The sequence below is a fragment of the Schistocerca cancellata genome, chromosome 2 (genome assembly GCF_023864275.1).
Source record: "Schistocerca cancellata isolate TAMUIC-IGC-003103 chromosome 2, iqSchCanc2.1, whole genome shotgun sequence".
Taxonomy (NCBI): Eukaryota; Metazoa; Arthropoda; class Insecta; order Orthoptera; family Acrididae; genus Schistocerca; species Schistocerca cancellata.
This window is the reverse complement of record NC_064627.1, coordinates 506002468-506074556: the sequence shown is the minus strand read 5'-3', so window position 1 is coordinate 506074556 and position 72089 is coordinate 506002468. Positions and strand designations below refer to the sequence as shown.

At 40.0% G+C, this 72089-nt stretch overlaps 1 protein-coding gene across 1 annotated transcript; it reads left to right on the top strand.

The window, feature by feature from the left end:
• The first annotated feature begins 35424 nt into the window (after positions 1 to 35424).
• Positions 35425 to 64265, top strand: LOC126162046 (elongator complex protein 5). Its single transcript, XM_049918285.1, has 6 exons — positions 35425 to 35582; positions 53239 to 53415; positions 53591 to 53773; positions 57247 to 57422; positions 60788 to 60954; positions 63544 to 64265. Exons 1-6 carry the CDS (start codon positions 35528 to 35530, stop codon positions 63650 to 63652), a joined length of 867 nt encoding a protein of 288 aa, XP_049774242.1. The 5' UTR covers positions 35425 to 35527; the 3' UTR covers positions 63653 to 64265.
• The last annotated feature ends 7824 nt before the right edge of the window (positions 64266 to 72089 follow it).

Sequence of the window (72089 nt, the reverse complement as noted above, 5' to 3'; positions counted from 1 at the left end):
CACGAAATTTTGTAACACAAAAAACTTCAAACTTTTCTCTCGTTACTCATTACGAAAAATTTCTGAAAAAATTCACTAACTGCATTTAGGAAAGGAAATTAAGGAAAGGTATATCTAATAATTACTCAGGAGGCGCTACCAAGCATAGCTAAGCAAGCAGTTGCATAGTGGTCCTACCTTTACTGTGATGAAACAAACAGCATATTTTCCAAAATTTTCCGTAGATTCCGATTCCTTTTGGTTTGGTTTTCTTTTTAAAGAATTTTTGGTTCTGGTTATTTTGCTCCCAGTCATGATGTATCACATGAAAATTCTAAAAAATCTTTAGTACATGCAAATATTTTTCATACAATATCGTAAATAATGTTGCATAATTTACACAACTGCTTTCATGGCCTTTTCAATGTAATGTCACCAGGTCGCCAGTTGCGCAACTAATAATAAAAATACCTGAATAAGGAAGTTATTTTTTTGTTTTATTTTACAATTAATGGACAAATTCTGTAACTTTATATCTTCTCTCCTTTGAGTCCATATTAAGTTGAACTTACTTCCAAGTTGTCGAGATCTACACACTTCTGTTAGATGCTTCTTCTTCCGACGACGGAAAACTTCTCCTTCTTCACCTTGTAGGTAATGTAATTTTCGTTTATCGGACTTCTTCCTCATATACAGGCAGCAGGTGTGACATTTTCGTGGTGCACAGAAGAAAATAAAAAGGCTTCACATTTTTACAGTGAGAGAAATTATTATTCAGATACCATGAAAGCTATTATAAGCATCTCATATCTAAACACGTCCTCTCTCCACGAGAACTCAAGACATAAGGGTGACAAAAAATTGAATGAGGTCTTTATCATTTGTTCTCGCCTTCCGGCGTAGCAAAATACATCTTTTGCGGCCGCTTACAGCGGTTATCCTTGGTTTTTCCTATGTACCAATACAGTAACAGCGCCGTCTGAGGAGCCCTGCCACATTTCTCGCGGCTCCCCCTGTCAGAGGTCCAAGTCCTCCCTCGGACATGGGTGAGTGTGTGTTGTCCTTAGCGTAAGTCAGTTTAAGTTAGATTAAGTAGTGTGTAAACCTATGGACCGACGCCCTCAACAGTTTGGTGCCAAAGGAACTTCCCACAAATTTCCAAAAATTATTCGTCACGGTGGAGACAAGAAATAACTCCCACAATTTCTACACATTGAATGACAGCCAGATTTATGGTGGTTAAACACATGCCACGAATATTTAAGTTACACTTCGTCTGAAGTAAACAATGCCTATTTCATGTAGTAGAACACAACAATCTACCATTAACAATGCTGATTGAACGTCTTCTTGCAACACAATATATGAGTTTATACGTCCTTTCCTTGGTAACCTGATGCCTGTAGACAAATAGACTCCTTCCTTCATTCCTAGAGGCAATGCTAAGCGTAGTTAGGCAAGCAGTGCATAGTGTATTTGAAGTAGACGTCAATGCTTTATCACTTGCTCCACAAATAAATAACAAGCCCCATCAATAATGTGAAGGAATTATGTATAATGTTTCTTATGTAAAGACTTGGGATACCTGAACATGTTGTTGTTGTTGTTGTTGTTGTTGTTGTTGTGGTCTTCAGCCTTAGACTGCTAGGATGCAGCTCTCCATCCTACGCTATCCTATCTTCATCTCCCGGTACCTACTGCAACCTACGTCCGTCAGAATCTGCTTACTGTATTCATCTCTTGATCTCCCTCTAACATTTTTAGTCTCTAAGCTGCTCTCCAATACTAAACTGGTGATCCCTTGATGCCTCAGAACATGTCATACCAATTGATCCCTTCTTCTAGTCAAGTTGTGCCACAAATTTCTCTTCTCCCCAATTCTATTCACTACCTCCTCATTAGTTATGTGATCTACCTATCTAATCTTCAGCATTCTTCTGTAGCACCACATTTTGAAAGCTTCTATTCACTTCTTTTCTAAACTATTTGTCGTCCATGTTTCACTTCCATACATGGCTACACTCCATACAACTTCTTTCAGAAACTACTTCCTGACACTTGAATCTATACTCAATGTTAACAAATTGCTCTTCTTCAGAAACTCTTTCCTTGCCATTGCCAGTCTACATTTTATATCCTTTCTACTTCGACCATCATCAGTTATTTTGCTCCCCAAATAGCAAAACTCATCTACTACTCTGTATCATTTCCTAATCTAATTCCCTCAGCATCACTCAATTTAATTCGACTACATTGCAATATCCTCGTTTTGCTTTTGTTGATGTTCATCTTATATCCTCCTTTCAAGACACTGTCCATTTCGTTCAGCTGCTCTCCCAGATACCTTCCTGTCTCTGACAGAATTTCCAATTCATCAGCAAACCTCAAAGTTTTAATTTCTGCTCCATGGATTTTAATTCCTACTCCGAATTGTTCTTTTGTTACCTTTACTGCTTGCTCAATATACAGATTGAATAACGTCAGGGATAGGTTACAACTCTGTCTCACTCCCTTCCCAACCACTGCTTCCCTTTCATGCCCCTCGACACTTATAACTGCCACCTGGTATCTGTACACATTGTAAATAGATTTTGCCCCCTGTATTTGACGCCTGGCATATTTGGAATTTGAAAGAGAGTATTCCAATCATCATTCTCAAAAGCTGTCTCTAAGTTGCAAATGCTAGAAACGTAGGTTTGCTTTTCCTTAACCTAGCTTCTAAGATAAGTTGTAGGGTCATTATCGCCTCACATGTTCAAGCATTTCTACAAAATCCAAAATGATCTACCCCAAGGTCGGCTTCTACCAGTTCTTCTATTCGTCTGTAAAGAATTCGTGTTTGTATTTTGTAGCCATGACTTATTAAACTGATAGTTCAGTTATTTTCTCATCTGTCAACACCTGCTTTCTTTGAGATTGCAATTATTATATTCTTCTTGAAGTCTGAGGGAATTTCGCCAGTCTCATATATCTTGCTCACCAGATGGTAGAGTTTTGTCAGGCTATCTGTACCGGTAGTGCTAATGGAATGTTGTCTACTCCCGGGGTATTGTTTCGGCTTAGGTCTCTCAGTGCTCTGTCAAACTCTTCACGCAGTATCATGTCTCCCACTTCATCTTCATCTACGCCCTCTTCCGTTCCCATAATATTGTCTTAAAGTACATCGTCCTTGTATAGACCCTCTATATACTATTTCCATCTTTGTGCTTTCCCTTCTTTGCTTACATCTGCATTACCATCTGAGCTCTTGATATTCATAAAGGGGTTCTCTTTTCTCCAAAGGTCTCTTTAATTTTTCTGTAGGCAGTATCTATCTTACCCCTTGTGATATATGCCTCTACATCCTTACATTTGTCCTCTAGCCATCCCTGATTATCCATTTAGCACTTCCTGTTGATCTCATTTTCGAGACGTTTGTATTCCTTTTTGCCTGCTTCATTTACTGCATTTTTATATTTTCCCCTTTCATCAATTACATTCAATATCTGGTCTGTTACCCAAGGATTTCTACTAGAACTCGTCTTTTTACCTACTTGATCCTCTGCTGCCTTCATTATTTCATCTGTCAAAACTACCAATTTTTTTCTGCGGTATTTCTTTCTCCCACTCTTTTCAATCGTTCCCTAATGCTCTCCCTGAAACTCTCTACAACCTCTGGTTCTGTCAGTTTATCCAGGTCCCATCTCCTTAAATGCCCACCTTTTTGCAGTTTCTTCAGTTTTAATCTATTGTATTGTGGTCAGAGTCTACACCTGCCACTGGACATACCTTACAATTTAAAATCTGGTTCTAAATCTCTGTCTTACCATTATATAATCTATCTGAAGTTTTCCAGTATCTCCAGGCCTCTTCCATGTATAAAATCTTCTTTCATGATTCTTGAACAAAGTGTTAGCTATTATTAAGTTATTCTCGGTGCAAAATCCTACCAGGCAGCTTCCTCTTTCATTCCTTACCCTCATTCCATATTCACCTACTACTTTTCCTTCTGTTTCTTTTCCTCCTATCGAATTCCAGTCACCATGACTATTAAATTTTCGTCTCCCTTCACTATCTGAATAATTTCTTTTATCTCATCACACATTTCGTCAATCTCTTCGTCGTCTGCAGAGCTAGTTGGCAGTCTTGTACTACTGTGGTAGGTGTGGGCTTTGTGTCTATCTTGTCCAAAATAATGTGTTCACTATGCTGTTCATAGCAGCTTACCTGTGCCCCAACTTTTTATTCATTATTAAAGCTACTCCTGCACTACCCCTATTTGATTTTGTATTTATAACCCTGTATTCAGCTGGCCAGATGTCTTGTTCCTCCTGCCACCGAACTTCACTAATTCCCACTATATCTAACTTTAACCTATCTATTTCCCTTTTTAAATTTTCTAACCTACCTGCCCAGTTAAGGGATCTGTCATTCCACACTCTGATACTTAGAATGCCAGTTTTCTTTCTCCTGATAACGACACACCCCTGAGTAGTCCCCACCTAGAGATCCAAATGGGGAACTATTTTACCTCTGGAATATTTTACCCAAGAGCACGCCATCATCATTTAACCATACAGTAAAAATGCATTCCCTCAGTTTTGCCTTGCTTTCAGCCATTTGCAGTACCTGCGTAGCAAGGCTGTTTTGGTGAATGTTACAATGCCAGATCAGTCAATCATCCAGACTGTTGCACCTGCAACTACTGAAAAGGCTGCTGTCTCTCTTCAGGAACCGCACATTTGTCTGACTTCTCAACAGATACCCCTCCATTGTGGTTGCACCTATGGTACAGCTATCTGTATCACTGAGGCACGCAAGCCTCCCCACCAGCAGCAAGGTCCATGGCTCATGAGGGGCGCATGAACATATGGATGTATATATGTATATAAGGATGATCAATGTAACTGACTTTGCACATGTTTATTCTATAATATGAATGTAAATGAATCTTTTAGTTACAAACTAAACTGATATAAGTGTTTGCGAAAATAATCAAAGCTAATGCAGTGTTTTAAATATTCCCAAAGTGAAACTCAATAAGAAGTAAGTGTGAATGCAATGTCAGCAATAATATGTAATATATGTATGTATTAAAATTGTAACTATGTAAATAACGATTTGTTTAAAGAGTAACAGCATATGAAAAAAAGACACTTTATGCAATATAAGTGATTAATAGAGTTGGATAGCAATTAGTCAAGGCACCTATGTAAAAGTAATTTTTTTTCAAAAGTGAAATGTGTTGACACTTAGTACATGTGTGCAAACCTACAAAAATTTTTACTAAACTACACTAAGCTTTAAATAAATTGGGAAGTGCTTTATAAGGAACTACCCTTATCAGCAAGTGCTGATCAACGGATTTGCTCTCTGCTGAATAAGCATGTTACTATGGGTAAACAATACTCCAAGACAATAGAGTTGGAGGTCTTCTGTCACAGCATTGAAATTACCGAAACCTTGCACACCATTTCCAAGATGTGAACAAATATTTGTGGAGTGATCCACAGTACAACAGACGACAATTTCGCTGTTTCACTCCACATAAAATGGTCATGCATGATTTTAAAGTATTCAGTGAGGACCCAACAGTTTAAGTCCCAGTGGCAGGCCGCCAACTACTTGTCATGTGCATGGGGGCAATAATTAAAGAGACTTGACTAAACTAAGCATTGTTAAATACAGACAGTATTTGATACTTGTGCCCCTTTTTTATAATTTGTTTTCCTTTTAATTATTTGTATTTTTATATGTACATATAATAAGGTAAAGCTAACTTCTCCACTTAACATGACATAACTCTATCTAAAAGACTGAGAAATAAAGGGCTTTGACCCATCACATCAGTAATAGATAGCAACCAATTATTCATATGATACTGCCTAACACTGGACACCTGTGTACAATGTCAGTATACAGTGGGGGGCAGTTGTGTAATACCTAAACAACTAGTTCCCAATATCATACATTTTTATTTTTTTCTCATTATTAATTTTATAAATATTTTCTTTTTCTCATTAATAATAAGAAATTTGTGTGCTGCTACAGAGGATGGCAGAGATAGGCTCATAAAATTATCCTTGTAACAGAAGAGCAATGTCTGGGGAGTATTCAAACTTTTTAACAACTTTTGTTTGTATCTTGCTTGAGAGTACTTACGTTTAAATCTGAAATAAAAAGGACATGTAATTTCTTCTTGTGCATCAACAATGGGGGTAGTAACAGATATATTCGTTCATAAGCATGACTTTTTCCTGCAAGCATAAGAAGAGGCTGTAAGTTCTTTTAAAATATATATGTGATAATCATCAAGATTTAGTGGCTGGACTGCATGATCTGCAACCACAGAGAACTGGAGGTAAATTAATGATATCAGTGTAACCTTCTATTAAATATATGTGTGTAATAATCGAACAACTGATTTTTTGTTACACACCCAATTTGCTGCAAAATCAGATGTCCTATAAATCTCCATGGACAGAGTAAGAAAAATTATCTTATACATTATTCATTTTTTGTGACTTCAGTATTTGTACATTGCATTGTATTTTTCTTGTTCTTTGAGGAAGGCTGTTCATGGCATCAGTTTAATTTCAACAAGAATTCATGCTTTAATACTAGAACTGCAAGTAGTAATTATCTCTCATTAAGTAAATTTCATGCCAATTCATGCTCTTTGTGTTGGCTCTTTGGCTGCCTCCCAGCATAGTGATTCTAAAACTGACCACAGACTAACATATATTGCAAATGGTGCTGCTTCAACAATAGTATGACAAGGACCAGAGAAAGGAGGAAGAACTGTATTGATTAAAAAAGAGCATAAAGTTCAAAATTATGGTCAGAAAATACATATTAAACAACTGATTACAGAAACAAAGTATGTTATTCCATATACATGTATTTATTTTATTTTCACTTAATTACAGTAGAGGACAAAAAATTAACAAAATTGTCTCTTTTATATGTTGTCCAGTGCCATACACCTCCTTTCAGTAGTTCTGCTGGTTGTCCCCTTGCCAATACCAATGAAGTCTCCAATGGACAGAAGAAATCACCAGAGGCAAATTATTTCAGTGTCAGTAGTAGCTGCTTCATTTGCAGAACAGTCAGTCCTGGAAGAAAGGGAAAGGATGATATGAGACAATTTGTTTGACAATTCAAGTGAAATTTAAGAACATAATTTGCTAGCTATTCCTCCCACTGTTATGATTATGTAGATTCAGTAACTAAAGATTTCCTTTCAGCTGAATGACAAGTACCTAGATTCTTATGAAACTCAGATAAGAATCACTTTATGATAAATGTGGATGTGGTTTTGTGTATAATACTAATAACTGAGAACACAACAGCTATATCCTACAGCTTTCTTAAAAAGACTGACTTTACTGTTAATTTTACTGTGTTTAAACTAGTGTGAGTATGCACGAGTAATTTATTTGTTTATGGGAATAATTCTAGGTGATGAATAATTTTTTTTGGTCTGAAGCATTCACTAAAAGATGGAAAGTAGTTGTCACAATGGGAGATAAAAGTGAGCAATATCTTCCATTATAGATGTGGATGTGTGAACTCTGGACATTAGTATACTATCATACTTTTCTTACATTAAATAGTCATAATAAGCCATCAGTTTCAGAAAAAGGATCCTTCACTGAAGTGCAATACAAGATGTTTCAGTTTAAGTTAGCTTCAGCTAGCTACAATCTGAAATAAAGGAGGACACTGAAAATAACTTGATATTCAAAGACAGTTAAAAACATAGCATTCCAGGAACTCTTTCCACATGCTACAACTTTTGTTTACTAGATTCTTGTTCAGCTTCTATATCATACAAATATAGCTGTTATTTTATGATAAATATGGACGGGATTATGTGGATAATACTAATAATTGAGAAACACAATAGCGATGTTCTGTAGTTGAGGAGGCATCACTATTTTTAAAGTACTAACTTTTATGTTACTCTTACTGTATTAATCTCAGCTTAGGTAACCACATATAGTTCACAGGCTTCAGTGAATAATGGTAGATGGGATAGTGTTGTTCGTCTGAGGCATTAATGGACCAGTACTACTAATATTTTCACTAAAAGGCAAAAGTTGTTCTGGCACATCTATGATGTTTACAAATATAAAGGCAACAGTGATGAAATCTAAATGGAATTTTTATATTTTATGAAGTTGCCAAGACCGTTAATAGTATAGTTCATTACTGATAACAAGATGTAATATCTTTAAATTTTGTTTTGTTTATTCTTTGGTAGCAAAGATGTGATGATTCTGGGATAGCTGCTAAGTAAAGTGAATAAAGAAGTCTTAAGCAGGCCAAGTGGTGTGTGTTCTTGGTGATTTAAAATTAGACTAAATAACGTCAAGCAACATCTTTTGGGAAATGCCACAAACCCGCTTATTTGTAACTGACAAAAAAACGGGATTGCAATTTTTAGCCGACAGTGGGACGGAAGTTTCTGTAATTTCCGCTCACGCAAATATTAATGGTGAGTCACCATATAAATTTTATGCTGCAAATGGTACCGAAATTCCTACATACAGAATCGAACTTCGTACTATTGATCTGGGACTGCGACATCAATTTCAATGGCTATTTATAGTTGCGAAGATCAATAAAGCTATACTGGGTGCCGATTTTTTTAATAAATTTCAATTATTAGTAGATGTCCAAAATAAAAGATTAATAGATGATGTAACCAAGCTCAATGCTGAGGGTAAAGTTATGTCAATCTCATAGGAAAACGTCCTGAGCACCATGAGCCAAAACACAAAATTTACAGATCTACTGGTACAGTATCCAGACATAGCTAAACTTAATTTGGTACCTAGCGAAATTAAACGTGAAGTCAAACACTATATTACCACTGAAGGCCCACCTGTGTTTTCTAGAGCAAGACAATTAGACCCAAAGCGCATGACGACGGCAAAACAAGAATTTAAATTAATGTTAGACAATGGCATCATTAGACCATCTAAATCTGCATGGGCAAGTCCTCTCCATATTGTACCTAAGAAGGATGGCTCAATACATCCGTGTGGAGATTATAGACGATTAAATGAAAGAACAATTCCAGATCATTATCCTGTACCTAGAACAGAAGATTTCCATTGTATTCTTCAGGGCAAAAACATATTTTCTAAAATCGATCTCTTTAAGGCCTATTATCAAATACCTATTGCTGAAGAAGATAAGCACAAAACAGCTGTAATCACACCATTTGGACTGTATGAATTCAATGTCATGAGCTTTGGCCTGCGGAATGCACTTTCAACATTCCAGCGATTCATTAATGAAGTTATGTTTGGGCTAGATTTTGTGTTTCCTTACCTCAATGACATTTTAATCGCCTCATCCACTATTGAAGAACACCGAACACATCTGTAACTAGTCCTGGAGCGATTGTCTAACTATGGACTTCGAATCAACATATCAAAATCAACATTTGGAGTAAATGAAATTGAATTCCTGGGGTACTGGATAACATCAGAGGGATCCCATCCACTATCTGAGAAAGTGCAAGCAATTTTAGAGTATAAGTTACCTGACAAACTGTATGAGCTTCACAGATTTCTTGGCATTGTCAACTACTACCGTTGCTACCTTAAAGATCCGGCACAGACTCAAGCTGTTTTGCATGACTATCTTAAGGGAGCAAGAAAGAAGGATAATAGACAAATTCAGTGGACTGAAGAAGCAAAGAAAATGTTTGAGAACTCTAAACAAGATATAGTAAATGCTGCATTATTGGCTTTTCCAAACTCAGAGTTACCCCTAGCATTATGTACAGATGCATCAGATATTGCTGTTGGTTCTGTGCTCCAGCAACTGGAAAATGGAAATTGGAGACGTGTTGCATTCTTTTCACACTAACTGAGTAAATCACAGAAGGGTTACAGTACCTATGACCGAGAATTATTGGGAATTTACGTTTCTGTAAAAAAGTTTAAACATTTACTGGAAGGAAGAGAGTTCATAATCTTCACTGATCATAAGCCACTCACATTTGCTTTCAAGCAAAACAATGATGAGGCATATCCTCGACAGATGAGACAGTTGCAGTACATTTCACAATTTTCGAGCGATATTCGTCATGTCAGTGGCCATGACGATATTGTTGTAGATGCCCTATCCAGAGCTGATGAAGCAGTAATACTGGACTATGATGAAATTGCCAAAAACCAGCAACAAGATCGAGAACTACAGCAACTCCGAACAGGGAACAACTCCTTAAACTTCAAGTCATATAAACTTCCATCAGAGAAAACATTGTGGTGTGACACATCCACTGCAACTATCAGACCTTATATTCCTCAACCTTTTCGTTATCAAATATTTCTTCATTTTCATGGTTTAGCTCATCCTCGCATAAAGACAGCTGTGAAACTGTTGAGTAGGAGAGGCATTTAGAGAAACATCAAAAGTGATGTGCTTCAGTGGACTAAATCCTGTGTCCGTTGTCAGAAAACCAAGGTCACTCGCCACACAAAATCACCGCTAGAGAAGTTTGAAGAACCTGATGAACGTTTCAGTGTTGTACACACTGACCTCATAGGACTTTTTCCTCCTCCTAGTAGCATGACTTATTGTTTAACTTGTATTGACCGTTTCACATCTTGGATGGAAGTCATAGCACTTGAAGATATTTCAGCAACAGCCTACTACCAGCACTGGATTGCAAGATTTGGTGTACCACCACAGGTAATCACTGACCAAGGATCACAGTTTAGATCGCAGTTGTTTAATAATTTGGGCATAGTATATGGAATGAAAATTCAGCACACAACGCCATATCATCCTCGATGCAATGGTGAAATTGAGCGACTACATAGAACTCTGAAGTCTGCAATCAAGGCCCATAACAGTTCCAATTGGACAGAAATTCTGCCTACTGTTCTATTGGGACTGCGCACTGCAGTGCGAGAAACATCGAACCATTCCATTGGACAGGTGGTATATGGAAAAACTGTAAGACTTCCTGGTGAATTTTTTGAAGAGCCCTCTACAAAGATTGACCTTGATTCATTTCCATCTAATTTGCATAAGCAAATGCTTCATCTGAAACCTAGTAGACCTACACAAAGCAAATCAAGATCAGTATTTGTTCCAAAAGATCTGCAAACCTGTTCCCATGTCTTCCTGAGATGTGATAGGGTTAGAAAACCATTAGAACCTACATATGATGCTCCCTTTCCTGTCATTTCAAGACATGAAAAACATTTCATTATTAAAAGGAAGTGCAAACACATAAATGTGTCAGTGGACAGACTTAAACCAGCTTATCTCCTGCAAGAAAAATGGGAATCAGAGAAGCAACTTCCAAACTTTTCCAAGGACACTGAGCCACAACATCCCACAGAGGAACCATCTCCAAATATCAGAGTATCGAAGTCAGGACTAATTATAAGGCTCCCACTTCGATTCTTAGAGCAGTTGTCTCTGTGGAGAATTAATCAAATATCATACCAGACATTGCAAAAAGTTTTTGTAATTATTTTGTATCATATCTTTTGTCATTCCAATATGTTTTTATTGTTTTATGTTAATGTTGTGCTGATTTTTTTAAAGAAAATTCCTTCATTTTCATGTATTAATTCGTAACCATGTTACTGGTGGGGAAGTAGTGTAAAGGCAACAGTGATGAAATCCAAACGGAATTTTTATATTTTATGAAGGTGCCAAGACTGGTAATAGTTATAGTTCATTACTGATAACATGATGTTATATCTTTAAAAATTTTTTTGTTTATTCTTTGGTAGCAAAGATGTGATGATTCTGGGATAGCTGTTTGGTAAAGTGAATAAAAAAGTCTTAAGCAGGCCAAGTGGCGTGTGTTCTTGGTGATTTAAAATTAGACTAAATATCGTCAAGCAACATCTTTTGGGAACTGTCGCAAATATTACGTTATAGCAGTTATACAAGAAGAGTCATTCCTAAAAGAAAGCAGAGTGGAAAAACACTTTCTGCTATTGAGGTAATATCTGAATGAAACTGGAACACTATTGTTTTATCAAACCGTTTTGTTACATAAAAAATCAATGTTTTTGTCTAAAACTGAAACAGCTTTTAATATAAATAGTACCCATAACTGGTGTGGTTCTTCGATTTCGTTATATCTATTAAGGCACTCGTAAATAAAACAAAACAGTCCTTTCCATTACCGCAAAAACTGTAACAAACGACAGATAAATAAGACTATTTTGGCACAAATCCTTATTTTAATGTGCCTGGTCTGCATAAATAACATGACGGAATTCACGAAGTACTGAAATCAAATGCCTACTACTACAAATAAACAGTATTATTTTAGAAAACAGAGAAATGATACCACCTGTCCGTCATATGGTCCAATTTCTCACATGCAACAGTGCAAAGACAAAGTACGGCTTCCTTTGCTAAGCTAAATCTGGATATGAATTCGAAATTGGCGTCAGTTCATTTTTTTCTCCTTCCTCATTCACTTGAACAGTTGGGACAAAATCTCATTATTTTTGTCTGCAACTCCATCTGTGGCTGTTCCTGCCATCTTGAAAACTTATTACCCGGTTAAACTCTCTAACCAGCCAAAACCTTCAGCTAAGTTAGTCCGAGTCTATTCTCCAGTTAGGCGTTATTCCGGGTTCGTGCAACGAGTTTTTCGCGCTATTTCGGCAATAGAGCTTAATCAGGGTTTGTGCAACAATAAACATAACTGTGAAATACGAACTGAAAAATCTTCTGTGTTGCAGGTCACATGTAACAACGAAAACTAATAACAAAATAAAAAAAATTGCAGTCATGATTCTGTGTAACTCTAGAGCTTTCGATGGTCTCGTGATCTGGCGAGGTCTGGCGGCACTATCTCCAAGATGGGTCATTCTGTTGTAATTTATTCTCAAGATAAGAATTACAGTCACTTTATTACTTGTTTAGGTACATGGTGAAACACCCCATGGATATGGTAAAGATAAAATTTATTTTAAAAAAATGAACGAAGCAGCAATAATGACAGAAGCATCGGCAAAGGCATTAATTATGAACGCCTGGTAAGGCCCAGACAAATGAACAAAAACATCATTCACTTTTCTTTGTACATGATTTTGTGGTTAGACACTGGACTCGCATTCGGGAGGACGACGGTTCACTCACTCGTATGTAGAAAGATCGTTAAGATGTATTGCTCGAAGTACTACGACCTACGAGTGTTTTGTACACTCCTGGAAATGGAAAAAAGAACACATTGACACCGGTGTGTCAGACCCACCATACTTGCTCCGGACACTGCGAGAGGGCTGTACAAGCAATGATCACACGCACGGCACAGCGGACACACCAGGAACCGCGGTGCTGGCCGTCGAATAGCGCTAGCTGCGCAGCATTTGTGCACCGCCGCCATCAGTGTCAGCCAGTTTGCCGTGGCATACGGAGCTCCATCGCAGTCTTTAACACTGGTAGCATGCCGCGACAGCGTGGACGTTAACCGTATGTGCAGTTGACGGACTTTGAGCGAGGGCGTATAGTGGGCATGCGGGAGGCTGGGTGGACGTACCGCCGAATTGCTCAACACGTGGGGCGTGAGGTCTCCACAGTACATCGATGTTGTCGCCAAGACCGTAGGATCCTACGCAGTGCCGTAGGGGACCGCACCGCCACTTCCCAGCAAATTAGGGACACTGTTGCTCCTGGGGTATCGGCGAGGACCATTCGCAACCGTCTCCATGAAGCTGGGCTACGGTCCCGCACACCGTTAGGCCGTCTTCCGCTCACGCCCCAACATCGTGCAGCCCGCCTCCAGTGGTGTCGCGACAGGCGTGAATGGAGGGACGAATGGAGACGTGTCGTCTTCAGCGATGAGAGTCGCTTCTGCCTTGGTGCCAATGATGGTCGTATGCGTGTTTGGCGCCGTGCAGGTGAGCGCCACAATCAGGACAGCATACGACCGAGGCACACAGGGCCAACACCCGGCATCATGGTGTGGGGAGCGGTCTCCTACACTGGCCGTACACCACTGGTGATCGTCGAGGGGACACTGAATAGTGCACGGTACATCCAAACCGTGATCGAACCCATCGTTCTACCATTCCTAGACCGGCAAGGGAACTTGCTGTTCCAACAGGACAATGCACGTCCGCATGTATCCCATGCCACCCAACGTGCTCTAGAAGGTGTAAGTCAACTACCCTGGCCAGCAAGATCTCCGGATCTGTCCCCCATTGAGCATGTTTGGGACTGGATGAAGCGTCGTCTCACGCGGTCTGCACGTCCAGCACGAACGTTGGTCCAACTGAGGCGCCAGGTGGAAATGGCATGGCAAGCCGTTCCACAGGACTACATCCAGCATCTCTACGATCGTCTCCATGGGAGAATAGCAGCCTGCATTGCTGCGAAAGTTGGATATACACTGTACTAGTGCCGACATTGTGCATGCCCTGTTGCCTGTGTCTATGTGCCTGTGGTTCTGTCAGTGTGATCATGTGATGTATCTGACCCCAGGAATGTGTCAATAAAGTTTCCCCTTCCTGGGACAATGAATTCACGGTGTTCTTATTTCAATTTCCAGGAGTGTATTATATGGGATTCTGAATAAGAGAAGATAGTATTAAGTATTTTATTGAAGTGAAGTTAAACCAAGTTGGGAGGAGTTCCTTCATCTCGAGAGGCACCAGTATCCTTGGAGTTGGCTGCCTGCATCTACAATTGAAATGTAGGAGAGGAAGTCCATGGTCCTATTTCGTAAGAGTACAGAAATACAAGAGCCTTCAGAAAATGACAAATATAATTAAAATATATATATAGTGATGGACACACACACACACACACACACACACACACACACAAAGGGAAGTGACACAAGGTAAAGTGAATGAAGAATAGCACAATTTCGTACACGCAGAACATTTACTGTTAATTCAATTGCACTATCCTTTAATTTTTTTCTATTTTAATTATACATCATTTTATTATTATTATTAATTTTATTATTATTATACATATGACACAGCTCGTTGGTCCGAAATTAAATTCTTGATTAGTTGTCTTGATTGTTTCATCTGAATTTTGTTGTCTTGTTTTAAAACTGATTAAGATCTGGTAAAGTTCTTATCTGTTATTCAACATTATGAGCTGCTCATTTGCAACCTACGTCGTAAATCATTACCGCCTCTCATACTGAAATAAAATATTATACAGGGTTCAGTCCAACAACGTTTTTTGGAGGACAATATTTTCGTCTTGGTCTGTTACCATTACTTAAAAACGGACATACATGTTTCTTCTATCCATACATACTGTATGAGAACAAGTACCGTACATTTGTTCAAACACAATAGGAGTTTGTGCAGTGGTAGGATTTAATGCTGTTTCCTCCACTGTTTCACGAAATTATGATTTTATGCAGAGCCGTAGCATGTTGTTGTGTCTAGTTCGTAGTTTCTTGTGTATCCCTTGCACCCTCATCGCGTGAGTCCAGTGTCACGTGATTGTTCGAACAAGCTCGATACCGTATCGAATGCTATGGCGTATCGGGAAATATCAAGGCCTTTCGAATGCGACTATCGTTTGCCCAGCCCTATCACCAGTGCAGATCGTTACGTTTTGTGTATGGCATTTTCTTGTATACAGCTGCCCTCAGGTCTAACCTCGGCATTTTTTGCGTCTGTTGGTTTTGTATTTCCAATAAACTCGCTAACCTTATTATGTCTGTTAATGCTCCTATTTGGGGGACTGGAACAGTCTTTTTTCTGATGGAACCAATGTCTATTTTCCGCGAGGAATCCCCTTTTTGGCGAGCACAAGCTGCATCGGGTGGCCCACATCTTTTTTCTTGAGTGCTGATGTGATCTTGAGTCAATTAAGTTGTTAAACGTCTCAGATACCGACCCCTTATCTGGTAATGTTTTTGTTACTGCAGCTTATCTTTTGCGAGACGCTGTTAAACTTTGCTTCTCCGGATGGCGATTTTTCTCTGATTAGGCATGGGCTCCACTGGCAATATTTGCCAAAGTGTTGAGGCTTCCTCACCATACCTCCACTGACTATGGTGGAAATTCCACGTTAAATGTTTTGTTTGATGGGAACTTGATTTATTCTCTCTTTTTGGATACTGGAAGAGAATATATCGTGTTTGCTAACCAAAGATCAAGGACGCCTGAATCAACCACAGGTATATATTATATCAACTTGTGAAATGGTCTTGGAGACTCTTACCTCATTGGCGATTAAGAGTACTACGTGCGTCTCGCGGGCCCCGAGGAATCGCTTCATGACGTCATCAAAAAAGGCTGAAAGCGTGACAGCGCTGCCTGGTGACTAGACCTGTAAACAACTCTGTTGACGTAAGTGACGTCACACGTTGGCTACAGTGTTTATACAGACTGACTGTTGTTTTGGAATGTCAAATCAATCCAGATTGTTTTAATGAAGCTTCCGTTAACAGAATAAAATGTAGAAAGAAGGTTTAAATGCGAATAATCTGTATTATGGTGACATGATAAATCCACAGCGTAGTCAAAGTTACATATTAGAGCCGTACGTGATTGATTGAAGCCAACTGATTACAAATTATTGGTCGAAAGGCAGAGTGATTTATAGCATAACACATATTACGCATTGCGGACAATGTGTCTAAATGTTTTTAACGCATTAACTGCAGCTTACTAATGTAGGCTAACTACCACTGAGACGTTTGCAGCACGAATTTGTCTTTGAACCCATACCAGCAGTAGCAAATGCGGAAAAACGAATCAAATACGGTAAAGGATGCGTAGTGGAACGCCCATTGCATTTTTCCAGTTTGTGTACGATATCTGTATGTAATATGCATCAAAACACGTCGGATGCTTGTTCATTTTCTAATATATGTTTTTTGGGGATGACCTAATAGTTTTATTGTTTTTATTATGAGAAATGCGTTAAATGTGGGAAAGTGCATTTAAATATGCCGCAAAAAAATATTAGGCAAAGACACACGTCTGTCTGTTACCACAACCTTTATTTCTCATTCGCTGTGTTCCACAACTGTCAACAAAATTATCGCTTTTCTACCTAATGTAGACCTCAGACTATGCTAAAAATAAAGTTATTACTCCAGTCAAGGTTTCTAGGGAAAAGGGGGCGAAATCCAGTATAGTGCTCTTGCCCCGATATGTGCTCTTGCCCTGTGTGTGTTACCGATATGCTTAAATTTTGATCGTTATTTTTCTGTAAACAAACAGCTATATGTCAATCACATCTTCTGTGTGTAGTTTCTCAAAAATCCAGTTTATGTGATATTAACATAAAAAGAGCTCAATGAGGGAATATTAATAGATCGAAGCAATACTGACATCTCCAAATTGTAAGGCTGCTATATATGGAAGTCACTGATTGTCAGAGTGTGTCAGTGGTACAAAACATTTGAAGTAAATCACGAAGCTTTAGGTTAGTTCAACTATTACTTCTTAATGTAGTAGGCAGTCACAATTTTCTTCCGTATTTTTATGTATATACATACTACACAAAAAACCAAATGGTACCGTTCCACTCGCAAATAGAGAGAGGGAAGAAAGGCTGTCTATCATCCGAGCCCTGATTTCTCATGCTTTCTAAATTTTCTCAATAGTGTTATACAAAATAATACTCGCACATAGTTTGAAACTACTGGTAACCTATCTAGCATCCAGCCTTTGAGTTGCTTCAATGTGTTGCTTGAGTCTGACCTGGATCTCAAACTTTGGAGCAGTACTCATGAATGTGTCACATAAGTGTTCTATACGGGTGGTCTAAGTGATCTTCCCCTCATTTCCAGTCACGAAACGTATTCATCTTCCCAAAGGAAGGAACTAATGACCCTGAAAGCTAGAAATGGTATTTTTATTCAAGTACTGTTTTTCTCTCATACTTCGTACAAAGCATTTCAGAATTTTTCAATGAGTACTGGCAGCCCTACATATAATGGTAACATTAAAACCCTGTTAATATGAACCTTAGTGTTAACTATCATATGCATCCTTGAGTCAGAACATTACGTTTAATTATAATTATAGAAGGAGAGGTTAATAAAATATTTTTTTACTTTGTATTTTATTAATATCTTAGGATTTTCAGTTTTCTGCCTGATGTCTAGCAGCAACCTGTTAAAGAATTTAGATCAGAATGTGAAATTCCGTTGTGAAACGTAGGCAGGGGTGTATAGTCTACATGGATATTGTTTTTCCTTGCAGTATTTTGCACGTTCATTTCACTGAATAGAGTAAAATTACCCCTATTATGAACAACAAATACTATTAGGGAGTAAATATGTTGACATGTAAGTGAAAAACTCCGAAGGCCCTGAAGAGACTTCCGTAAGAAGCTGCACTATCGATTTTACACAATAATTTTACTCACATGGATCAAAAGTTCTGTTAACTTGCCATATCAGACTTGAATAATATCGCAAGCTTTTCATAACAGCCTCCATCACCGTCACCGGTAATGGTACTGGTACGTAATGGTAGGGTGTACTGTAGCAGCACATTACAAGTGTTTCAATTGAATTGATTCTGCATTATTTCTCTTCCCCATGTCCTTGACATTAATGCTACCAAGTTATGTTCTTGTACGTTAATTAGTTTCCATATTATAACATGTTAAATCTAGAAAGTTTAACTGTAACCAAGCAGTAGTTTTCTTTCACGACAATATCAGTTCCAGTGCACAACTGAATTTAAAAATCTGTCTTGTAGGGTGAAAATCCGTTACTGCTGCTATCTTGTGCTGACAATGAGATGACTTTCATAGAAATACTGAGTTATTTCATTTGTAATACAGTTTCATAGTTTTTGTAGTTGCTCATAATCTTTACACTTGCATGCAATGGGTGTAGCATCAGTACACAGAACTATCCTTGAATTTGAGGAGCAGTATTTTGTCATTTAAACAAATCAACAAAAGAAAGTATCCCAGTACAAAGTCCTGGGTATCCTGTATTACCTATCAGTAATGTTAGATCTGTGTGTGCCACTCACCATCCTTAGGAGTGAAAACTGATTTGTGTTAGATAAGGTTTTATTAAACTGTGAACATTATCAGAATAATTACCAGCCGTTTTCCCATAGTATTTACTATCTCTCTCTACAAGCAACTGATAGAGATTAGCTAAAACAAATCAGTAATTTCAGATGGAGGTCTGTCTATATCTAAAATTATGTTTCCTTTCCCATCTATAGCTTATCGCAGAAAGTTGAGTAACACCTTCAACAGGTAGGAATTACATCTTTGAGCACCAATTATTGCCACTTTTTGCAACATCACCATAAGGTTTGATATCCCTACTAAAAGATGAGCAGAAATTCTTTGTTAATGGGTGCATAATAAGATTCTTTTTTGGTATACCAATGCTCGGTAATAACTGAAACATCTGGTTTATTAAAACATGCTACTACGTCCAAATCATTTTGCTTATTTCCTAGGCTCGTAAAGTTTTGGAGGATGATCTTGGTTTGCAGGTTGCATTGTATCCACATATCATCATCATCATCATTTAAGACTGATTATGCCTTTCAGCGTTCAGTCTGGAGCATAGCCCCCCTTATACAGTTCCTCCATGATCCCCTATTCAGTGCTAACATTGGTGCCTCTTCTGATGTTAAACCTATTACTTCAAAATCATTCTTAACCGAATCCAGGTACCTTCTCCTCGGTCTACCCTGACTCCTCCTACCCTCTACTGCTGAATCCATGAGTCTCTTGGGTAACCTTGCTTCTCCCATGCGTGTAACATGACCCCACCATCTAAGCCTGTTCGCCCTGACTGCTACATCTATAGAGTTCATTCCCAGTTTTTCTTTGATTTCCTCATTGTGGACACCCTCCTGCCATTGTTCCCATCTACTAGTACCTGCAATCATCCTAGCTACTTTCATATCCGTAACCTCAACCTTGTTGATAAGGTAACCTGAATCCACCCAGCTTTCGCTCCCATACAACAAAGTTGGTCGAAAGATTGAACGGTGCACAGATAACTTAGTCTTGGTATTGACTTCCTTCTTGCAGAAGAGAGTAGATCGCAGTTGAGCGCTCACTGCATTAGCTTTGCTACACCTCGCTTCCAGTTCTTTCACTATGTTGCCATCCTGTGAGAATATGCATCCTAAGTACTTGAAACCGTCCACCTGTTCTAACTTTGTTCCTCCTATTTGGCACTCAATCCGTTTATATTTCTTTCCCACTGACATTACTTTCGTTTTGGAGATGCTAATCTTCATACCATAGTCCTTACATTTCTGATCTAGCTCTGAAATATTACTTTGCAAACTTTCAATCGAATCTGCCATCACAACTAAGTCATCCGCATATGCAAGACTGCTTATTTTGTGTTCACATATCTTAATCTCACCCAGCCAGTCTATTGTTTTCAACATATGATCCATAAATAATATGAACAACAGTGGAGACAGGTTGCAGCCTTGTCTTACCCCTGAAACTACTCTGAACCATGAACTCAATTTACCATCAACTCTAACTGCTGCCTGACTATCCATGTAAAGACCTTTAATTGCTTGCAAAAGTTTGCCTCCTATTCCATAATCTTGTAGAACAGACAATAACTTCCTCCTACGAACCCGGTCATATGCCTTTTCTAGATCTATAAAGCATAGATACAATTCCCTGTTCCACTCATAACACTTCTCCATTATTTGCTGTAAGCTAAAGATCTGGTCCTGACAACCTCTAAGAGGCCTAAACCTACACTGATTTTCATCCAGTTGGTCCTCAACTAATACTCCCACTTCCCTTTCAACAATACCTGCGAAGATTTTACCCACATCGCTGATTAAAGAGATACCTCTGTAGTTGTTACAATCTTTTCTGTTTCCATGTTTAAAGATTGGTGTGATTACTGCTTTTGTCCAGTCTGATGGAACCTGTCCCGACTCCCACGCCATTTCAATTATCCTGTGTAGCCATTTAAGACCTGACATTCCACTGTATTTGATGAGTTCTGACTTAATTTCATCCACCCCAGCCGCTTTATTGCACTGCAATCTATTGACCATTTTTTCCACTTCCTCAAATGTGATCCTATTTCCATCATCATTCCTATCCCATTCTACCTCGAAATCTGAAACATTACTGATCGCATTTTCACCTACATTGAGCAACTCTTCAAAATATTCCCTCCATCTGCCCAAGGCGTCCACAGGATTCACCAGCAGTTTTCCTGACCTGTCCAAAATACTTGTCATTTCCTTCTTACCTCCCTTTCGAAGACTGCTAATTACACTCCAGAATGGTTTTCCAGCAGCTTGACCCATAGTCTCCAACCTGTTTCCAAAGTCTTCCCACGATTTCTTCTTGGATGCTGCAATTATCTGTTTGGCTTTGTTTCTTTCTTCAACATAACTTTCTCTAATCAAAATATCCACGGGTATGCTGCCGGTCTATAGTGTCCAACGGGCACAATATTTCGGCGATCAAACATGTCGCCATCATCAGGTGAACTGACGGACTGAGCTCCTGTGAACGTGCCGGCACGGAGATCCGTACGCTATGGCTGCTCAGAGGGAACTGGGTTCGGTCGCGGCGGCGGCCGATTTAAATACCCTCCGCCCGCGGCGCGCTCCCTCCGCCGTCCGCGCCCAGCGCCACGGTCGCGCGGTGGAACAGATTGCGACGGCGTCTGAGATGACGTCGGTGTGATGGCTCTGTCCGCCGTGGTCGTCACAACTATACGTCTGCTCGATTTACTCTTGATTAACCCGATCGCTGGTTCCCAAGCCTTGCTAAGATTATAGCCACAGTCCCGGTTTATGAGGTCGTCATTGGTGCGAATTTCGATGGCCTCTCTAACAACGCTGTCCCAGTATCTCGACGTCTGTACCAGAATCCTCGTGCGGTCATACTCCATGGCGTGATTTTCCGACAAACAATGTTCAGCGACCGCCGACTTGCTCGGATACATCAGTCGAGTGTGCCTCTGGTGTTCACGGCATCGATCCTCGACGGTACGCATCGTCTGACCAATATACGACTTGCCACATTGACACGGAATCTGGTACACGCCGGCCTTCCTCAAACCGAGGTCATCTTTGGCGCTCCCCACCAGTGCACGAGTTTTATTTGGAGGACAAAACACAGTTCCGACCCGGTGTTTCTTCAGAATGCGGGCGATTTTCCCCAAGAGTGCGCCTGTGTATGGAATAAATGCAGTGCCTACCTCCTCCCTCGTGACTTCATCCATCTGAACAGGTTGTGCTGCAGTAGGTGGGCGGAGAGCACGTTGAATCTGCCACTCTGAGTACCCATTTTTTCGAAATACAGTTCTCAGATGTTCCAATTCCTGGGGTAGACTCTCTGCGTCAGAGATAGTGCGCGCCCTATGTACTAGAGTTTTAAGTACCCCTTTCCTCTGTGAAGGGTGGTGGCAGCTGTCTGCATGCAAATACAGATCAGTGTGCGTAGCCTTCCGATACACCCCATGACCTAGGGTGCCGTCAGCCCTTCTCTTGACCAAGACGTCAAGGAAAGGTAATTTACCCTCCGTTTCAGTCTCCATAGTGAATTTGATGTTGGGGTGTATGGAGTTTAGATGTGTAAGGAAGTCAAGGAGTTTATCCATACCATGTGGCCAGATGACGAACGTGTCGTCCACGTAACGGAAAAAGCAAGTAGGTTTCCATACGGATGACGACAGGGCTTCCTCCTCGAAGTTCTCCATGTACAAATTCGCTACCACCGGTGAGAGTGGGCTACCCATGGCGACTCCCTCCGTTTGTTCGTAGTATTCTCCATTAAAAAGAAAATACGTGGAAGTCAAGACATGCCTAAAAAGTTCAGTGGTCTTCTCATCAAACTTCTGACTAATCAATTCTAGTGACTCTCGCAGGGGTACCCTCGTAAACAAGGAAACGACATCAAAACTCACCATGATATCTGACTCATCCAACCTGAAGCTATCAAGGCGTTTAACAAAATCCACGGAATTACGGATGTGATGAGGGCACTTACCCACATAAGGACTTAATATTCCCGTCAGGTATTTGGCCAACAAATATGTGGGTGCCCTGATGTTGCTGACAATGGGGCGTAATGGTACCCCCTCTTTGTGCACCTTTGGGAGTCCATATAGTCTGGGCGGTACCGGACCTTGGGGTAACAATTTCTTGGCGTCACCCTCCGGTAAATCTGCGTCTTTGAGAAGCGCCCTCGTCTTGTTCTCCACCTTCTTTGTAGGGTCAAGAGTAAATCGAGCAGACGTATAGTTGTGACGACCACGGCGGACAGAGCCATCACACCGACGTCATCTCAGACGCCGTCGCAATCTGTTCCACCGCGCGACCGTGGCGTTGGGCGCGGACGGCGGAGGGAGCGCGCCGCGGGCGGAGGGTATTTAAATCGGCCGCCGCCGCGACCGAACCCAGTTCCCTCTGAGCAGCCATAGCGTACGGATCTCCGTGCCGGCACGTTCACAGGAGCTCAGTCCGTCAGTTCACCTGATGATGGCGACATGTTTGATCGCCGAAATATTGTGCCCGTTGGACACTATAGACCGGCAGCATACCCGTGGATATTTTGATTATCAAATACGCCGGGAGAAACTCAAGAATCACATAACTTTCTCTGTCTACCTGGGTTCTGGTATGTAGCCATTTTTGATACGCCTTCTTTTTCCTTTTACAGGCTGCCTTGACTGTATCATTCCACCAAGCTGTTTGCTTCATCCTACTTTTACACACTACTGTTCCAAGACATTCTTTAGCCACTTCTAGTACTGTGTCCCTGTACCTTGTCCATTCCTTTTCCAATGACTGTAATTGACTACATTCAACTAACTGGTACCTTTCTAAGATCGCTGTTATGTATTTGTGCCTGATTTCCTTATCCTGAAGTTTCTCCACTCTTATCCTCCTACATATGGACCTGACCTCCTGCACTTTCGGCCTCACAATCCCAATTTCACTGCAGATTAAATTATGATCAGTGTCATCAAAGAATCCCCTGAATACACGTGTGTCCCTCACAGCCTTCCTGAATTCCTGATCTGTTATTATATAGTCAATGACAGATCTGGTTCCCCTGCCTTTCCAAGTATACCGGTCAATGTTCTTATGTTTAAAAAAGGAGTTTGTGATTACTAAGCCCATACTGGCACAGAAATCCAAAGTTGTTTACCGTTCCTGTTGGCCTCCATTTCCTCTCCAAATTTACCCATAACCTTTTCATACCCTTCTGTTCGATTTCCAATCCTGGCGTTAAAATCACCCATGAGCAGAACACTGTCCTTGTCATTTACTCTAACAACTACATCACTGAGTGCCTCATAAAAACTATCCATCTTATCTTGATCTGTCTCTTCACAATGCGAATATACTGACACAATCCTAATTTTCTTGCTAGACACTGTCAAATCTATCCACATCAGTCGTTCGTTTACATACCTTATTGCAACTACGCTGGGTTCCATTTCTTTCCTGATGTAAAGCCCTACACCCCATTGTGCTATTCCTGCTTTGACTCCTGACAGGTAGACCTTGTATTCTCCCACTTCCTCTTCTTTCTCACCCCTTACCCGAATGTCACTAACAGCTAAAACGTCCAGCCCCATCTTACTTGCAGCCTCTGCCAGCTCTACCTTCTTCCCAGAGTAGCCCCCATTGATATTAATAGCTCCCCATCTCATTACCATTTGTTTGCCAAGTCGTATCTTAGGAGTCCCTGGTTTGTCAGTTAGAGGTGGGACTCCGTCACCTCCAAAGGTCCGAGGCATTTTGCTCTGATTGTTGCCAGCATCATATTTAAAGTACCAGGGAAGCAGGTTGCTAGCCTTACTTGCCCCGAGTCCCATTGGGTTTTACCCCTAACGGCTGAGGGACTAACCGGTGGATTTGGTAGTCTTTGCCGTATGAGCACAAAGGTGACCACGACTCAGAATATGCCCGAGATGCCCAGCCTTATTCCAAAGTAACTGGTATCCCGACTGTCGGGACCACTTACTTGGCCACTCATACATTGCCCGTGGTTCATGAACTAGGACATGACTACAGGAACCCACACATATTTATTTATTTATTTATTTTTGTAACCATAAATAACCCCATTAAGCAAATCAGATGTGCTTGTCAAACTGGGAAGAGGAAACAAAAAGGCCACACATGTACAAAACAATAATAAAAGCAAAGATTCCAAAAGAGTTCCTGACAGCAAAATGTAAAACTTAATTGTTTTTGGATATATTACTTCTTATATCCTTCATTCAAAAACTTGAGAAGGCTGTTAGTTTAGTGTCTTCAAGGCATAATGCTGTTTCATTGAGCATCGCAACAATCAAGACTGAGATAGTAGTGTACTATGATACTAACTATGAAGAAATTGATGCACTGGATGTGAAGTGCACAGTTTAGTCTACCCAGCAGGTGTTCCAGATGATGGCCCTGCACTGTTCTATACCATCATGAATATACCTATACATTAGCGATATATTCATCACTGACAGAAAATTGAATAATCACATTTTTGCTTCAAGTTTCTGAAATGGCAGTTGATAAGATCATATCTGAAGAGACAGCTATCAACCCACGCTTTCAGCATGAGGTAGGACTAGCAATTACCAGAATTCTGAAATGTGGATCTTGTAAACCTAGAGTTGCTCTAGGAAAACAAGTAAGATGTGACACGTGTTCCAGATCAAAGATGAGAAAATAAAAGGTTGCTGTATTAGTTATAGCACACAAATATGCAGTGAATAAGAATTGTGAAATGACTGTGTTCGCTGGCCGGGGTGGCCGAGCGGTTCTAGGAGCTACAGTCTGGAATCGCACGACCATTACGGTCGTAGGTTCGAATCCCGCCTTGGGCATGGATGTGTGTGATGTCCTTAGGTTAGTTAGGTTTACGTAGTTCTAAGTTCTAGGGGACTGATGACCTCAGAAGTTAAATCCCTGTACTCAGAGCCATTTCAACCAACCATTTTTTGGCTGTGTTCAAAGCTATGTAGACTGGTTTAATTCCTGGTTTAAGTAATTCACATTATTTCATTGCTGTTTCCTGCTGTCATCCATTAATACCTCAATGTCAACAACTACTTTGTTACTTTAAAACCTTCAACATGTTCACTGTGGCTGACACAAAGGTCAATAAGAGCTACTAACACCGTGCTTTTAAGTGTCATCTGCAGTGAATGTGCAAAACAAGAACATTTTGCAATTTAATTGAAAGTCCTAATTCAGCTTCTTTTTCAGGCACGTTCATTTTTAAATATTAAAACTGTTGAGAGCTTCATTACTAGACCACTAATTTTGATATCTGGATGACATCATCCCAGCACTGTAACAAAATGTGCACCATACACAACAGGTTCAATGCAATTTCTCCTCTCCACAAATTTGCACCTCAGATGTGTTGTCATATAATACTACAGTCAATTTTCCATATATCTGAGCAAAACCAGTTCTTGCGTGTCCACGTTTATCTCATATAGGCATTGCACCTTTCCCTTAACTTTAGTGTGCTTTACAATAAAATTTGTATGAAAAGTTTTCTGTGTAAATTACCTATTCTACACCTACAGCTAATGCTTGTATAACCCAGTGTGCCATTCAGGTGGGTTTACTTGTGTGTCAATATAATTGTCAGGTTTGGTATGAAAGGGTTTCTTGAAATATATTCCCACATAAATTTTTTAGTATCTATTCTCAGTTGCAAAATATGTTACGCACTGTCAGTGCCATTTCAATGCAAAGATTTTAAATCATGCTGGGGAATATACCAACAACACAGTTCCAGCACACCTCAGAAATTTGATTTTAGTTGCTTCAACCAATGAGAATTACAGACCAAGTCTTGCACTGCCCTGTTTTGTGTATTAACCTGTTGGCTGGCATGAATGAGCCGGTGGTCACAGCAGACTGCTCTGCAGGGGCCAGCAGTGATATGGTAACAACCAGGTATCAGCAATTTTACACTTTTATCTTACTGAGGAAAAATATTTACTTATATTTGATATTCCTTGCCATTTCCAGACTATTTTTGGGTCTGCAGTAGTTTTATTTAAATGTCTTACAAAACCAAACGATTAAATGACTACAAAGTTATCCATGAATTCATTTTTAGATACATATTTAACTGGGTAAAGGATAATTCCTGAAACAGTAATTAGCATTCTAGCTGTTCTTTTTAGCCACGACTGTACAGATGCATATACTTCACATTCAGAGTTCCTAAATGCCTGCTTAACACATTGACTACCATGCTGCTCACAGCATAGCAGGACACTTAATGCTGTATGCCTAACCTGGTGGTGAAACAACCATTACTAGTCATGTCAGGGTCAAGAAATGCAGAAGATAATCTCTCAGGGAGTACTATAATCTAAAAACGTAAAATTATAACTAAAAAGGTCATTTCCAATTATGTCTACCAAGCAAATTATGCTTTCAGTCAGTGATTTCTTTTGCCATAAATGACTAGTGAACGCACATGCCAGAGGATGGTAAATATTCATACTTTGCCTCTGAGAAGCAGCAAAGCCATTAGAAACAGCTATGCACATAGTCCAATTTATGTTGAAATTATCACCTGGGTACTTGAATTAAATTTGGTCTACTATAAGCAACATGATAAAGGAATCAAAAGAAACACACACACACACACACACACACACTGAATTAATTTCTTTATTAACAACGCTCAGATTTCCACATCACCATAAAGGTACCGAGCTTGATGCGTTACTCGTTTTTTTACATGGCGAGTTTCCCCAGTAGGCCTATAAACCATGAAACAGACAAAAAGCTACTTCTCGCTGTCTTCTCTTCTTTGGATTTTCACTTCAGAAACTGAAACATCCATTACAAAAACAGATTACATCACTCACAAATCTGGATTCAGTCATTGCAATCCATACCTATTTTACTGTAAAAAAATACTGACTATGATGAATGATGTAATTTTGAACATTCAAAAGTTTTCAAATGTGCAGGTTACTGACGTTAGAATACAGTTACTACACAATTTTTGATCAGGAAAAAGGGAAATACAGAAGCGTCCGATCTTACCCGTCGGCTTTGACCCATGACGTCACAAATACCGCGGAAACGACTATAAACAATTCCAATATGGCGGATATAAAAACATCGCATACGTATTGTAAACACTGAAATACACAAGTTTCACAAAAAGCCTAATGACTGTAACGGGAGAAGCGTGGGAAATTAGGGGTTTTTGGGTGCGGAGAAACTAAATATACAGAAATGTAGCCACCGACCGCCATTCAAAACCACGCAAAACAACGAAATAAATCAACATCACAAAACTGACCAAATACCAAAAAACACATTCCTATCCATAATCGGACACTTCCCTTAACCTATATAGCTCAACAGAACCTACCGATCACATCCCCCAATAGAAAACTAAGAAACGAAAGCTTCCCTTACACCTACATACATCGGCACTTATGCAGTTTAGCAGGTACGGAAAAAATTTTTCATTTTTTTTCAAAATTTGATCATCATGTGTCGTTATGCGGTGGGGGGAGTCTGCAGTGCCCCCCCATCCCCCCACAGGCTTCATTAGTGTCAAATCAATATTTTCGAATCATAGGCGGCCACTGCCGCGGCCGCATTCCAAAAAAAAACTCCCAACCTAACCTCAAGTGGGCTACGCTACAGATCAATATGTTCATCAAATTGCTTCATATTACGTATACATGTTCATTAGTGTCAAATCAATATTTTCGAATCATAGGCGGCCGCTGCCGCGGCCGCATTCCAAAAAGAAAACTCCCAACCTAACCTCAAGTGGGCTACGCTACAGATCAATATGTTCATCAAATTGCTTCATATTACGTATACATGTTCATTAGTGTCAAATCAATATTTTCGAATCATAGGCGGCCGCTGCCGCGGCCGCATTCCAAAAAAAAAACTCCCAACCTAACCTCAAGTGGGCTACGCTACAGATCAATATGTTCATCAAATTGCTTCATATTACGTATACATGTTCATTAGTGTCAAATCAATATTTTCGAATCATAGGCGGCCGCTGCCGCGGCCGCATTCCAAAAAAAAACTCCCAACCTAACCTCGTATTCAGGGCTACGCTACAGATCAATGTGTAGGTCCCTTACGTCACGGGTCAAAGCCGACGCGTGAGATCGGATGTTTCCAACCTATACCCAATACACAAAACATACATAAATAACCAAAAAAAAAAAACGGAACTTACCTCAAAAAAGTTCCAGCTCCACAAACTAGATTGGCCACCACAATCACACACAAATGCACACACGCACGCACGCACACACACACACACACACACACACACATACAAAAACACACACACACACACCAACGAAAAAATACTGAACTAAAATAAAAACCCAACCCACCCAAACGTCAACCCCCTCCCCCACAACTCCAAAATACAACACACAAACACTATACAACAAAATAAACCACCCACCCACCTACCCAGCCCACCCTAACTAACCACTTTCGGTCTATACATTTTACCCACAGCCCTTAAAAAAACCCGAAGAATGCAATAGCCCTCTGGGACACTCTTCCGCCAACAGTACTCATCTAAATGAGAGTGAAGGTTGGAAGAGCGCCTCTTCCCCCTCCCAAGAACTGACTTAACCGCTCCCCACATCCCCTCAATTGTGTTAGTGCAAGCCCCAGTATCATAATTCTTAAACTCTAGACTGTGGTTCACTACTAAATGATTAAATCCCCTCTCACCCAACCCCCTATATGAAGAAAACGCATCTGAAACTACTGTGGACCCCGGCTCTACATACTCCTCAATTAACCCCACTAATTCAGGCTTCGACCTCCCCTCCACAACCCTAAAAACACATTCAGTACCCCCACCCCCCTGAACAACAGCCCCCCACACCCAAAGACCAGCCACAGACTTCCCCCTCCCATACTTCCTTTTACCAAACTGCGACTCATCCACCTCCACAACCACCCCATGCCCACCCAACTTACCCCTGTACTTAATAAATTCGGAACACACCTCACGACAAAAGGAATACCAGTCTAAAACAGTCCTCTCACTCACACCAGTCTCAAATGCGCAAAAACTCTGCCCGCAACTATAACAAAAATAATACGTAATAAGCACAATCTCACGCATGGCCAATCTAGACTTCTCGAACCAGGTACCACGCCTTACAGAACGCCATACGCCATCTTTCCGGCAACACCACATGTATCCGTCCCTGGTCCGAGAGTCCGGAACTTTAACCAATTTCATAGGTTCACGGCACACACCGCACTTCACGACCTCGGCAATTAAGCCAAATAGCTGAAGAAATTTAATCAGCTCTAAAGCTGTCTCCCCCATCATCGCCCTCAACCGAACACTGTTAAGGCAGTCTTTCATATCCATTCCTGAACAAAAAACCACAACCAAATACACTCAATAACAAACTCACCCGACGTACAGCAATGAGCATTAAATTAACCATTAACTCACTAATAGAAATTCCGCTTCAAATCCAACACCTGAGCAACAGAAAACTGACCCCACCACACGAAACAAACGAAACAAACGAAAACCATGAACACACCACCAGAGAGCACGACAAACAAAAACAAGACATCTACAAACACGCCACAATCGCAAATCAAACTCCGCGCCGTAATGACGTCACACACCACAACACGCTTACGTCACGGGTCAAAGCCGACGGGTAAGATCGGACGCTTCTGTTGACCCGGAAAAAGTTACGATGATTGCAACTTAAAAGCCATTTGTTATGAGAATACGCCATTACCACAAATAATCCACACACACACACACACACACACACACACAATGCATTAGCATGTCATGTTCAAAGAATATCCGCATTTCGAAAACTACCAGCGATATTGGCTAGCGTGAGAGACGACGTCATGTCATGATGTGACGTCATGATTCCTCAGGGCCCGCGAGACGCTTCTTAAGAGTACTGAGGACTGACTAGTGATGGGCTAAACTGCGATTTTCCGATATCAGTGATTTCTGTGAATGCTACTTTTCAGTATCAGTTATTCTTAACTGTGATTTGTCGCAGTTAAGGAACATAGTTCGTGTATCCCTCCGCCACTGCTATTTCTGCGATTTCTGCTACTTCCGCGATTTCTGCTACTTCTGCGATTTCTGTGACTTCTGCTACTTCTGCGATTTCTGCTACTTCTGCGATTTCTGTGACTTCTGCTACTTCTGCGATTTCTGTGATTCCTGCGACTTACCACCGTATGAGAAAGTTACATCTGTCAACACAGAAAATTGCATCTCAACAAATCTGTCATTGGCAAGTATGTTTTACGTTTTTTCTTCCGTTGGCTTTAATTATGTATTAAAGAAACAACTGTGAAAATATTAATAGTGTAATTAATATGTAAGTAGCGTACAGTACCGTAATAGTTCGTATTTAGAAAATGAATTGTAACATATTGTTATGTTCACAGGTACCTGAACTACATTTCAGTCACTCAGTAAAGTGATAACTCAAAATATCATTGTCAACAGATCTGAAGAAATTGCCACAGCGTCTTTAGACCGTTTTTGTCAGACGAGAGGTTAGTTTCTAAGCGTTTCGATGGACTTAATTACTTCAGTGAGATCGTTCTTGCAAATGTGATATTCATTATAGCAAATATTAGCAATCTACTCTGTCAATTATATTGCTAGTAATTAATGACAGCAAAAATTGTTTAATAATCCTTGTGTTTTTGCAGACACAATTCTGACTCTGATTACTGGTTTCTGTACGTATCTATCCACATCAAGGCTGTTTTTGAGAGAGACTCTTGAAGATTCAAGACAGCTCTTAGATGATTCCCAGATAGCACAGTAAGCCGGTTTCAAACTTGTTTCCAGCTGTAAAGTTCAAGTATATAAGCTTGATCAAAGCTGGAATATTCAAGCCTGTTAGCTGGATTCTAGCTTGAAATAAACATCAAAGTTGGCAGAGTTCAAGCTATATTTCAAGCTTGACTTATAAAGCTTGGCTCCAGCTGTATCTACACACATGGAATACAGCCTGGTATTTACAGCTTGTTTTAAGCTATATAAATATTAATCTGAATTTATTGAACCTAATTAATTACGTTACATAATATTTAACATTTGTAACATTAACGTACCGAACTGTTTTCTGGTATAAAACAAACTTGTCAACAAACCACAACCATTAACGCGCGTCACAAAGGTAAAATGGCCGTAAACGCAACTTTACGTTACGTAATATTTAACATTTGTAACATTAACGTACTGAACTGTTTTGTAGTATAAAACAAACTTGTCAACAAACCACAACCATTAACGCGCGTCACAAAGGTAAAATGGCCGTAAACATAGCAAGGCTGAGAAAAGTAAATAAAATAAGATAAAACAGAACTGGAGACAGCCACACTCAAACCAAACTCCGCGCCGTCATGACGTCACACACGACAACACCCTTACGTCACGGCTTATAAACTCTTGTGGCGCTTCCCGTGGATGTCTATGGAAGCTAGGCTGCGCGCGCATCTGCTGTACAGCCTTCCAGGGAAATTACAGTTTATTTCAAGCTTGGGAAAATTATTTTAATTCAAGCTAAATTTTTACAGCTTGATGTAAACTGTGTAACAGGTTGATTTTTCAATCTTGAATTTTCAACTGAACCTAAACTCAATACCCACCTTGAAACAAGCTGTGTAACAGGTTGATTTTTCAATCTTGAATTTTCAACTGAACGTAAACTCAATATCCACCTTGAAATAAGCTTGAGTGCTAGCTGGGTTTGCAGTTTAAAAGTGAAATAATTGTGAAATAAGTGTGTGAATGATTAAACTGTGTTTTATTGAAGTTGTTGTGCGATTTTAAAGGAATAATAAATGTCAAATACAGTGAGTGAATTATAAAAATCTCATTTTCCACATGTTTAAGCCGTCCTATACCCATAATTTTCCGCCACTTACTTATTGGTAAACACTTGTTGGAGAGTGACATGCCGCCCCCCCCCCCCTTTCTCCACAATCTTGGTGTGACACTGACCTGTAACATATCCCGAAGTCTACAATATGCATTTTGAGGCTGTTGATATGAAAGTGGGAAGTACAGATCTTCCAGTTAAATCAGGAATAGCTTAAGTGCATTACTTGAAAGTAACACAGGAAAAGCTTACTTATGTAGGTGGTAGTAGTGTCGGCAAAAAGTTCTTGTGTGTGAAGTTGCCATGTAGAACACCAGGTGTAAAACTTTTCTCCCGAGTCTTGAACTGTATCGGAACAAAAGTGAGGCATTCATATGACTGTTTTCATTTCTCTACACTTGTACAGATGTCTGAGTTGTGCTGTGTTAACATTGCAAAGTCCTGTAGGTATGTGGAGTATTAACCAAAACTGTCATATTGGAAGCGGAATCAAACACATTTGTTACGTTACTTGATATTTTCGGGAGAAAAAGGCAATGTTGCTTCTTATTAATATAATACATTCAGAGTCACAGCAGTATTTGACCAACCATAACTGATGCTGAATGTGCATGTCGTCATATAATATGAAGGGCTTATTTCAATAGTGGTACAAGTCCATTAGCTCCACTTTTCTGTCTATAATGCTTCTGAAATTAGTGATCCAAACAAACATAAATAAAGGTTCATCTCTAGCAAGAAGTCATATGCTTGAATATTTCTGGTATCTCAAATGCAGATTTGTCAGCACTCATTTAACTTTACGACTCTGTATCTCAAAATGAACAAAAATGGACTTGTACAACTATTGAAATGAGCCCTTCATATGCACACACAGCACATCGAACTCGTGAGGCACAAGGCTCTCATAACGAAGTACGTACGTCGGTCAACAGATGACACTAGGAAAAGTATGTTAACTGCGCTTTTTAGTTGCTACTTGCGACTCTTAGTTGCGATTTGTCACAGAAATCGCAGTTTGACTCGGTAGCGAATAGCGTAGTATGAACTTTGCTCAACAGATGGCAGTGCTAACTGCGCTTTTTAGTTGCTACTTGCGACTCTTAGTTGCGACTTGTCACGGAAATCGCAGTTAGACCCATGGAGGTAAAAATAAGAGGAGTTGTCATGACGTCACAAACTTGAAGCCAACCCTAGAGAAGGTCCGCCATGTTACCTACCCCAAAACATTCGCATTTGGTGGTTTGATTCCGTGTGGTCGTGAAGTGTTTTGATAAAAAAATGCCGGATTACGTCTCTTACGGGTGTACTAATCGTTCTGATTGTAGTCTAAAGTTTAAACAAATCACATTTCATTCGTAAGAGGACTTATTTAAGCGCTATTTACTTATATATACTTGAAATTCGGATACACTGTAAAGTTTTACTGTATGGTTTTATTTCTGTGATTTGACTTTAGATTTCCTATCAATCCAACGCGAAGAGCTCTCTGGGTGAACGCTTTGAGAAGGAAAGATTGGAAACCAACCAAGTACAGTAAAATATGTTCGCAGCATTTCCGGGAGGAAGATATTGATCGAACATCAGTTTCGTCAGTCCGCATTAGGGAAGATGCTGTGCCATCAATTTTTTCCGCTTATCCTGCTCACTTGCAAAAGGTTCGTGAAATGTAGCATATCAATATGGAATTCAGCTGTCATAAAATTACGGTTTAAAACCTCAATATCCGGAACTACTTGTCTGGAGATTTCAATTGCAATAGTTACGCACGTGTAGTAACTGAAATGTGGAGATTGCAACGGAATTAACTGTATGTAATAAAAGTGTAGAATTTGTTCATAGATATGTTAATTTCACTTTGTTATTGTATTACACGTTACTATCAATCATTGCTTTTGGCGTTCTGGCTTTATCAATAATCGACACAAACACAATGAAAGTGAACAGAAATGGATTACGAAAGCACGTTTTTCATATCACATACTTCTCTTCTCGGTTATTTGAAGTGTATAAACAAAAAGGAATTACAGTACTGAGGCCAGATGCGTCGTATTTTCGTGTCGTATTACTGTATCGAATACGCATTTAAGACAAGAAAAACTATGGACGTTGCGTTCCTTATGCTGTGTTGTTCACTTTGTACTGTGTAACATTTACTACATAACACAAATATCGTGTGCACAAGACAGAAACGACGAATAAGAAGCAATTGTAAACACTCGTCTGCTAATGTTTTGGGGGATCCAAGATGGCGGCAGGCCCCGCCCACTGGCTTCAAAACAACGTACAGCGTAAGTCTGTAGTGCCATCTCCCCTTATTCTACCTCCATGGTTAGACCCGATACCATATCGCAGAGATGGACGTAGTACGAACTTTGGCCAACAGATGCCACTGTTAACCGCGCTTTTTAGTTGCTACTTGCGACTCTTAGTTGCGACTTGTCACTGAAATCGCAGAAAGCAGTGCTAAATTCGAGCAATAGATGGCTCACGTCTTTGAATATGAAATACTACTTGCGACTGCTAACTGTGACTGAAATCGCAGTTAGATTCTGTAAAGTTGCTACTGTGATATCTGTGACTTCTCAGTCACTGTGATTTCTAACAGATACGCGATTTCCTGCCCACCAGTACTGACTGAGTAGAGTCGCTGGTCTGTTTACAAGGGATTGTTTTGATTTCGAAGCGCATAAGCTAAGAAAGGGAGGAATGTTGCTGGACATAATAACGCGAAAATTGCCGTCGAGATTGGTAGTTATTCAAGGTAGGCTTAGTATGTTGTAAGTTTCTTCCAAGTGAATGAAGTACTCTGATACATTTATTTGCAAAACTTGTTTGTACATTGCCCATTCACAAGCAAAGTTTGTACACGGAAAAGTGAAGGCATGTAGAATTTAAGATTGTAGGATGCGGACGATCACGTACATAACGAAACCCATAACAGGTAGTATGTCTAGTTCTAGTGTAGTGGCCTTTCATCAGTAGTGCTCGGTAGGACACTGTAATGAAATGCTCGTGATATATGACATCAGTTTCCGGTATAAAAGTAACTAATCTTTTTTTTTTTTTTTTTTTTTGGTGTCTTTGAAAGTTTATGGGAGCTCTAGGATTCTTTGCACCATTGCAGTCTCAGTAATGCTTATGGAAAACGTGTATTTTGTTGATCGTGGAGGTTGGCTTGATTTAGATTCCTACGAAATTATTACATGCTTGTCATCGTTTTTGGGTATCCGAGGCTCTGCGCAAGTGGGCTTTTAATTCCCTAAGATCTCGTGAAACCAAAATTTCACTCCCCTAATGCTATTAAAACGAGTAGAACACTTGGGCTACTGATGGACGCTCCATCCAACGAACAAAGCACGTTTGAGTGTTTAGCAGCCTAGAGACGATTAACAAGCTAAGTAAAACTGCCACCTTCTAAGGCGGAAAAGTGTTTTTTCCTTTTTTTTTCATTTGGGAGTCCAGCAGTTCAAATCCCCGGCCACGCCACGCGGTTTGAGGCGTCATGTCACGGACTGCGCGGCCCCTCCCGCCGGAGGTTCGAGTCCAACCCTCGGGCATGGTGTGTGTATTGCCCTTAGCATAGGACCTAAGAAGTTTGGTCTCTTAGGAATTCACACACACATTTTTCCCCCACCCACCTAATCCTTAAATGCCTTGTAACGAAAATGCCAAAATGCATCTTTTAGTAAGAACTGTGGGCCGTACAGAAGCGTCCGATTCCACCGCCACCTTTACTCATGACGACATCAATATGACGGAAACAGCTAGTTTCCAGCATATACATTCCCGGCGGGGGCAGTGATTTTCACCTGCCTCGAGATGGTGTTTGTGTTGTCCTCATCATTTCATCATCATTCGTGAAAGTGGCGAGATTGGACTGAGCAAAGGTTGGGAGTTAGTACAGGTGCCGATAACAGCGCAGTTGAGCACCCCACAAACCAATCATCATCATCATACTACAGCATATACAATATGACGACTATGATGTCACTATAAACATCCACCAACAAATGCGAACACAAATAAAAATGATGCAATAATGTGTCGTTCCAAAAATAAAATGGAACTAACGGGACAGTTGCTGAAAACTGGAAGTGTAGGCCAGGGACAAGCTAAATATGCAACAATAAAAACACTGCACCATCTGAAAACAAGTAATATCGAAAAAAAAACTAAATTTTAAAATTTCGCCGCACCAATGAAACCACAGGAATCGGACATTTCCCTTGACTAATATAGCTCAGTTACAGCTGTCGGCACCAAAAATTCTGTGCCTACAACTCCAAAAAGTGAAACCATAACTCCACCAACTCAAAAAACCAAATACCCCATATTCCCTATATGAAGTAAAACACAACCGACCTACCATAAATATACAAGAGACAAAACATCACAATTACTAAACAATAAAATCAAAACAAAAATTACTTACCAGCAATACTATCTAGGTTGCCCCCCCCCCCCCCCCCCCCACACACACACACCTCCTAAAGCACCTACTTGTGAACTTGTCATACCTATATCTACTTAAAAAGCAATAAAAATTACACTTATTTCTGCAAAACACCAAACTAATCAGACCTAACTAAAACGCCAAACACACAAACCAAAAAGCCTTAGTAGCTCATTGAAAACAGTTCCAAAATCCACATTACCACAAGAGCTACCTGAACTAAAAACTTTGTTAGCACAATGACAACCGAAACTCAAATTAACCAAATACCACAATTTAAACTCAGTGAGTCTCCTTCAACCACCAGAGGGCACATCAAATACAACATCTACAAACACAACCAACTTAAAAACACCGTGCCATAGTGATGTCATATAATTCTAGAAAAGCTAATACATGTAAGAATTACTGATCATCTCATGAAGAACGAAGTTCTCAGTAAGAGCCAGTTTGGCTTTCAAAAGGGCCGTTCAACAGAAGATGCAGTCTACGCACTTGCAAATGAAGTCCTAGAAACTCTTAATGAAAAAATGCTAGCACTTGGCGTCTTCTGTGATTTATCCAAAGCCTTTGACTGTGTTGATCACCAGATTCTCTTGCAAAAAGCAAAATTAGTAGGAATAAGTGGTGTTGCGGGCAATTGGCTACAGTCTTACCTCCAAGACAGAAAACAAAAAGTTGTGTTGAATAGCTCGGGTGGAGTATGTGACACTTCCTCAGATTCTGAATGGAGTTCCATTACATGTGGAATGCCACAGGGCTCGATTCTTGGGCCACTATTATTCCTGATTTTTATAAACGATCTACCATCATGTACAAGCCTGCCGTGTAAATTTACATTATTTGCTGATGATACCACAATTTTTTTGAGCAGTAGAACAGACAACACTCTTGAGGAACTCATTAATCATATACTCTCAGATATGGTTAATTGGTTCAAGGTGAATGGTCTCTCATTAAATTCCAGTAAGACCAGCTTTATTCAATTCTGTACAAAAACAGAAAAAGAGAGAGAGATAAGTGTGACATGTGGTAATCAACCAATAGTTAGAATGGAAACCACAAAATTTCTTGGAGTGCACATTGACAAGAAAATGAACTGGTCTTCACATATTATTGATCTCTGTAAGAGGCTTAGCTCTGCTACCTATGCTTTACGGGTTGTCACTACATGTGTTGAACCTAACACTGCAAAAGTGGCATATTATGGCTATTTTCATTGTCTCATTGAGTACGGAATTATTTTTTGGAGCAACCAGCCATTAGCAAGGAAAGTGTTCATTGCACAGAAGCGAGCTTTAAGAATTATATGTGGATTGCGCCCAAGAGACTCTTGTAGAAATAGTTTTCGTAATCTTAAAATATACACAACTACATGCCAATATATTTTTTCTCTCATGTGTTTTGTTTGTAAAAATATAGATATATTTCAACCAAACAGTAATTATCATGAGCATAACACATGGAGGAAGAATGACATACACAGTGAACTCAGAAATTTGAGCTTGGCACAAAAGGGTGTCCACTACACTGGAGCAAAACTCTTCAATGCTCTTCTTCCCGAAATAAAGACAAAGATTCATAACAATAGTGAGTTTAAGAAAGCTCTAAAAATATTTTTGCTAGAAAAAGCTTTTTACAGTCTAGATGAATTTTTAACTAAATAAATTGTAATATTTTAATACTATATAATACAAGTTGACATAATGCCACTATGAATTTTATTTAACCTGAGCTCTGTAACGGTGTGTGCTCCATATCTGTTTTCTGTAGTGTTTTAATGATTCTAAGGAAATATGTATTTTCTTTTTCTGTATTGCTGCCCAAAGAATTTACTGTATAAATTTTTATATAATTATGTACTCAAATTTCTGTATATGCTATAAGATTATCAGATTGTATTTGTAAAAACCTGACTCGTTCCACGTCCTTGTGTATCCAACACAGTTGGACCTATGGAACACGAAATAAATCAAATCAAATCAAATCAAATCAAACACCACCATTACGTCACAGGTCAAAGGAGATGGGTGGAATCTCCTTCCCTATTCTTCCCAAACCTGTGTCTGTGCTATGTATAATCACCTTTTCATTGATGGGACACTAAATTGTATAGGCCTATATATATTGAAATAAGTTTGTGATTGACGTTTGAATGAGGTGAATGGTAGATGCCAGCAATCAGTCAATCACAGCTGCTTCTGTTGGAGGGGAGAGGGGGTCAGGGAGAGAGAACTCAAGGGGCAGATGTTTTCCTGAGGCAAAACAGTAAAAAGTATACCATGGGGTACAGAATAAAATTGGGGAGAAAATAAATTTATGGAACACATTGACTGGAAAAGAGATTAGTTGATAGGACACTACCTGTGGCATCAAGGAATTATCAGTTTGATAATGAAAGGAAATGTGGGTTTGGGGGAGGGGGGGGGGGGGGCGGCGGTGGCAGCGGATGAAAATTGTAGAGGAAGACCAGGCTAGACTACAGTAATCAGGCTCAAATAACTATAGATTGCAATAGTTAGGCAGAAAAGAAGAGGATTGTACAGGATCGAGTAGGTGGAGAGCTGCATCAAACCACTCTTCGGACTGAAGACTGCAGAAACAACATACTCAGTTTGTAACAGATGATTTCACTGTTACACGTGTTTGCAGGAGAATATTATTGTTTCACACTCTGATGTTTGTGTTTAGCCAGAACAATGGATGAAATTGCAGTACCATAACAAAACTAAAGCAAAGTGATGTGCGCAAGCATATGATCACATGTAAATCCCCAAAAGTAAGATCCTCTGTCAGTGATGGCAATAAGTCTAGAAAATCAACACTTAAGCCCACCATATCTTGCTCTCCTGATACTGTTCAACAATTCAAAACACAACTCATCTTCTGTAGAGATAGTGTTTGAAATTTGCCCTAAGGATATTTATAAGGCTGACTCTTCACCAGATATTAGCCAGTGGCTGAAAGAGCCATTGCAGACAACAGAACACCCTGCAGAGTGATCTTCTTCCATTCTCCGGGAAGAGCAAAAAACATACTGAGAAAGAGAGAAACTAACAAGATTTTAACAATGTAACACCATGCAACACAATTGTAATGGACTTACGGTGATCTTGCTACATCACTTAAGGCAAATGGGCAAATCTCAGAACTGTTCCTTTGAAAGGACATGGCCAATTTTCTTCCCTAATCCAAGTGGACCCATGATGTGGGGACAGCGTCATTGAAAAATAGTCAAAACGTCCTCGGTCCCTGGCTCGAATCCTGCCACCACTTAAATTTTGAATAAAAATCATCAGGAAAGGTGGCCGAATACTTCTGGAATAAGAAGTCACCCTCATTCAGCCAATGAACATGTCAACGAGAGTGGAGGAGCAAACAGAGATTCAGGGCACTCTCTTGTTATAGGGGGCGGGGGGGGGGGGGGGGGAGAGAGAGAGAGAGAGAGAGAGAGAGAGAGAGAGAGAGAGAGAGAGAGAGAGAGAGAAACTACCCCTAAAGGTGGAAGAATCAGCAATGATCAGTGGAATGACGATGTAAGGCAATGCAAACCACTGCATTAAAGGCACATGGTGTGTATCTGCAGGACAAGTGGCCTGTAATTTTAAAAACAAAAGTGTTATATGACGATGTCTCCATTTGCAAAACTTTCTGAACTAGTCCACCATTTGGATTTCTGGGAGGAACTGTCAAGGGGTTGGTGACCATGAAGAAAAGACTGAATAACCAACAAAAGGATAATACTCTATGAGTCAGGGCATGGAATGTCAGAAGTTTGGAAGAGATAGAGAAGCTAGAAAATCTGGAAAGGGAAATGCTAAGGCTCAGTCTAGATATAATCTGGTCAATGAAGTGAAATCAAAAGAAGACAAGGATTTCTGGTCAGACGAATATAGGGTAATAGCAGCAGCAGCAGCAGCAGAAAATAGTATAATGGGAGTAGGATTCGTTACGAATAGGAAGTGAGTTACTGTGAACAGTTCAGCTACGGGGTTGTTCTCTTCAGAATTGACAGCAAACCGACGCCGACAACATTACTTCAGGTATACATGTCGATGTCTGAAGATGAAGAGATAGAGAAAGTTTATGAGGGTATTAAACAGCTAATTCAGTACGTACAGGGAGATGAAAATCCAATAGTTATGGGGGACTGGGGCTGCAGTTGTAGGGGAAGGAGTAGAAGAAAGGGTTACGAGAGAATATCGGCCTGGTGCTAGGAATGAGAGGAGAGAGAGAATAAATTTCAGCTAGTAATACTGAATTCTCTGTTCAAGAATCACAAGAGGAGGTGGTGTACCCAGAAAAGGGCAGGAGGTATGGGAAGATTTCAGTTACATTACATCATGGTCAAGCAGAGATTCTGAAATCAGATACTGGATTTTAAGGTATACCTAGGGGCAGACTCAGATTTCAATTTAGTAGCGATGAAGAGTAGGCTGAAGTTTAGTAGACTAGTCAGGAAGAATCAATGCGCAAAGAAGTACTAAGGAACGAAGAGAGATGCTTGAAGTTCTCTGAGGTCATAGACACTGTGATAAGGAATAGCTCAGCTGGCAGTTTATCTGAAGAGGAATGGATATCTCCAAAAAGGGCAATTGCGGAAGTTGGAAAGAAAAACATGGGTACAAAGAATATAACTGTGAGGAAACTGTGGGTAAAGGAAGAAATAATGCAGTTGATCGATGTAAGTAGCAGGTACAAAAATGTCCAGGGAAATTCCAGAATACAGAAATGCAAGTGACTTAGGAATGAACTAAATAGGAAATGCAGGGAAGCTAATGTTAAATGGCTGTGTGAAAAATGACGAAATAAAAAGAGAAATGAGTGTTGGAAGTACTGACACAGCATATAGAAAAATCAAAACAACCTAAGCAAAATTAAAAGCGGGGGTGGGAACAATAAGAATGCAATGGGAAATCTAGTGTCAGACACAGAGAAGACAGTGGATTGGTGGAAAGAGTACACTGAAGGCTTCTATGAAAAGGGGGGGGGGGTGAGGCTTGTGTGATGATGGTATAGAATAAGAAACAGAATGTGATAAAGAACATGTAGGGGATCCAATATTAGAACCAGAATTTAAAATTGCTTCGGAAGACTTAGGATCGAGTAAGGCAGAATGGGTAGACAACATTCCATCAGAATTCCTAAAAACATTGGAGGAAGTATCAAAATTACTATTTCATTGGTGTGTAGAATGTATTATAAGTCTGGTGATATACCATCTGATTTTCGGAAAAATATCACCCACACCATTCTGAAGACTGCAAGAGCCGACAAGTGTGAGAGTAATTGCACAATCTGCTCAACAGTTCATGCATCCAAGTTGCTGACAAGAAAATATACAGAAGAATGGAAAAGAAAATTGAGGATGTGTTAGATGACACAATTAGTTTGGCTTTAGGAAAGGTAAAGTCACCAGAGAGGCAGTCCTGACATTTCAGCTGATAATGAAGGCAATACTAAACAAGACTTATTCATAGGATTTGTCAACCTGGAAAAATCTTTTTACAACGCCAAATGGTGCCATATGATTGAAATTCTGAGAAAAACAGGGGTAAGCTATAGGGCAAGATGGATGATATATAATGTGTAAAAGAGCCAAAACGGAACAGTGAGACTGGAAGACCAAGAACGAAGTGCTCAGATTAAAAAGGCTGTAAGACATGGATGTAGTCTTTAGCCTCTGCTGTTCAGTCCATGCAATGACAGAAATAAAGAAAAGGTTCAAGAGTGAGATAAAATTCAGGGTGAAAAGATATCAGTGATAAGGTTTGCTGATGACATTGCCGTCCTCAGTGAAAGTGAAGTAGAATTATAGGTACAGTTGAATGTAATGCACAGTCTGAGTATAGTATATGGATTGAGAGTAATGAGAAGTAGCAGAAACGGAAAAAGTGAGAAACTTAATTATGTTAGAGTATAATGACGTTTCTGGAGACTAGAAATCTACTCTGTAGGAATCAGCATGGGTTTAGAAAAAGACGGTCGTGTGAAACCCAGCTCGCGCTATTCGTCCACGAGACTCAGAGGGCCATAGACACGGGTTCACAGGTAGATGCCGTGTTTCTTGACTTCCGCAAGGCGTTCAGTACAGTTCCCCACAGTTGTTTAATGAACAAAGTAAGAGCATATGGACTATCAGACCAATTGTGTGATTGGATTGAGGAGTTCCTAGATAACAGAACGCAGCATGTCATTCTCAATGGAGAGAAGTCTTCCGAAGTAAGAGTGATTTCAGGTGTGCCGCAGGGGAGTGTCGTTGTTGCTATTCACAATACACATAAATGACCTGGTGGATGACATTGGAAGTTCACTGAGGCTTTTTGCAGATGATGCTGTGGTGTATCGAGAGGTTGTAACAATGGAAAATTGTACTGAAATGCAGGAGGATCTGCAGCGAATTGACGCATGGTGCAGGGAATGGCAATTGAATCTCAATGTAGACAAGTGTAATGTGCTGTGAATACATAGAAAGATAGATCCCTTATCATTTAGCTACAAAATAGGTCAGCAACTGGAAGCAGTTAATTCCATAAATTATCTGGGAGTACACATTAGGAGTGATTTAGAATGGAATGATCATATAAAGTTGATCATCGGTAAAGCAGATGCCAGACTGAGATTCATTGGAAGAATCCTAAGGAAATGCAATCCAAAAACAAAGGAAGTAGGTTACAGTACGCTTGTTCGCCCACTGCTTGAATACTGCTCAGCAGTGTTGGATCCGTACCAGATAGGGTTGATAGAAGAGATAGAGAAGATCCAACGAAGAGCAGCACGCTTCGTTACGGGATCATTTAGTAATCACGAAAGCATTACGGAGATGATAGATAAACTCCAGTGGAAGACTCTGCAGGAGAGACGCTCAGTAGCTCGGTATGAGCTTTTGTTAAAGTTTCGAGAACATACCTTCACCGAAGAGTCAAGCAGTATATTGCTCCCTCCTACGTATATCTCGCAAAGAGACCATGAGGATAAAATCAGAGAGATTAGAGCCCAAACAGAAGCATACCGACAATCCTTCTGTCCACGAACAATACGAGACTGGAATAGAAGGGAGAACCGATAGAGGTACTCGGGATACCCTCCACCACACACCATCAGGTGGCTTGCAGAGTATGGATGTAGATGTAGAATTGTGGATCACTAAGTAGATGAAGTTATTTAATTGTGCTGGCTAGGTAGGGAAATAACCCATGATGGATGGTGCGAGGGGGACATAAAAAGCAGACTAGTTCTGGCAAAATGGACATTCATGGCTAAGAGAAGTCTACTAGTATTAAACATAGTCTTTAATTTGAGAGATAAATTTGTGAGAATGTACGTTTGGAGCACAGCATTGTATTGCAGTGAGACATGGATTGCAGGAAAACTGGAACAGAAGAAAATAGAAACAGCTGAGCTGTGGTACTACAAAAGAATGTTAAAAATTAGGTGGACAGATAAGTTAAGGGATGAGGAGGTTCTCTGCAAAATTGGTGAGGAAAGGGACTTATGGAAAACGCTGACAAGAAGAAGGGACAGGATGATGGGACATCTGGTAAGACATCATGGTATAACTAGTAGAGTGAGTTGTAGAGGGTAAAAACTATAGAGGAAAATGGAAATTGGAATACATCAAGAAAATAATTGAGGACATGGGATTAAAATGCTACTCTGAGGTGAAGAGGTTGGCACAGGAAAGGAACTTGAGGGGTGCGGCATCAAACCAGTCATAAGACCGACAACTTAAAAAAAAAAATCTGAGCTTTTGTTCCATCTCTAATGACATCATCAACGGGACATTAGACTCTAATCTTCCTTTATGGAATGGGTTTTGTCTTTTAGCTAGTTAGCAGCTGTTGGCAAGAAACAAGGCTCACCTGAGACCACCAGACCTCCATTAGAAATGACTACATATGCCTTGAGAACTATATAAATATTGACATAGTTTCTCAAGATGTTTATTCGTTGGTCCTGTTTGACCTATATAGTGAGTGAGTGTGCCTAAATTCTAACCTAGAAGCTGTGGCTGTAAATACAGCATATTAATACCCATCAAGGGATACATGAATCTCCTCCCCCCCCCCCTCCCCTCCAATGAGGTGGCCCTACTACAAGATAGACATGATTTACTAGAACAACTGTCCCCTGTCCATCTTATTTCTAGGGGACTTCAGTACACTCAATCCACTATTGAGAAGCAGAAATTACTCCTGCAGAGGTAAACTTATTGAATAGTTTATCATGAATCTCGAATCTTTGCATTCTCTCTATGGAAAAACCTACTAATTTTAGTGTATTGTATGGAACTTGCTCCATTATAAATTTAGCAATTTGTAGTCCAGCCCTTATCCCCTAATCCAGTGAAACACCCAAGAAGACATTTGTGACAGTTTTTCCTGTGTCCTCAGCTTTCAACCAGCATGCCCACCATGATGAACACCAAGATAGGCAAACTTGCTGATCTCCAAATCTAAACTAAAATGACTGAAACCAGGTGCTAAAAGAGTTAATTCTCTAAATTTGCAGCTGTATATGGGAAAACAGAGGCTTCCATCCCACCTTGCCCACCCCCAGTCGGGGGCCATTGTCAATTTTATACTGAAACCTGGGGAAGATTATCATTATCCTGATAACTATAAGCTATTTTATCTGACAGATAGACTACATAAGTATCCTGAAAGAATTTTCCATGGTGACTACTCCAATATTTGGAGTTTGGAATGCTTGTGTGAATTCTACTATGTCTGTAGTTATTGATAAGCTTTGGTAGGTTGGTACCGACTTTGATAACCTTTCCCTGCTTAATAATGGCAGTAGTTAACATTCATTCTCATATTTCAACAGCCACATAAACCCAGTGTCAGCTTACACCCCCCTGCAGGTCCGGGGGTAAGAATAGGCCCGAGGTATTTCTGCCTGTCGTAAGAGGAGACTAAAAGGAGTTTCACATGTTTTAGCCTTTATGTGATGGTCCCCTGTAGGGTTTGACCTCCATTCTTCAAAATTTTCTCGAAGAGTGAGCCAATTGGGGAAGGGCACCTTACATAATGCATAGTGTCCATCGTGCATTGAGGTCTTTAGCCCACTTTCTCGTCGTCGCATTTCAGTGCTGCTCATTCTCCATTTCGTGGCAGAGGACACCTTCCTGGGTGTGTTTTCCACCATGCACTATGCAGTGTCACTTTCTGCGTCGATGGTGACCGGACCTGGTACCCAGCAGTGTAGCCAGTCCGTTGTGGTAGGGCCGCCATGTACCCTATTGATTGTAGCCCCCTGATCACACAGGTATCGCTATGCTGATGCCTGGGCCATTAACTCCCCTCATATGCCAAGGGGTAGATGCCCATCACCCTGGGGCATCAGGACTCCTGGCAATTGCCATCCTACCAGGTGGCCTTTGCTACGGCTGGGTGGTGCCCCTGGGGAGGGCCCCTGGTTGGAGTGGGTGGCAACAGGGCGGATGACAAGTGATTAAGTGTAGTCCATCATCTCTTGCTGGTGGTGAAACACTAGCAGTCTCTAAGCATTCACGTGCTCAATTCAATGCACATAAGTACGACCTCAAATTGTTATCTTCCCTGGCCACACTATGGGAGGAACGTCAGGCTAAGGATGGCAGCGGATCTTACTCGCCCTGGTACCTTGTATGTTAGAGAGCTGATGGGAAATCTTTCATGATGATAAAGCCTCAGCTTTTTGTTGAGCATTTAGAGGATGTGTGGGGAGGTGGAGGGCTTGTCCAAAATGAGATCTGGGTCAGCCTTGATCAAAACAGCATCCTCTGCCCAGTCACGGGAGTTACTCGCTTGTGACAAGCTGGGGGATGTTTCTGTAACCATCACACCCCACAAGAGCTTAAATATGGTCCAGGGCATAATATTTCACAGGGCATACTTTTGCAGTCTGACGATGAGCTGTATGCCAATTTAGAGCAGCGAGATGTACATTTTGTTCAGCGTGTCCACCGGGCTCCGAGGGATAATCAGGCTGCCACCAGTGCCTTCATCTTGGCCTTCTAGGGTGATACATTGCCCGAGAAGATCAAGGTGATGGTCTGCTGCTGTGATGTGAAGCCCTATATCCCTCCCCCAATGTGGTACTTTAAGTGCTGGAAGTTTGGCCATATGTTTTCCCGCCGTACTTCCAGTGTCACATGTCGAGATTGTGGACGCCCATCACATCCTAATACTCCATATGCCCCGTCTCCCATCTGTGTCAACAGCAGAGAGCACAGTTTGCCTTGCTCGCCAGACTGCAGGATTCTCCAGAATGAAAGGAAAATCATGGAGTATAAGATCCTGGACTGATTGACCTACACTGAGGCTAAGAGAAAATTTGAATGCCTGCATCCTGTATGTGTGACATAATCTTACGCCGCCACTACAACAGTTCTGGCACCATCAGCTTCACCAACCTCAGTAACCTCTCAGAGCTGAAAGAATACACCTGCCGTCTTGATGGTGGGGGGCATTTCCCTCCCTGTTGCTCCCACACCATATACTTCGGAACAAACAACACCCCCAACCATCAGGGATGACCGTCCCCACTTCTAAGCTGGGGAAGTGTATGTCTTCTTCGGCTTCTCTCGCTAGGAAGGGGTCCCTTGGGTCACTCCATTCCCAGGCTTATGCTAGTGGGAAAGATGACACTCAACAGTGGCTGAAGAGCTCAAAAGCAGCTGGTTGTAGGGCTTCACACTCATCCTCGGTCCCAAAGACAGAGCCAGTGAAGTCATCCCAGCCAGGGAAACCCAAGGAGCAGTGAGAGAAATCCAAAAAGAAGACCCCTAAGACCAAGGAAATTGTGGTGGCACCCACACCACCTCTACCTACAAGCTCTGTGTCCGAGGATGGCGTGGAGATTTTGGCATCTGCCGAGGACCTAGGTCTCGCCAGACCCTCAGAGACAATGGATATAGACTGATCAGGCAAAAAGTCGGTGGCAGCAGGTACTCTGAGGTATAAACTGCCTCATTGAATGTTCCATTCCTTCCCAGTCTCACTATGATGTCATCCTCCAGTGGAATTGTGGCAGTTTTTTCCACCTCCTGGCTGAGCTACAGCAGCTGTTAAGCTTTACATCTGCTATCTGCATTACCCTCCAGGAAACCTGGTTCCCGGCAATGTGGACTCTTGCCCTCTGCGGCTATAAGGGATATTACAGGAACTACAGCGAGTGTCAGGTGGAGTTTGCGGTTATGTCCTAAACTCAGTCTGTAGTGACACTGTGCCCCTTCACACCCCTCTTGAAGCTGTGGCTGTCAAAATAAGGACGATGCAGGAAATAACTGTGTACAATGTATATCTTCCTCCAGATCGTGCAGTACCCCTGAATGTATTAGCTACACTTATTGAAGGACTCCCTAAACCTTTCCTACTTTTGGGAGATTTTAACACCCATAACCCCTTGTGGGGTGGCACCGTGCTTACTGGCCAAGGCAGAGATGTTGAAACTTTATTGCCTCAGTTTGCCCTCTGCCTCTTAAATACAGGGGCCGCCACACATTTCAGTGCGGCTCTTGGTAGTTACTCAGCCATTGATTTGTCAATTTGCAGCCCAGGGCTTCTCCCATCTATCCACTGTAGAGCACATGACAACCTGTGTGGTAGTGACCATTTCCCCATCTTCCTGTCACTGCCCCGGCATCAGACCCATGGACGCCTGCCCAGATGGGCTTTAAACAAGGGGAATGGAAAACTTTCACCTCTGCTGTCACCGTTGAATCTTCCCCACATGGTAACATCGATGTCATGGCTGAGAAGGTGACTACAACAATTGTTTCTGCGGCAGAAAATGCAGTCTCTTGCTTTTTAGGGTGCCCTGGTGTAAGGGAGTCCCTTGGTGGCCGTTGGAAGTCGCTGAAGCAATTAAGGAGTGTCAGCGAGCTCTGCAGCAGCGTAAGTGGCACACTTCCCTGGAGCACCTCATAGCATTTAAACAGCTCCGTACTCGCGTTCACCAACTCATCAAACGCTGGAAGCAGGAGTGTTGGGAGAGATACATCTCGGCCATTGGGTGCCATACGTCATCTTCCCAGGTCTGGGCAAAGATTAAACGTCTTTTCGGGTACCAGACCCCAACAGGTGTTCCCGGCATTATGATAAATGGCATGTTATCCACCGATGCAAACATGATTGCCGAGCACTTTGCTTGAGCCTCTGTGTCGGAGAATTACCCCCCCAGCCCTTCACATTCTCAAATGGCGGCTGGAAGGGAAAGTCCTCTCATTCACTACACGCCACAGTGGATCCTATAATGCCCCATTCACAGAGTGGGAGCTCCTCAGTGCCCTTGCACATTGCCCCGACACAGCTCCTGGGCCTGATCGGATCCATAGCCAGGTGATTTAACATCTTTCATCTGACTACAAGCGACATATCCTCATGATCTTCAACTGGATGTGGTGCGATGGCATCTTTCCATCGCAATGACGGGAGAGCGCCATCATTCCGGTGCTCAAACTCAGTAAAAACCTGCTTGATGTGGATAGCTATCAGCCCACCAGCCTCACCAACATTCTTTGTAGGCTGCTGTAACACATGGTGTGTCGGCGGTTGGGTTGGGTCTCGGAGTCAAGTGGCCTTGTGGCTCCATGTCAGGGCAACTTCCACCAGGGTCACTCTACCACTCATAATCTTGTGCTCTTCAAGTCTGCCATCTGAACAGCCTTTACCAGACACCAACACCTGGTTGCTGGTGCACGAAGCATATGACGACCTGGCGACATCATATCCTTGCCACATTGTATGAGTAGAGGCTCCAGGGCCAGCTCCCGATTTTTATCCAAAATTTCCTGTCGCTCGGTACTTTTTCGTGTCCAAGTTGGTGCCTCCCATAGTTTCATCCATATCCAGGAGAATGGAGTCCGACAGGGCTCTGTATTGAGTGTCTCTCTAATTTTAGTGGGCATTAACAGTCTAGCAGTAGCTGTCAGGCCCTACGTCTCACCTTCTCTGTATGCAGACGACTTCTGCATTTCGTACTGCTGCTCCAGTACTGGTGTTGCTGAGCGTTGCCTACAGGGAGACATCCACAGGGCGCAGTTTTCTGCCATGAAGACATGTGTCTTGCATTTCTGTCAGCGTCATACTGTTCATCCAGAACCAGCACTTTACCTTAATGACAATCCACTCACTGTAGTGGAGACATATTGATTCTTAGGTCTGGTTTTCAATGCTTGTTTTACATGGCCTCCTCATCTTTGTGAGCTTAAATGGAAGTTTTGGCACCACCTCAATGCCCTCTGCTGCCTCAGCAACACCAAGTAGCTGCCTCAGCAACACCAAGTAGGGTGCAGATCGCTCCACGCTGCTGTAACTCTACAGAACCCTTGTTCAATCCAACCTTGACTATGGGAGTGTGATTTATGGTTTGGTGGCACCCTCAGCATTGCGTTTGTTCGACCTACTGCACCATTCGACTAGCGACAGGAGCTTTCAGGATGTGTCTGGTGACAAGCATACTGGTGGAGGCTGGAGTTGCTCCAGTGAAGATCAGACGTGCACAACTGCTCACCAGTTATGTTGCACTCATTAATAGCTGTCCTGAACATCCTAATTACCATCTTCTTTTCCCAACCATAGCAGTTCACCTCCGAATAGGCGGCCCAGGTCAGGGCTAACGATTGCAGTTCACGTGCGATAGCTTCTGTCTGAACTGGAGTCCTTCCCTTCACCACCTCTCCTTGAGGTCCATTCACATACACCTCCGTGGTGTAGCTGTAGGCCAAAGCTTTGCCTGGACCTTTCATAGGCCCTAAGGACTCCATTAACCCTGTGGCTCTACGCTGTCACCTCCCGATTCTTGAAGTGTTCTGGGGTTCTGAAGTGTTTTACACTGACGGCTTTCTGACTAATGGTAATGTTGGCTTTGCCTTTGTCCACACAGGCCATATTGAATAACATTCCGTGCCCGATGGCTTCAGTGTATTCACTGCAGAGCTGGTGGTCATATCTTGTGTACTTCAGTATATCCGTTTATGCCCCGAGGAATCGTTTCTTCTGTGTACTGACTCCTTGAGCAGCATATGAGCTATCAACCAGTACTACCCTTGCTATCGTTTGGTGGAGTCCATCTATGCCCTGGACATGTCCCGTCATTCAGTGGTGTTTCTATGGACCCCAGGACATGTCGGCATCCCAGGCAATGAACTTGCCAACAGGCTGGCCAAACAGGCTACATGGAAAGCGCTTCTGGAGATGGGCATCTCTGAACCTGACCTGCGTTCTGACTTACGCCAAGGGTATTTCAGCTTTGGGAGACTAAATGGCATAACAGTACGCACAACAAATTGCGTGTCACTAAGGAGACTACGAGTGTGTGGAAGACTTCCATGCGGACCTCTCACAGGGAATCAGTTGTCCTCTGCCGGCTCTGCTTTGGCCACGCTTGGATGACCCACGGTTACCTCTTGCACCTCAGTGTCGGTATGGCGTCTGGTTGGCAGTGGCCCATATTCTGGTGCGCTGTCCCATTTTTGACTGCTCAGCAATGAAATCTTGAGTTACTGGACTTATTGCCGCTCATTTTACCTGACAACGCCTCATTGGCTGACTTAGTTTTACAGTTTATTCGCGAGGGTGGGTTTTATCATTTGATCTAAGTTTTAGCGCATGTCCTTTGTCCCTCTGTGTCCTCCACCCTAGTGCTTTTATGGTGGAGGTTTTAATGTGTTGCAGAGTGGCTGGCTTATCCTTTTTATTCTCATGGTCGGCCAGCCACTGTTATCTGCTTTCTTGTTTTACACTCTTCTGTTTCTAGTATCTCTCTGTTGTTTTCTTTTCCTGTTTTGTTCCTTTTAGTGTTCATTGCCTGTCATTCATTCTTGTGGTTTTTCCTTTTTTTCCGTGTTGTGTTATATGTCTCGTCTGTTTTATTCTCTCACTTGGGTCATTGTTTTATTAGGAACAAGGGACCAATGAACTTGTAGTTTGGTCCCTTCCCCCCTCTTTCAAACAAACAAACCAACCAACCAACCAACCAATCAGCTTACAGCTATTTGTCTACCACTGAACGGCTGTATTATTTTTACTACAATAGCATCCTTCAGTCAGATTCTCTATCTACCAAACATTTTATTTGATGTGGACAACTCATTTCTTTCAGTAATTAGACCTTCAGCATATTGGTAAGCTGCTACCTTATTTTCGTCATGCCATTGTTGGCGAGCAGACCACCCCTTCATCAGAAGAACTGATGACCAAGCAGTCTCTCTTTCAGCAACAATCATAGCCATCATCCAAATGACACAGAAAAGTAATTAGTGTGTTATTATGGATATATTGGAATTTATGCTGATATTATGGGATAGTTTCTTAGTTGAAATCATCAGTGTTACTCCATCCTCAGTTCTTGGCATGTGAGAGAACAAACTTTGCTTTTTTAATCCTTAGCAACTAGAAATAATAAAGTGTATTAAAGTTAGCATAGAGCCTGCTATTGGTTATACTACCAGTAATCAAGTGAGCATGATTCTCTTACTTTCTGTATATAAGCTTTATTAGATGTGATGGGGTTTCATTGTAAGCATCAACACTGGGCTAGTAATTGACATCACCACGTTATTCTTTCTGAATGACTCACTTTAATTTGCATTACTATCTGGTTGTTTTGTTGTATGCCAGTGTAACATTCTGTCTACAGTAGGTACGCTTGAGGTAAAAATAACAAAGAGTGCAGTAGCTAGAAATTTGATTTAATTGTTGGAAGGTGGCTGCTTGTTACTGAAACTTGTCAGCAGTAACAATAAGCAACCTGCTGATAATGTCGAGAGTTTCCTTGAGGGGTACACAAAATGTAATCTGGTTGCAGGCCTGAGAGCCATACATTGAATATTTTGTGTAGTTTGACTGGGATACTTAACCAGGACGTGTTACATTACAAACATATAAGTAAAGTATGAAGTGTAATTTCCTTTATTGTTGTTGTTGTCATCGTCATTGTTTCTATCTACCACATTGGATAAAAAATAATTTTGCAGATTCTGTTGAAAACACTGGGATATGCCTCTGGAAATCTTTTGTCAAACAAGCTACTTCAGGACCAAATACAGTGTGTGTTTTAGCTCTTGATAACAACATAGCAAGACTCAAACCATGTGAAGGTGTGGGGATACTACAGTTCTTTGATTTTTTCTCATGTGAAGAAGATTGGACAGGTACTGAGTAATGTAGTTTATGTAGGTAAGCTTACGTATGAACCTACTTGTAATGACATAATCTTATACAAGTATTCATTAGTAGTGTTGTACTGAAATTCATAAGACATTATCATAGTTTTCATAGTTTTTCCAGTAAACTGAATTTGCATTTTTGTGATCAAATATATTTTAGACTCGGGAGAGAATTCCAGCTCAACTGTAAGTTTGGTGGACAAATTATCCCATTTGGCTGCATCTAGCCAAGGAAAAGAATTTATATTGTGTATTGATTCACTGTCATCATTTATTCTGAAAAGTGGGCTGAATCAGTGTTACAGGGATCTCCAAAACATCCTTTCATCATCAGTCTTAAATGGTAAGTGTGTTTTCATCTCCACAATTTTCTCTGTTGCATACCTTATGTTAATATGCTGAACTGTTGGCAAAACCAAAAATTATGGTACTATCCATTGCTTTGACACAAGCTGTTATCAATATGGTGAATATCACTATATCGAGCTTATACAATACGGTGACCAGGATGTCAGTTATTACGCATGTAAATAGACACAAATGTGAAAAATATTTGATTTCAGAAATAACATGAAACTAGAGAGGCAGCCATGAGAATTAGTGGGTTTTGGGTGGTGACAAACTAAATATATCACAATGCTAGTAACTACTAAGACATACCAAAACAAATCAGGCAAACAAAATCCTCAGTCTTCAACAAAACTACAGTAAGGAAAGCACCTGAAAAACTGCTGTTGAACATTTCACTCGATCTGTTTGATTTGGTGTACACAGCTCATTCAAAATCCACACTATGACAAGACTAGACACAACTAGACAATTCCACTATCTAACACTTCACTTGACATACATAACTAATACGAAGTCAGCATTCTCACAGCTCGCCCTTATAACTAATATCGAGAACATACCCTCACCAACGTTCATAGAACAAACCCCATGATGTCTACCATTCACAATCCAGCGTAATTACCAACAACTAAAAACATAACCTTAAAAAAATGAAAAACTGTATTTACACCAATTTCAGTATACAAGAAATGCACAATTATGCTCATAAACACACATACCATACATACTACAATATAAGATAAAAACATACTTACCGACCAAAGTCAGCTTACATATAAATCGAGCAATCTATTGATAGCAAAAATGTCATCAACACAATCTCTTGAATGGTCATGCTGTACCTCTCAAACTAGGATCCCCTCCAGATACAATGACGTTTGTCGTCCTGTTGACGGCTCCACGTACACTGATCCCTGGTTTGAGATGCAGCAACTTTGGTCAGTCTCATATGTTCTCGACAAATGTTAACAGTTGATACACTCAGCAATTAAACTGACCAGCTGTAGGAATTTAATCATGCTTGATGTGTTGTCCCCCGTTGCAGCATGCAGGGACCTATTTATCAACCCATAACTAACAAAACTGATACATAAACTTAAATCTCAACCGTAACCAACACACTGTATTACAAATTCCAAACCTGAAAATAGATGTGCTGCTCAAAGCTGCCGACATCAAAATAACTAAAAAACCATTATAAACTCCTCCAATATTATTCTCACAAATAGCATTCAAGAAGTCCAATGAATCACTAACAAAGCACACGAACAATTTAGAATCAAACATCCCACACTAGAGAACACCAATTCAACATGTGCTCTGCAAACATGATCCACTTAAAATACACTGCACCACAATGATGTCCCTACATAGTTACTGCATGGGTCAAAGGAGATAGACCACAAACTTTGGTTGATCCAAATTGTCCTACATTTTTTGACAGATTGTAAAATATGTTCTCGATTATCTGGCAGAATTAAAATGCTTTCATGAAATTCAAAAATAATTTAACAGGTTTCAGTTAAGAGTGTTAGTACCTGTCATTAAATAAATCCACAGTTCCTCTATTCTTGCCCATCTGACCTCATAATCTGTGTCTGCTAAAGACTGTCAGAATATTTTGCTCTTACCAGCCCCTTCCTCTGCACATATGAACAGAAATTAATCTGCGTAAATAATTTTCTATTTATACTTCTGATTCCAATCTGTAAATTTGTATTGTTGTTTATTATTATTTTATTTATAAATGGATAATTGAAAATTCATTGATTTCATCCATAACATTCCGTAATCTGTTATTGCACATGCATCCCTGGGAGTCTATCATAGGCTGAAAGGATATGGATTTAATTCCCAAGCTGGGAACTGGTTAATGTTTCCATCCATCTTGGTGTCATAAGCCCAGTAATGGAAGCTGCGTGATAAGGCAGTGGAAACAGTGTGTGATAGAGAATGTAGGAATCTTTCATGTCATTGCCTACATCATGAGGAAGATGGAAATCTTGAACAAGGACAACGGACCATAGATTAACAATATAGTAGTAAGTTTGACAGTGCTGGGAGGTCGTTCATCAGTGAGCAGACTTTGAAGCTGGTGCTGTTACTTGGCTGTTTTGTACTTGCTTAAGCATACATTACACAGCCTGGATGAAAAATTCTTTCCCAGCTAATTGTAGGGAAGTCTTCTACCTGTTAGAATTTCTTGCTTATCAAAAGTGAGAACTCGCATACGGCTTAGAGAGAGAACAAAGGGCAACAGTGCTCTACAGAAGCCATTTCCAAAGGGAGGTCAAATGCAGTGGCTAATAAGTAGTCCTCCATTAGTGGTGCTAGATGGAAGAGGGTAGTCCTATACTACTTCTTTCTCAGAAATAGGGCGAAGGACAGAGCTGTAGACAAAGCATATCCACACCAAGAAAAGATATTTGCAAAAGATTACCTGCAGAATATCCATAGGTATAATTCTCATAATACTTTGTGGTGTTGACGCATAAAGATGTAAATATTTGCACGAGGGAACGAGCTATTCCTAGTCTTCTAGTGATTGTCATCAACTGGTCACTGAGATAAATACATAATAGCCAGAAGAAAAGTTCAACTAATACAAGATTGCAAAGTATAGAAGTAAAAGAAACACATTCATTTTGTTGCTTGGTTGTGTTCTCATGGGCAGTACTTTATGGCTTGCTCACAAATATGAATCTTTTGGTGCAACTGCATGTTCACACACTTCATTTTACCTGTTTTTATTTTGAATTGAACATTAAGAATAGTATGTTCAAAAAAAGATACAGTTGTAAATTTTTCTTGTATCTGCTTACCCTACCATCATCATACTACTGTGATAGGTATTGGTGTTCCTATCTATAATCATCATCTGTTTGACAACCATTGATGGATAAAGATCTCTTCTCAATTTTTCATGCATTGCGGTCTTCAGTTGTACATATCTGTGTAGCACTTGTGTGTTTCCCAACACCTGCTACCCACTATAAATTATGTTGTTGACTCAATCTTTTCTTTTTCCTCAAAATTCAGCAAAGAATTTCCTGGCTACTTCTCCCAGCTCCATCCATGTCATTTTCGTAAGTCATAATTACCTATTCCACTCCAATTTGTTCCCTGATTGATTTGTTTTTCTTTACATTTCTCCCAGTAATTATGGACATGCTAGTTGGCTTGCTTGCTAAAGTACGTGTCCACTGCCTTCATTCAGAACTTTAGTTTATCACTGATTGCTAACTTTCCATTTTAGATGTACTTGAAGGTTGTCAGAAAACTTTCTTTAGCTTAGCAGAAATACTCTAGGCTATTTTTACTCTTCTACTGTTTCCTTATTCTTGTGGTCTTTAAAAATGCATAACTGTTAATTTTAGAGCTTATGTGATGCATATTTCTTTATGTTTTTGTGTTGCAGACTTGTTTTCCTTTCTAACTGTTTACAACAAAACCAACGTCTTACAGGTGTCAGTGTTAAACAGATGATTTGTTTGGTTCACGAAGATGTCCTAATGAATCGAGATCTGACTATAGCCCAGTTGAAACATCTTGCATCTACTTATATACAGATATCTGCAGTACAAGGAAAACCTGTAGCCACTACAATCCACCAAAAAACAGCTGGCAAAATATCAAAATCGGTACATTTTTCTTCCTTTTAATTAATGTATATATAATACTTACCTGTGAATGGGACTGAGAGATTTTTTCATGTAGCAGTTATTTATTATATATTTATGTACTTAAATTGATTTGTTTTTGTATCTAATGTATTTATATATTTGTTTGTTTCTGGTGATGCGGTTATGGAAGAATAACTCTGTAACACCTGGAGAAATTTCAACCAAATTCAGTAAATGTATCTGGGGAAAAAATACTATGGGCCCTAGAACTCCTAGGAATGAGGAAGGGGTTGAAGAACAAAGCAACTGGCATTTAAAGCATAACTCTGGGACATGCGGAGGAATTTCAGCCAAACTTAGTACGCATATGACTTACTGCAGAGAAAAATATTGGGGTTTTGGAATGGAGCGGGGGTGTTAAGAAGACACTCCTAGTCCAACTAGAAGCAAGAGGAGGCATAGGAAGTGGATGGCATATAAAAAATGACTAATACTTGTGTAGAATCCATAGCTTTTGCTGAGCTGATTGCGCATTGTTCCATCCAATGATATTTCACCCCTAGGGGTTTGGTGGAGGTGGTTCTGAAAAAAGACAAAAGTAATAACATATTATGAGTATTAATAGTATTTAGTATCAGTAGTATTTGGGGTTGATAGACTGAATGGTTAAAGACCTAAGACCTAATGACAGTTGGCCTATAGGGGTGGGTGTGGGTGTTTGATGGGAAGGTGGTGGTGACATGTAAATTATGTGGGAAGCAATGTCAACTGGATTTGTAATACATATCACTGGCAATCTGAAAAACACTGGGGGAGGGGGTGTAAGACATCCCCTAGATGTAGGAAAGGAGGTAGTGCCATGGAAAATAGTATAAAATATCTAACATTAGTTTCATTATCAAAAGGCCTCTGGGGTCATTGGCTGGTTAGTGACAGCTCCAATGACATTTCATCCCCACTGTCAGGTAGGAGTGGGGTGGAGTGACATAAGAATACATAAATGGCCAACACCAGACAATCATATCACATGAACAAATAAATAATAACCTTGTTTTTCCAAAAACTATATATAATACATTTTCAAAGAGAAAGCATTCACTTCTCACATACAGCCTTGCCACCAAAGGATGATTTCTGCATTGCAGTGTGTTGAAAGTCTCATGTAGGCCTCCATAGGCAGGCACTACCCCCTGAACCTAGTCCACAAATAGATTTCCCATGCCACATCCTCACATACCTAAATCCTCCCACCATCCCCGAGAATGAGCTACAGAGAAGTGCCCCTCCCCCCCCCCCCCCCCCCAAAAAAAAAGCCAGTATCACCCTGGACTGGAACAACTGAAACATATCCTCCTTCAAGGCTTTGATCATCTCTCATGCCCTTGAATGAGGGACGTCCTACCAAGATCCTTTCCACTCCTGAAGGAGTGTACTGTCATCAACCCAACCTACGCAACATCCTGGTCCACCCCTATGCCACCCCCACTCCCAACCCTTTGTCACACGGATCATGTTGCTGTGAGAGGCCCAGGTGCAAGACCTGCCCAATGCATCCACTCAGCACTTCCCACTCCACTCCTGTCGTAGCCTCATCCTACCCTATCTAGGAAGGGCCAACTGTGAAAGTAGTCACATCATATACCATCTCTGCTGCAAACACAGCATAGCATTTTATGTCAGTATGACTTTCAAATAACTGTCCACTAGGATGAATGGCAACTGACAAACTGTTGCCAAGAACAAAGTTGACCGTCCAGTGGCACAACATGCAGCTGAGCGTAACTTGCTCAGTTTCAGTTTCTGCTGCACAACATGGGCCATCTGGATCCTTCCCTTCACCAAGAGCGTTCACCAAGAGTGTCTCTGAACTATGCGGATGAAAGTTATTTGTGCCACTCCCATAATTGTACTGCCCTCTATGTCCTGGCCTCTTATCTCCAGTGATCTACTGTCCCCACACCCTCCCCTAACAGTTTCCCCTACCTCTGACCTGTCGCCTCTTCATAAATTCAGGTTCTGGCATCAACTTTACAGTGCAATGACAACCGTGTATCATATTCCTAGGCAGTGCTCCTGCAACCCCTCACTCCCTCATTCCTACCCAGCAAACTGCTGTCTCCCACCAAGCCACTAGCCACTCACCCCAACTCCTCTCCTTGGCTCCTGCCTCTGTTTCTCTCTACCCACCCCATCCAACACAATCTATTCCACCTGCTGAAATGCATCACTGTGTGTCTGCTTGTTGGTGAGTGGTCTCCTTTAACACAAAAGTATTTACATTCTGTCAGACCTTTACTAGAAAAATCAATTAGTTATAATTATTGCCATTTAACCATATGTAAATTTAAGTTGCCCAAAGTGGATATAAAGGTGATGTAATGAAGAGTAAACCATCACAAGGCTCAGGCAAAGTGAGACTTACATACAGTAAGGAGTGAAAGGTAAAAATGCGGTTAACAGTTGAGATTAAGAATTTTAGTAATGAACTGTTAGCACTTGATCAGAGAAAAATGAGAGATAAACAAAAAAATCATAATGTGAATGGAAGTTAAAGGTAAATAAAAGCACAGCGGTGATAGACAGGAAACCATAAATTTAAATTATGTAACAAATTCAGGCCTGCTGATAAAGATACATTAGAAGATTAAATTAAAATGCAGTCTATAAGTAGTGAATTGGAGAATATAAGCCTGTGGAAGGCAACAGAGAAAGTAAAGAGGGAAGACATGAAAATCTATCATGATGTCGTGGACAGCAACTGCTAAGCTTCAGATGCTTTGATTTTGTTTGGTTTCACAGATCATTCTTTCCCTGCTTAAGAATGCTTTGTCTCAATGATGGGGCTGGAGTGTGTGGTGATAGAGCATTTAGGGAAGGATTTACAACTAATCCGTTCTCATTGATAAGATCCATCAATTAGGCAGTAATGATGTAACACACAGACCACAGCTACCTATTAGCAAGTACATTGGAGATACTGATTGGATCGCAAAAGGTTATTTTGTCGGAAGAATTTTTGATGCTGTTGATTACTTTCATCACATGACTAAAGAAAGGCATGCTTTGAGCCACATTGATTTTAGGAATTCACTTCGTCTCATCAGTTTTAGAAAATGAAACCATTTGTAGTATGGCTGGTACATTTACATTTAGAACACTTCTATTTTCCTTGAAACCAGTGATTGCACAAACTCCCTACAGCTGGGTTTATTTTATTTTTATGGCGTTTACGCGCGCCCACACACACACACACACACACACACACACACACACACACAGAGAGAGAGAGAGAGAGAGAGAGAGAGAGAGAGAGAGAGAGATTCTTGTATGTCTCTTGCTTTATTTTCTCCATTAGCAATGTGTAATTGTTGATTCTTTTGTAGGTGGAGCAATTTCATATAAATGATGAATTTTCAGTAAGTTGCACAAAAGTTGATTTTATGAAAAAAGTAACTTCTGATGTCCAGAATGAACCAAAATCAACGTTCAACTTAGAGCTTTGTGCAGCAGAGAAAGAAGCTAAAAACCAGCTTGTCCTACCATACATTCGGTAAATTGAACCACAGTAGAATATCATAATTATGTATACATTGTCTATATGAAGTTTACCAGGCTTTTATAATCATTATTTAAACTGTTATCTATAGAATCTGAAGCTGACCTTTACTATCAACAGGACTCATTTGTGATTTAAATTAATTTTCATTTGTTAGATGAATAGCATATAGAAATTTGCTGTCATTGAGCACAAATTTTCTCTTGTTTGATAGCATTTCAAGTAATCAACAATAGAGCCCTCCTACAGAAAATATTGAGAGGTAATAGATCTTGAGCTTAAAATGTAACCAACTTTCATTGCTACAATTCATATACTTAACTTCTTGATTTTTGCCATCTTGAATGAATAATCTCAACCTGTAATGAAAGTCTGGGTTTTTCTGATGCATCTCAGCGGCTGATTGACTAGTTAATCAAATCTAATGATGGAACCAATACAATAAAATACTTATTTATTGCACCACAGACTGACACAGGTTTAGTGCCTAAAAAAATGATGTAACACACAGACCACAGCTACTACTGCTGTTCCTTGTATATCTTCTAACAATCGTGAATTTACAACATACATTGTTTCAAACAGATTTTTTTTTTAGTTTAAAATTCAAGTTTCATCAGTTCTGCAGCATATTCTGGGTCCATTCATTGAAGTAATGTTGTTAATAATCATGCATTGTACACTATAACTAAGTGTGCATGCATATACTTGTTCCTCCAATGTCATGGCTGTCAACTGTACAGAGCATACTACTCTGTGAAAATGTCTCAGTATTTATCAAGCTCTGACTGTAGGCAGTCCAGTTCCCTTGTCACTCCTGGCTGACCATCACTCCACTTCCAACACAACTGAAGATGACAACAGTTTCCATTAGTTTCACAGAAATTGTATTCAATTCTGTGCTCATTGTTTTCCACTGAACAGTAGTATGCAACTTTAACTACAGAAGTTCTGTTAATAACCAACTATATTTGCATTCTGGAGATAACCAATTCATATTCTTGTATGTGTATTCAGTTTAGGTTTTGCATGGTGCCCTTAAATCTCTTAAGGCAATTTCTGATATGATTCCCTTAAAAAGAACATGGCTGATTTCCTTCTTAATGCTTTTCTTAATTTAATCTTATACTCAGTTGGCCTGATTGTAATTGGGCTGTTAAACCCTAATAGTCGTTTGTTCCTTCTTCCACAGCTAAGAACCGTAAAGTGTGATAACACTTTACAAACAGGCACATGATTTGAGTCTTATTAGTGGATTTTTTTTGTGTAGTTTGGCTGAAAAATGGAGAGATGTTGGCACAAATTCAAAGTCATTTTTGTATGCATCGGTGTATGGGTTCAGATCCAAATGTTTCCAGTGTCTTACAGTGCAAAAGCACAAGTCACTGTTGATGCCTATAGCTGTTGAAATTGGCACTTTAAACAGGTTACATTCTCAGATAGACTGCGCAAGAAGTCGTTGCAGCAATCCATGAATTATAGGCACACTATTGACCCTGAGGAGGAGGCGGCAATGGTACAAGTATATCACCTACACTGTAGCATTGTGGAAATTAGTGATCTTCACATAGTAGGCTTACATGAGCAGATTTGACTTCATTCAATCATCCTGTTCTGTAGATCTCACCAAGAAGGAGAACCATGAGCAATGTGGAATGAGTCAAGGTATATATGATGGTGTGCTGAAAAGTAATGCCTCTGAATATTTTATGTGAAAATTCTTTAAGATTTTTAAATTAAAAAAAACATAATTAGCATTCTTCTTCTTTAATCTTCATTTTTATATATTTATTTCTCAGCATAGTCACCCTGGCAACAAACACATTTCTCCCATTGTGTGACCAGTTTGTTGATACCTTTTCTGTAGAATGTTTGACTTTGTTGATGGAGCCACAACCTCACCTCTGCTTGCACCATTTCATCACTATCAAAATGAAATCCTTGAAGGTGATCTTTAAGTTTTTAAAACAGATGAAAATTAGATGAGACTGTGTCAGGACTATATGGAGGATGGTCAATGACAGTGAACCTGTGGCACAGGATTGTTGCAGTGCTCATGTGTGGTCACATTGTGATGCTGAAGGAAAGGGTGCTCCATGTGTGAACGAACTCTTAGAATTTCAAACTCGATTACAGGATGCGAATTCTCTCACACTGACATTTGAGTTCAAGACTGCAATGTTACAAGCTACAATTTGGAGCCATGTAGTGGCAGAGTGCTACAGATATGTTGATAGGAAGAATAAAGATGTAGAAAGTTAATAACTTGTGTTTTACTTCACCAGTTGTAAGAGTTTTCACATAACAAATTTGGAGGCATTACTTTTCAGCAATGTTACCTGTCTGAGTATGTTTTTAAGCATTTTATTTTTCAGTGCTTTTTGTATTGAATGCTCCCATAAGAGACTTCAGCATTCAGTTTGGTCTCCAGTGAAGCACTTCATTGCAAAATATGACAGTAAACAAAGTTGTTCACAGCAATATGGAAATTTAAACTGGATTTTGGAGACCTGTGAATAGTTCGCATATTGCACTTCTTAACACTTATATCTTGATATTAACTACTGTTGTATCTTTTTTCAGGAGGCAAGATGACGATGAATCAAAAAAGAGTGGTGGTGAAATATTTTACAAGCTGGAAGAATCTGATGACTGGGATGAAGATGATCCTGATGATGATTTAGATGTGTGAGAGTGGTTTTTTTTTCCTCTCTCATATGAAAGCTGAGCTGTACCTATGAAATCATTTCTGTATAACTGTAATTACATGTAGCAATATATTCACATTAAGGTGTGGCAGAAGGCTTTTATGATCTAGTAGGTTGTTGGTCAAAAAGCTCTTATATTTGCATCCATGTGATGAATTTTGATTCTTAAGGCTATGATCAGGGAAACTTAAGACATTATAAGTGCTCAGATCCTTATTGTTCAGTGGCTTTTTAAGTTCAAACAACATGTGAGGATATAAGTGTGTGAATGAAATAATTACGTGTACATCTGTTTGCAAGAGAGCAGTTATCTTATTTATAAGAAGTTCACAAGTTTTTGATTATTGACAGCATGAAGACTAAATACTCAGCAGTGACTACAGATTTTCTTGTAATTTTAATTCTGAGAGCATTACTCTAATAGCAGAATGTATGTGGCTAAATTCTAAACTGGTTGCAAATTTTGCAATTTTATTTTTAACATGAATTTAAAAGTTACTCATATTTTTGAACCCAATAAAGAGATTCACAAGATTAAATGTACAGTTTTTCAAGAATGAATATTGTTACTTGAAGTAAACAATTTTTCAACTAATAAAGTGGTTAATAAAAAGTACTATGTTTTGTGTTCCTTATACTCCTACAGTCCAGTTCCCCAGGAATGATGCAATTTGCTAATTTTCAATAGGGTTCTAAAAAATTCATTAATGGGTGTAGGCATTTCAAATTTCTCAGTGTTTTTGAAAAATTCATACTATATTGAAAAATAGTTGATAAACAGGAACAAATATATAGTAAAACATGAGAGTATTTAATTTTATTTATTACTGAAAGATGGTAATAATAGCTTGAAATAAGTAATTGGTGTTCCATCGACAGGTAGATGCATAGACTTGCTAGTGGACTGAATTCCTCAACATGTAGGCTAAATTTTTTATGTTTTCATAACTGCATAATTCCATATTGTTTGTTTTTAAATTGAACATAACATCGGGACACAAAATATCATTATGTGGACCAGTAATCTAAAAATGTTTTAATCTGTCTAATCAGAGGCTGCTTTTTATCAAGGCAAAGGAACAGATTTTTTTGTGTAATGCTGCAGTGTTTTGTGTCAGTGCTTACCCATAAGTTTGCAATTTTTTTTCCTTTGTACATTTGTGGAAGAATATACATAATGTTATCATTGCTCAAAAGATACCAAGGCACATTTTGTTTTCTTATTGACATTAATTTTACTTCATATTTTTAGTAATGTCACTTGGCAGTGCCACGTTTAGGTAGTCCAATGTCTTCTAGCCTTATTGTAATCTTCAGTTGGTCCCCAGTTGTTTAGTTCAGTACAGAGGTGTGTGTTGGTGTAAGAGTGACAGGGATGATGCTCGTTGCCTGTGGATAAAGAAGGGTATGGCCAGCAGCAGTGTTGGCTGCAGTCTACAAGCTTCAGCCTGCACCCCAAGATTAGGTGGCATCGGTGCACCTGGGGCAGTTGCTGTAAGCATCTCTGACATCACCTGAAAATGCCCTCCAATGCACATGACCTGACCTATTAATCTTCACCTACGAGTGAATGATGAACAGTAGCATGCAGATCTGTGGAGACAACACAAATCTGGGTACTAGGCACAAAATGCCTCCTCACACCTTAGCAACAGGCTTGAGGTGTTGCCCATAGCTGAGAGTAATTTTGAAGCAGTAAACAAATGACATCTTGCTGTTAGGACCTTGGCTGATCTTACTGAAAGTTTGGGCAAGCACGGAAAGTGAGCTTGATTATAATTGGAAGCTTTGATGTTTGGTAGGTAATGGACTTTCTCAGGGAAGCAACTGTGGTGGTGGGAAGGAAGGTCAATGTTCACCCTGTACTTTTTTTCTGGGAGGAAAAGGTGGCTGGGGTGGGGGAAGTGCCTTATTCATCATATTAGATGATTCTGCTGGTGACTATTGAATGCACAGGTGCAAATCATAGTTTGTCCAGACAAATAATGTCTGCCACTTGGTTGTATAAGTAATCCATGGTTTTTTTTAAATTGCTGGCGAAGATATCTTGTATGAGGGATGAATACAAAACTTGGTATGTACATCGTTGCTCCCAGTTATCCTCTTGATTTGGAGGTTTGTGGAGGGCATAAACCAGACACAAGCAATAGTGCAACAATCTTGAATGCTGATTTGTTGGTCCCCACACTCAGGTGGCAAATTATGGATCTCCACTTTATGCCCGACATTGCACTACACAAGAATTGGCTACTTGTGTACCACAGTAGGTGTAGTATGCACATGAGTTCTTTTAACTTACAGAATCAATTTTGTGCCATATTATACCAGAGATTAACCATATCTTCTATACATACATAAAATAAAGTTCCCCACTGTGGTTTGTGTGTTCAGACTAATCAAAGGAAATAATGTTAAGATTTTGATATAGTTTTCATTATTTCATAGACTGATGATGAGAAAGGTTTGTATATATGATTTATAAATATTGCTTGTGAATTGTCTGAAATATTATGAATAAAAGTTCACCACCACTGTAAAAATAGTGCCATTACTGTCTAGCAGTGAATAAAATTACTCCTTGGAACCATTTATACGCAGGAGGTAGGCAGTGACTAGCTGACACAAGCTACTACTACCAAGACGCTGATGTTGGATTCCTGATGGGGTACTTTAATTTATATTCAGGTATCTACTGTCATTCTCTGAACTTTAATCATATCTCTACACATTAGCTTGTAAACAAAATTACTGCTATGTCAGACAAGTCATCCAGCATACATACAGAAAAGCCAGGGTGGGTCATGAGTTTATAAAGGGGAACAGAGCAGAAAGAAAAACAAAATGTTGATACTGTGCTGGAGCATCTGTGGTAAGTTCTCAGACTTACTCTAATTTGTCAGTGCCAATAATTCACATGTAACTAGCAATAAAAAGCTGTTGAATCAGCAAGAGAATAGCAGCAAAATCTTGAATTATGAATGCAATGTACACTGACAAAAGAAGAATTGTAACAGCAAAAAATAATCAATGAAGAGTAATAAAATTTCAGGAATACATTTCACTAAGTAACATATTTAAGTAATTAATAATGCAAGATCACTCATTAATGTAAGTGCACAATAAGCCCCTGCAAATGTGAAATACTGGTTTGTTAATAAATGGTGTAGCCGCTAGCATGTTGAATGCAAACGTGCATGCATTGTGTTGTAAGGTGCCACATATCAGTTTGTGGGTGACCAGTCAATACAGGGACAGTTAATGCTCTCTGTGGACGCGCTGGAGTTGTCATACGATGTCGTCCCATATGTGCTCGATTTGAGACTGATCTGGTGATCAAGCAGGAAAAGGCAATATGTCAACACTGTGCAGAGCACATTGGGTTACAACAGCGGTACGTGGTCAAGTGTTATACTGTTGGAAAACACTCCCTGGAGTGCTGTTCATGAACGGCAGCACAACAGGTCGAATCAACAGATTGATGTACAAATTTGCAGTCATGGTGCATTGAATAACCATGAGTGTGTTCCTGCTGTCATACGAAACTGAACCCCAGGTGTAGGTCCAGTGTGTCTAGCGTACAGACAAGTTGGTTGCAAGCCCTCAGTTGGCCACCTCCTAATCAAAACAAAGACCATCATCGGTACCGAGGCAGAATCAGCTCTCATTAGCAAATACAACAGATCTCCAAGCTTCCCACCTATGAGGTCTCACTTGGCTGCAATTAAGTAGCAAATGGCGGTGGTTTGGGGTCAGTGGAATGCATGTTACACAGTGTCTGGCTCAAAGCTGTCCTTGCAATAACAGTTCATCATGTCACTTTGGTGCCAACTGCTGCTCAGATTGTTGCTGCAGATGCAGTATGATGCTCCAGAGCCATATGTCGAACACAATGGTCTTCCCTTTCGTAGTGCCATGTGGCCATCCGGAGCCATCTTCTTGCAGTCATACATGCTCATGACCGTTGCTACCAGCAATCATGTACAGTGGCTACATTCCTGCCAAGTCTTTCTGCAATATTGCAGGAGGAACATCCAGCTACTCGTAGCCCTATTTACGCGACCTCATTCAAACTCTCTGAGGTATTGATAATGGCATCTTTGTCACCTTAAAGGCATTCTTGACTACTGTCAGCTCACCACATTCAATCTCAAAGGTACTAACGGTCATGACCGTCACGTGTATTTTAAACAAACCTGATTTGTATCCCCACAGTAATGCTACTAGTGCCTCTCTTTTGCGACTAGCCTGAAATTTTGATAGACATTGTCTTTCAGTAGAAAAATGCCTACCAACTTTTGTTTATGTTGCACTATTCCTTATTGATGTTGCTGTTTTCCATTTGTGTACATCTCAAGGATTGGGTGAACATCTGTGATGGTAGCACTTTTATTGCAAAAGTGATCTCAGAATATCTTGTGAAGTAATTACAGTTTGAATGCAAAATAAGTGTCAAATATGGTAATCTGGTGCTTTATAAAGCAACTGCCTTAAGAAATGTAGTGGCAGAATGCTTACAGAACAACTTGAAGACCATTACATTTAAAATTTCCTCATCACGTTACAGTAATGAGAGAGGTTTTGAACTTACCACCTATAGAGTGGAACTCTCGCACAATTAGAACTGGTGTCACAGACAGGCATTTATGTAGGCTAATATTGTCCTAAAAGTGATACCTGACACATATCTTGGTCAGTTAGAGAACCAACTTATGTGGGTTCACATCTTATACCCTATGACAGACACACTGTTTGTCTCAGTTATAATGATTAAGAGAATCAGACTACAAGACTGGTATTGTGTTATTGAATACAATCACCAAAAGGAGGAAAATATTTCTGCTTAATAAGTGCAAGAAAGAAACTGCAAGTATACAAGTAATCTAGGGCTGAAAATGTGAAATATCAATAGATAAAATTAAAGTGTATTGTACAGTATGTTTTAAATGTGCACATGCGGAACACGGATGGGTATCAACTACTGCAGATCAATAGCCATGTTAGAATGTTGCTACAAAAGTAGAGTGCTTTAACACAATTTTAATCAAAGTTGAATATTTGCAGACAAATGAAAGTTGATTGAAGCTAAAATGGGCATAAGCCATATTTTTTAAAGTTTCATCAAGGAATATTGTACTAGTCTGTGAATCAAGACAGATATCGCAGTAAGTGATCACAGAATAGCACATCAATTAAAATCACAGTGTGTACCTGATGAGATACCTGTACAGTTTTACATATGTTATACAAAAGAAATAGGTTGGCTTATGGCAACAGTCTATTACAGGTTGTTGTAGCAATGAAGTGTTCCAAGTGATCAGAAAAAGGTGCAGCATACTCCCAATTCCATGGAGTAGCATCAGAGAGATGAACATAACTGTAAGACCTATATTGCTGGCGTCAATCTGTTGTGAAATTATGTATCAAACTTTATGCTGGGATCATATGACCTTTTTGGTGAGTGAAAATCTCCTTTGCAGAAACCAGGAATCTTGCAAAAATCAACACGCTGTACTTGTCCATGATACATACTATATTTGTCCAAGATATCCAGCAGGTAGTAGTTCTGGCTTGACTCCTTGACTTATAGACACTATCTGATCCAGTTCCACTTAATCACCTAGTGAATAAAACATGAGCTTACAAAATATCTGACCATATTTGTAACAGGATTGAGGACTTATTAGCAAATAGAACAAAACATATTGTTCTTAATGCAGAAAAAATATCAGTATCTGCAGATTACGCTGTTGTATGTAGCAAAGCCGGGATGCCAGAAAATTGCAGGAAGATCTGTAGAGGATCAATGCTTAGTGCACAGACACATTTATTTCATTGTGCGCAGAACTGTTGTTGACCCTCCAAATAAACCAAGGTAATTATTATGCAAAAAAGGTGGAAAAGCCCATTATTATTTGATTACATGATTGTTGATTAACAAATGAAGACAATCAAATACATAAAATATCTAGAAATACATGTCCTTCTTGATTTAAACTGAAATTACCCTACAAAACTAACTGTGGGAAAAATAGATACCAGACAGATTCACAGGAAGAATACTATGAAACTGTACTTAACCTGTAAAGGAGGTAGCTTAAAAAAATGTCACTTGACTACTTTGTAACTATTATTCATCACTGTGATGCTATGAGAATGATGGCCTATTATCATGGTCATTCTTACGTACCACAATACTAACGTTGATACCATTTCCTTAATCTGGAAACCCATACAACTAATAACATTAATTGTATTTAATTTTGCATGTGGAGCGGGCCAATCTTATGGCTTATTATACAAGCACAATGTTAAGCCTTGCTCCAGAATATGAAAGCCAACTTTGAATTCCACAGAAAGGTGTCAAGCTTTACTTGAAATTACTTTTGTTTCTTGAATTGAGAAGTTTGCAATTTACACAAAACTATTTCACTGTTTACAGATTTTAGTAAATATTAAACATACTGAGGATGAAGAACCAAAAATTCTGAGACCTAAAGATATGTCACAGAAGGTATGTGATTATCACACAGTTAAAACTGCTGGTTTGAACCATTATCAAAGGCCTGTTCAATTACTATCTTAGCCATGTGTGGTACTGTTGATTTTGGATTCTTGATTTTAATGCTCACACCATCAGCAAAATTACAGGTCTTGCATATTATTTTAATGTTCCACTACTCTGAGTGTATTTTATTCATATAGAGTACTCTGTTAAGATGACCGACTGCTCCCTGTTACGAATGGACCACAGCCATGCAATATTGCTACGATATAATAATCAGTTATGTAGAATTTGACGGTCAACAAAATCAAAGGCTGTGGAAAGAATCACCATAAAATTCTAACATTGTATTTTTTCCTACAAGATGGCAAAGGCCATTAGGAACAGAGCCCTATGTCAAATGGAGAGAGGGTGGGGAGAAAGTTGTTAGGATGTTTAAGGAATAATCTTAATACCTGGCACAAGTGGTTTATGAAAACAGTAGATGAACTAAATCAAGGAGGCTGAACGGGAACTCGAACCTAGCTGCATCACTCCTCCTAATTTTCTGTTTTAGCTCTGCCAGGTTTAATTGTGATGTTATATATTAGTTTCTTAGTAGACAATTCTTTATAAAAGCCAAATTCAGACACAGTAAATCTAGTCTGCTGGACTAAATGTAATTATTTGCAGTCCAATCATTTATTATTAGTTCAGCAGCTCTTAGTAATCATTATTTAAAAGTAATCATTGGCTTTTGTGGCCAATGTCATTGATATGCCATTGTTTTTGGAACTGTGTGTGTCATGTTCTCCTATTTTCATTTGTTTCTTGTTGAACATCTAAAATTAAGTAGAATAAAATCACACAACTGAGTATACAATAAAATATAGAATTCAAAATATGCAGTCAACTAATCAGAGGCTACAAGAGACTGTAGTCTGTAAACGTGATACAACTTCTTGACACATGTAAGAAATGATTTCTTTGGAATAATAATTTCAATTTAATCATAAACCACTTCAAAATATACTTGCTTCAATGAGTGTGGTGTCCCCATGATAACTTCTAGGTAAAATCTGTCAGTGATATACAGGTATTCAGAATTTGTTCAAATACTATATACTGTAACATACCCAATTCCTGTACTGTGTGTAAAAGCTGCAGAAACAGATTGTGAGGAAACTGCTATGGATACAGTATGCATCTATCAAAAACATGATAGAAAGATAAGCACAAACTACATTCTAAATGAGGAAAAAATTCTGCAATTGTCTTTCTAATCTGTCCTAAACCATACTGACTCTGGCAGCAGGTTAATTTTTGACTGAATATTTGTGTCTGTGTATTTCTACTGTATATTTGCAAGATGCACACACCATCTGCCACAATGAAACATCGAAGTGAGCATCCTTGACAGAAAGAAGTCAACTGTGACCGGACTTAACATTTCGTACTCAAAGTGGAATGTCTCTTGCTAGTCCATGAAAGCTAGTAAGATGCTCATTTTCTCCTTGTTTGCAATAAGGAAGCTACAAATGACTGCAAATTTGTAATGCGGAAGTATGTAACAAAATTAAAATGTTGCAGGAAATACAATCAGCAAAGCTAACACTTCAATCTCTGACAATTAAGCCTCTTACAACAGGTCACAGATACTAAGTTGACATACAACAGATTTTTTTTTTTTTCCATCCTGCATGAAAAATGCCTCAAAGATATTCTCAATGAACTGAAGAGTCTCTAAAATAATATGTTATTTTTGCCAATTCCTTTCTTTTAAAATAGTGTCTCCTCGTACTTTATGGAAACCTTTATCATCAAACTGGATTTGACAACTTCCCAAAATGGATTCTGGGACATAACATACTTATTAGTGGAGTATGTTGGAGCTTTCTGAAGTACTTGGGATATTTATATGTTCATATGTACTTTGCTTT

Coding starts and splice junctions, on each gene's coding strand:
- LOC126162046 (XM_049918285.1), top strand. CDS start 35,528: ATGTTGCTGGACATAATAACGCGAAAATTGCCGTCGAGATTGGTAGTT. Junction 53,416..53,590: donor ATGTGAAGAAGATTGGACAG/GTACTGAGTAAT, acceptor AATATATTTTAG/ACTCGGGAGAGAATTCCAGC. Junction 60,955..63,543: donor CTTGTCCTACCATACATTCG/GTAAATTGAACC, acceptor ATCTTTTTTCAG/GAGGCAAGATGACGATGAAT.